Genomic DNA, 72,089 nt, shown 5'->3' with positions numbered 1-72,089 from the left:
TCTTTCCAAGTCAGAATACTTCCACTTTCCTCTGCAACCATAATACATCAGTTTATCATTTTCTGGAGGTATCTTGAGGAAAATGGATATCTACTTGTATGAGAAATCTAGAAAAATCAACAAATCAAGTGATTAATAGAAATCTTTTACAGTTTGTGATAGATACCTGATAAATGCTCTCGCAAGTTTCCATTAACCATGTACTCATATACTAATGCCATATTATGACTATCATTACAATACCCAATTAGTGAAACCAAATTCCTTTGATGAACAATCATCAATAGCTGCACCTGCATTTGAATTTAAAAAAAAAAAGTCACCATTATCTATCTATCTATCCTGTAATAGTGACAAAAGGGCAAAAATAATTGATTAAATTGAGTTGTAACTACGGCTGCAGTAGTGTTGTATCTAACCTCTGCTTGAAATTCCTTGTAGCCTTGCTTTGATGATTGGGATAACAGCTTAATTGCAACCTGAGTGCCATCTTTTAGAGTTCCAAAGTAAACTTTTCCAAAGCCCCCTCCTCCAATGGTGGTCTTAAAGTTATCAGTAATACTAACAATCTCTGAGTAACTAAAGGTCTGATTCTTTGATTTTTGTGTTTCTGCTATTGCTGTGTAAGTACAATAAACAGATTATGAAATATATAGATAGAGAGATAAAGAAAATGATATATGCAAATAGAGGAAAAAAAAGATTACCTTTCTGTCTTCTATATCTCCAAGAGATAGCTATCATGCATAGGAGTAGAAGCACCAAGATTGATATAATTGACGCAACAACTGGAAGAAGAAAATGCTTCTTTTTCTCACATGAATCCGACTGGCATAAATTTGGGTTGTTCTTGAAGCTAGCATTAAGTATGACATCATCAATTCATCATATAACAGATATTAAATAATATATGTATTTTCAATATCTTTTTTTTTTATTGGTTCATGTAATGGCTCGAAAAAGATGAAAATAAAATGATGGACAGGAGAAAATGATCAAACCTTAACCGCAATGTTCCATTATTAGACTTTTCTATAAGTGATTGTGGAATGGATCCAGTGAACTTGTTCCCAATTAAATTTCTGAAAAGAATGTATACTAATTCACTCGAGTATAATTCATTAAAAAAAAAGATCTTGTATTTTATGCTAAGTTTCTTCTCACAGAGTATTTAAATTTGGTAGTTGTGCTAAAAATTCTGGCACCGGCCCTGTCAATTCATTGTATGATAAATCCCTGAAAGAAGAGATGCCATTATAAAGTCAGTTATATTTATTTGGTGAAGGCAGGATCTTAGTTCTCTACTTTTGAGATTTAACCATACTTGGACGTGGTTCAACAATTTTTATTTTCCTTTTTTTTGGGGGGGAAAACTTACAGTAAGGTTAAATTCAACAGTTCTGAAAAAGAATTGGGCAGAATTCCAGTCAATTTGTTGTATGATAAATCCCTGAAAAGACAATAAAAAAGATTAATATATTATATATTATACGACGATAGAGTAAGATATGTGAAAACTGCTCCCCTATAACATGGATGCCCTGTTTCTGCATTCCATGGAAGACTGTCTTAATCTTATTGTAGAGTACATACTCAAAAGAACCATTAGAAACTTAGTCAACAACACTTACAAGGACTGAATTGCCTTGAAGGCAGAGAGTGATGGAGTTATTTCCCCAATCAATGTCCTTGAACTGAGGTCCCTGTTCACAGTTCATAGAATATAGAAGCTAGAGTGAGACGTTGGCATCAAATGATAATCTAAGTAATGGTGTGCAGTTGAAAGAAAATACATATTTTTATGAATTTAAATGTGCACTACTCACAATGAGATGATCCTTGGAGGATTGTTGTCATAACTACAGTTCAAAACATTCCATGAAAGATCTTTTGGCACACATGGGTCTCCTTGCAAATCATCTCCATTTATTTTGTATGATTGCAAGACGGTCATGATTGCATCAACTATGATTGTATAAGAAAAATATAGTTGACTATGAGCATTCTAATATTCAATATTTGCTACTGATATAACAATTAATATAAATGTGAAAAACATACCATCCGCTTGGTCTGTTGGAGAAAGAGGGAGCTCAAGTACTCTGAGAATCTCGAAGGCATTGAGAATGGGCGGAAGGTCAGAGTTGCTTGTTGGATTCATAGTAAAGTAAATATCGCCTTGAGTTGGTGATTTGAGAGGTATAGTTTGTGGCTTCAAGTATTCCGGGCTAAAGGGTCCATGATTGTGATCATTCAGAGTAATTGTGAATTCTCTTCGTTGACCTTGTGGAATCTTTACTATTTCAGCAAAGTGAAAGTAGACATATAAATTACATGGGGAGCAGCTGAAGTTGTATCTCAATGAGTAACTGTCTTTTTTGGGCTGGGCCGCAGTTCTTAACACTTCAATAGGCAGTTTATAAGAATTATCAATTTCCTGGACTTGTATATCCGAGGCATTGACCCAAATCGAATTAGCAAATCTATGAGTTGACCACATGCGATTAAAGACATCATCCTTGTACCTGAATATCAAAGATAACCCGATACCTATTTTATTTAAGACCAACACAATTAAACAATACAAATACAATACTGTTGCACGTATTAGCTTCTAATGCCTTTTATTTTTTAATTACAATTAACTACAATTGATGTCTAACTTGAAATTTTTCAGTTTTAGCGATGACTTTAATACTCTTCAAATGAAATTCATTGACAACTTGTTATACATATTTATTATTATGGTAGAAAATTATATTATGTTCTGGCACGGTACTTTCCTCTCACAAAAATATATACTAATTGCAACAATAATATATACTAACTTCCTCTATATATGTACTAGCTGCAACAATAATATATGTAAAGAATCAAATGCATAACTATTTACCTGACATTCTCGCCAGTGGGATAGCTAAGTTGATAGCCTACAAGAGCCATCAATGATCCATACTCACTTCTATAAATGGAATCATTCACAGGGTGTAATTCCAATGCTGAAATGAAAGGTACTCCTTGGTTTTTGTTTACAAGACACACTTGAATAATATCAGTTGAAGAAAAATGAAATATCTCGCCTATGTTCCAAACATTATCAAGTAGATCATCCACCGACGTCCACTTGTTAACCCCTATGTACAAATCAAACTTTGGAGGTTGATTCATGCGATCGTAATTTCCATAACAAAAGAGAGTCCTAATCAAGTAATTATGGTTTTTTCCTTGTTCAGGTCGCAAAGTGTAGCAGTTCTTTCTTCCCTTTGGAAAACTTCTTAAATTCTTACACAGCCGATCTGTAAAGTCTGATGTGGAAAATTCTGGTTCTACATCGTTATTTTCCCCGCTGCTTATGAAATCTCTATCTGACTTGTAAAACAATCCTATATTTTCATCTACATAATCTTCATCCGTCCCGCAATCAATGTTTATGGAGCCTTAGAATTGGACATGAATACACAAGTTAGATATGCCAAATAACATATATAAACCTCTTTCTCTCCCTATACCAAAACTATTATATTGAGACTAAAATTTTGATTTAAAAAGTTATTTATTTATCTCTATACATTTTTAGAGACAAATAATTATTTGTCTCATTTATTGCTGTTCCCAAATGTAATTAGAAACAAATATGAAGACAAATTGGCACTTATTTAACCTTTTAAAATAAATATTTTTGTTTATATTAATAACTTATAGAGACAAAAAAAAATTGTCTCCCTTTCCATTTTAACAAACTATATTATTTGCTCCAAAATCTATTTTTAAAGAAAAATTAAATTGATTTTAATTGTTTATACTAAAATTTTTAAATTTATTTTTAAAATTAAATAAATTTATTTCTAATAATATTTTCTAAAAATAAATTATCTTGTCATTATATATTAATTTCTTAATATCATTAATTATTAATATAAATACATTTATTTGTCTTTAATAATATAATATTTATTTACTACTATAATTTAAATGAAATTTATTTAAATTATTAAAAATAATAAATGTTATTTAAAATAAATAAATATAATTTAAAAAATAAACTATAACTAGCAGATTCCATATTTGGACTTCACTTTTGACTTGAAATGCAAAGGGAAAAAAATTGTCTTTTATAGGATAACCATCACCTTTCAAGTTCTTGAAAAAACGATATGGGACATACTTTTCTTCTTTTTTTTTATAAATTATTATTTTCTTAATTTATAGTTTAGAAATTAATGTTCAATTCATCATATAAATATTTTACTATAATAAAGAATTAATAACATATTATATTACATAACCAAATTTTATTATATTTATTATGGTACTTATATATTTTTAACTACAAATTTAATTAAAAATAATAATTAAAAAATAAATATATGAATATATGTATAATTAATAAATTCAAATCATTTTGGGTTTTTTTTCTTAAAAAATTAATAACACTTATTAGTCCTAATTAATAACAATATGTTGATTAAAAGCTTTAATTACATAGATTAAAAGAAAAATATAATTTCTTTATTTTAATATATACAAACATAATACAATATGAATGTATATATATGTATTTTACATGTTTAATTTTTAAAAAATCACTTTTTTATTTAAGCATATATAATTTATACATACTTAACACATATTTTATATATATTATATTTTTTGCAAACGTGCGTTGCACACTATTATACTCGTTATAAAATTCACGATTTATTTTTTTATATAATTCTCTATTAATTTTTTGTATATATTATATAATATTATAAATACTATACTTAATTATTTAAATTAAAATATTAATTTTAATATCATTTTAATTGATTATATAAATAAATATATCTATCAATTTAAAATTTATTTTTTATTCGATTATATTTATATAAAAGTTGTATGCCATATAATTAACATGTAATATTAACTTAATTATAAATTTAAATGTAATATAATAAAAAATATAATAATAAGTTTTAAAAATATAAAAAAATAAAAATAAATTAACAATAAATACAAGTTAACTTATTAAATTTAAATAATTTAAACTCTATTATTTTATTATTATTATTTTTTTAAAGTTTGATTTGCAAACCTTATTTTTATTTCTCATAATTTAAAATAATCTTAATTTACATAATGAAGTTGCACGTCTAATATGTGAAAGAAATTTATTTGTAAAATTAGAAAATAGAGTAATTTATTAAACGAATCTTTGTTAGTTAAGTATACTATTATTATAAAATTTTCATTTTTATTATATTGATATCTTGAAATTTTATATTGTCATATTGTTTGATACAAAAAAACTTAAAACCTATTTAATATATTAATTATTTAATATATTTAATAAGTATTTTTATTTTTTGCAATTATAGATTATATTATATATGTTATAAATACATTATTGATTAAAATATAAATATAAATTTAATCAAGAATGTTCTAATTAAAATTATATATATGTTAATTTTCAAATGTTAAATTAAAAATTATAACAAATTTTTTGTATAATAATTTTTAAAAAATAAATTTATAAAAGAAAAATATAACTTTAGATTATTAATATTTTTAAGATTATTTTTATTAGTTCAAAAAGTAATAATACTTATAAGATTATAAATATAGAATTACTATATTAAGAATTATAATATGTTTTTAGTATAAGTGGAATTATTATTATAATAATATTAAAATTTTAATTCATACTAATTATTGTAATATTAAAAAATAAAATTATAAGATATTTAGTAACGAATATATCGTTGCTAAAAGTTATTAGTGACAATACAGTATATAGTTGAATTAGCATCATAAAGAGTTTAGATACAAAAGATTAACGATGATAATGTCTAGAAATTAGAAGGTATTTATTGCTAAAATTATTAGCAATGTATCTCTTTGTCGTTAAATAGTATTAGCGATGAATTTATATTATTATATATATATATTATTGTCTTTAATATGTATTATTGGCGATAAATTATTTATCTGTCACTATAAATACGTTTTTTATACATTTTAATAAATAATAGATAGATTAATAATATTTTTTTTATTAATTTCTTGTTTTAGTTAATTATTTCTCATAAGATTTTATATTTAATTGAAGTTAAGTATAAGTAAAATTAAGAATTTTAAATTTATATAATTTTAAAATTAAGAATTTTAAATAATAAAATATAATTATAATTAATTTTAGGAATGAAAGGTAATTTAGGCAAAATCAATGTTTCAACCTTCATATATATATATATATATATATATATATATATATATATATATATATATGAAATTTTTTAATGACAAAATAAAGAAAATATGTTAAAACTTCATATATAAATAAAGTTAATCTTAATGAATTAGAAACAAATAATATAATATTTAGAGACTAAGAAGTTTTACCTTAAAAAATTAATTATTAGAAACAAATAGTATAACATTTAAAGACTAATAAACTTTACTTCAAAAAATTAATGATTAGAAATAAATAATTATGTATTGAGAGACTAATAAGTTTTTATATTAAAAAATTAATTATTAAAAACAAATAATATAATAGTTAGATATTATTAAATTTTGTCTCAAAAAATGAGTCATTATGGACAAATAATATAATATTTAAAAACTAATAAATTTTACCTTAAATAAAAATTATTAATAATAAATATCTTATTTGTCTCAAAGTATTTATCTCTAAATTTTTTGTTTTCATTTGGCTTCTATTAGTATTTAAACCTCAAGACTTCACAAGCATAGAGACTATTCTAATACTGCTATGTTAAAATTCATTGCCAGATAAATAAACTCTTTAGAGTCTGTTTGGTTAACTGGAATGATGGAGTGGGAATGGGAATAAAATATTTATCCCCAAAGTTGGAGTATTTTAGCAAACAGGAATGCTAGGAATGGGAATGAAAAAGCTGAAATAAAAATTAAACTATTCCTGAGTTTTTATTACCTTGGGGGGAATAGTAAAAATGAGAATCAATAATTAAGGCGTAATGGATATTTCAAAATCTTATTCCCATTATTTGCATTTCAACCAAACTTATATAGGAATAACATTCCCATTCCCACTCCCACAATGCCATTCCCATTAAGCTATTCTTAATCCCAGTACTTGGTGATAATTATAATAGAAAATAATAATTAATTATTGGATGACACAAAAATTAACAAAGTGGGTTGGATCTGTAACTCTCCAGCCACAACTTATCTTAATAAAATTGTGTCAACTTCCTTACCAGGCCTAGGATATATAAACTCTTTAACATTTTTGTATCCCACTGATGTGGATATGACAGGATTCGTGCTTTACCTGGGTTTCCGGTGGCGAGCTTTCTTCTTCCGGCGGGTTCATTATTTGCTGCAACAGCTACTTTAGAGCTCCCAGATGTAGCGTATATTGGAGTAAAGATTAGCCATAGTATTGAAAACACAAAGGATATCTGCCAACCATGCATGTTGACGATTCGTTAGCATACAAGTAAAGAAAACTTGGTTGAAATTGGTTGCCTCCAAGTGCTAGCACGTATAGGAATCGTTCTATATATACTACATTCATGTACGGATAATTATGGTTCATACAGCGGTTGAATCTTGGAGATTGAATTATAGCCATTCATTAATGCTGTGTTTAGATTTTTTAGAATTTTATAAGAATTTAATTTAATTAAATTATCACATTATTATTATTATTATTATTATTATTATTATTATTATTATCTAAAAAGTATTAAAACTAATATCTATAGCATTTTTGCAAGGTGTTAGTCAATTATAAATTTTTAATTTACTATTTTATAAAATAATTAATAATAATTTTATAATCTACAGCCTATCTATAATCGATAATATACAGAAAAGTGGAAAGTATATATATATATATATATATATATATATATATATATATATATATATATATATATATATATATATATATATATATATTAATTTAATTGATTATTGAAAATTAATATATTTTAAGAAAAACAAGAATATAAAATTATCAGTTTTAAAGTTTTTATTGCATTATGATACATTTTATTTATCTTATAATTTCTACTACAACTTTATTAAAAATAATTTAAAAATCTCTAATTTTCTATGTTATTTGTAATATTAAAAATTTTAATGCGACTTAAAATTTAATTATAATATTAATAATAATTCTATTACCACTAAATTTCTAAATTTTTGCTAATGTGAATAATATTTAAAAATAAAAATAAAAAATTTAGCTGAATCAAAGTAATTTAGAGAAAATCAAATTAGAGTATAAAAATATTAAATAATTTATAGGCAAATAAATTTTTTATTGAAATTAAAATATATAAATTAATTAATTTAATTTTTAATTAATTAATTAAATAAAAATTTAAGTACTAGATAATTATTAACCTTTAGAAAAAATTCACCAAAGTTCACATCAACATTGTTGTGCCCACGATTAATGATAATAATAACAATAATATTATTATTATTATTATTATTATTATTATTGTCATTGTCCTTATCCTTATCCTTATCTGTCTTTAGTATATGGTTAGGAGACTTAAAATTTGTTAAAAGGAAAAAAAAATATTTATATATATTTTTTAAAATTTTTAATTTTAATTATTTACTTTATTTCACTTGAAATTTTTAAATTTTTTTAACACTCTAAATTTAGTGTTAAAACTAATTTATAATATTTATAATAGTATTCCATATAGCTCACAACCCCTAATGAGGTCCGCAGTTGATTTGAAACTTCCATTTCAAGTACAAACTTATAAGATATTCATTACTTTCAGGTCAATTTTAATTAATTTCTATTAAAATATAGAAAATTTTTATTTAAATTTGACCCACAATAAATTTAAAAACACAAATACATCATTATACTCCTTACTTTATTTATTTTTTATTTTTTTACTAATTAATATTTTTTATAAAAAAGTCTGCTAAATTTTACATATAAATAAATTTTAATTTAATAATTAACAAATGATGATAATATGTATACGTCTGCTAATTAATTAAATTTTTAACATTATGGACCATTATCACTTTTTATTAATTTATTAAATATTACATATCTTTTTTAAATTAAAATTTTAATCTCATTTTTATTTTAAAAAAATGTAATCCCATTTCATAGGAATAGGGATAATAATTTATTTTAATATTATATAATAGGGGACCAGCAAAAACAATGGTTTCGATTTTTGTTCCTTTAGATTACTAATTTTGTAACGTAGCTAGCCGTAACGAAGACGGTTGAAAACCATGCAACATCGCGGCCATAAGAAACTTTCAAAGTCCCCTCCTCCTAATAAAAGACCAATTACTCTGTTGTGACTTGTGAGTATGATTTAAACCCACCACAATAACTATAGTAAAGGCTCCAAAGCCGTGGCCCATTCCTTGCGACGCAGTAAGTCATGCAGGTCACCATCATTCTTTGTGTTCATTGAGTCACAATCAAAACAACTGTTTACAAAATTTCTTTAGGCTTATTCGAAATAAATGCAAAAAATTAAAATTAAAATGAATTTTTATATAATTATATGTTTTATTTTTATTTATTTAAAAATAATTTTTTAAAATTAATAAAAATTCCAAAATAATATGATAATTGGCTAAAAAAATGCACTACTACAATATTGCCTTTTAGAGATAAATGCTTTGAGACAAATAAAATATTTATTACTAATAATTATTATTTGAGATCAAATTTTATTAGTTTTTAAATGTTATATTATTTATTTCTAATGATTCATTTTTTATGACAAAAATTTACTAATCTCTAAATATTATATTATTTGTTTTTAATAATTAAATTTTGAGACAAAAACTTATTACTCTCTAAATATATAATTATTTATCTCTAATAATTAATTTTTTTGAGGTGAAACTTATTAGTCTCTAAATATTATATTATTTATTTCTAATTCATTAAGATTAATTTTATTTATATAAGAAGTTTTAACTTTTTCCTTTAATATGTCATTAAAAAATTTCTTTTTTCATATTAAAAAAAATTTAATAACTAACTAATATTTCATTGATATAATATTGGTATATAAATTAAAATTCATTTGATCATAAAACAAAGTCACCTTAAAATTAGTTTAGGAAAGATAATAATGATTAACATAAATTTAATAATCAAATAGTTAAATAATTCAACATAATTAAAATGACAATATAATAGAAAATAAAATAAAAAAATATTTCGAATTCATATATAAACACTTAAGTAATTAAAAATTAAAATAAATAATAAAAATTCAAAATATTACATAATAAAATAAAATATTTAAATAAAAATTTAAAAGGGATTAAAAGAAAAAAATGGTGTAGCATGTACAAAGATTACAAGATATATCATATGAAAATTAAAAAGAAAGTATTTGTTTTTCGTAATAAAATAAGAAAAATTTAAAAAAAGAAAGTGTAAAATAGAAATTAAAAAATTTTAAAGAAAAAGAGAGATTAGAGGTAAAGTGTACAGTAAATTTTTGTTTTTTTATAGTATAAATATATAATGGATAAAAAGGTATTTTTACTATTCTTAGGTTTAGTAGAAGTGCACTCTTTTTTAATATATTAATATAGTATAATATGAAATAAAATTATTATTTTTTTAAAATATTGAAGTATATATAGAAAAGAAGCTCTTAATTGAAAATAAATTTGACATAATTTTTAACAACAACAATTTAATTTTTGATGAATATAAAAGAAGGTATTTTTTTATTTATTTATCATGAAAAATATATTAGATAGAATTTTCATTTGGTCATGTGCGTCAGTGCGAGTACTGCAGAAACAGAAGTTATGCTTCGTCGCAAGAAAATCATGATGCTTCTTTAATTCTTTAGTTTTTAAGGGCAAAAGTTACTTTTACCATTGTTAAGAATATTAAAAGTGTAATTTAATTAAGGCTTTATTTATTTTATAAAAAATCATTTATACATAAAAAATATTTTATAGATAAAATACTTTTTTGAAAAATATTTCATAAATAATATTTTTATTATTTAATTATAATATTAAATTAATATTAGATATCTATATTATATATGTATATATATAAAAGAATTTTTATATTTTAATAATAAAATAAAAGTCTGAAAGAAAAAATAATTTCTTCTTAAAAAATAATTTAATTTTTCCTTTTACTGATAAAATATTTTTCATTAATTTATTTTTTTAAGTGTCTTGAAAATATTTAAAAAAAATATTTTTTATAAAATAAACAAAGTGATAATATGTAATAATATCGAATGGATACATGTGCTCCATACAGCCGCTGGATCTTGGAGATTGAATTATAGCCATTTGTTTAAGAAACTGAAAACAACTGCCATGATTGTAACTTGAGTAAGACAAACAATGAGGGTGAATTGCATGACCTGCTGTGTCGTAAGGAATGGGCCGGGGGACGTAAGTTAAGGTTTTTTCTTGTATAAATATTATTTATCATGAATCTTAAATATAAGATATATAATTTATATATTTTATATTTTAAATTTATTATGAATTATATCTACATAAAAATTTCTTGTTGAGTCAATTTCTATAAATCCATGACTTTTACGGCAGAGTAATTCGTGTTATTATGAGGAGAGGACTTTAAGAGTTCATATCATTGCAACGTTGCATGGTTTTCGTTAGTTACGGCTGTTTTACAAATTTAGTAATTTAAGGGGACAAAAAATAGAAGATCATTATTTCCTCAGGTACATCTAATATTGGCCACCAAACCATTTACATATTTACAACATCTCATACTTAACAATTATTCTTAAGAAAATCTCTTAAATTAATTATATCTTATGCAAGTATTTAAAATTTCTTAAAATAATTGCCTCAATGGAGGGCCCATGTTATAATTACTTTAATTATAGCATATCCAACTCAATCATTTATTTGGAAGATTTTATGATCATCCTAATTACTATTAAGGTCTCACTTTGCACATTATCCATTTAGCATGCATATATCATATAATTGCATACATTCCCATACATCTCATGCATTCCCATACATCTCATGCATTCATGGATAAACAGTAAATATGGTATGATCATGAACTTTCTAAGGGATTCAATTCTGAGCCACCAAGAATTGAATCAGGGCATTCCTAGGTGCATTTCATTCATCCATTTTATAAGAGTTGCTGAAGGAGTACATAATCAACATTTGATCTTGAATTCCTCCCACTGGTCCCACCAATGCTCTTGACCTCCTTGAACTTCTTGCAATCCAATTATATAGTAATCATTGGCATACCAAGGCGAATTTATAAGAACTTAAATAAATGAAATTACAACCCAAAATTTATTACAAACTTAATAATACATGCCCAAAATAAATTAAAATAAATTAATTAATTTACAATCCTAAAGAAACATAAAAGAAATAAATCCAATCACATTGGTCTTTTATAGTCCATGATCATCCATCATGCATATCACTATTTAACAATTAAATAAAACATATATACTTAAATTAAATTAAATATCTCATATTCAACTTAAAAATCCAGATTTGAATATGATTCAAATAAATTTAAAAATTCAGATTTGAATCTCATTCAAACAAATTTAAAAATTCATATTTGAATCACATTCAAACAACCTTAAAAATTCAGATTTGAATCACATTCAAATAATTTTTAAAAAATCAAATTTGAATCACATTAAAAAATTTTCAAAAATTCAGATATGAATATTATTCAAACAACTTTAAAAAATTAGATTTAAATATGATTCAAACAACTTTAAAAATTTAGATTTGAATCACATTCAAACAACTTTTAAAATTCTGATTTGAATCAAAATTTAATTGTGTGATTAAAACTACTAATTAAACACTTTAATTAGTCATTGAATAGGCCTTAGATCATACAACAATTGCATAATTAAAAAGCCAAACCTTGAGCCACCCATGGAAGCCAAAATTGGCGCACCAAAGATGGTGTTCTTCAAGTATGCCACCACACATCCATTGCAACCAGCAATGGATAAATCATCTTATGATCAAAACACACAATTAAATCATATAATCAACAATCTAAATGGCAAATATAGTGGCTCTGATGCCAATTGAAGGAGCGGAAGCGTGAAAAATATAAGATTATACCATTGAATTCAAAAATTTTCACCTAGGGTCACATGCATCATGCAAGATTTATTTTTATCTATTTGATTTCAATGATAAACAACATATTAAAACTCTTTTAATATGTTTTTGGATCTGTATTTACCATTTAAGATTTTAAAAATTAATCAGATTAATTTTAGAACATTAGATTAAATCAAGAACAAATACACTAACCTCTTGATGCACTGCAGTGTATTTGTGCCTTTCAGATGCGTCTCCAGGACACCAGATGTTGTTCCTCTAGCTTGTCCACACCAAGAACATCTATAGCAGCCCTTGAACAGCTTCTAAAGTTTTTTCTATGATTTAGAAAATCAAGTTCTGCCTTTTAAGAGATTAAAGATATAAACAGAACACTAGAAATAATTTCTAATATTTTTAATTCAAGAGATTATTTGCTAATCTCTTGGAATAGATGAGAGAAGAAGATGAAGAGAGAATGGGAGCTTCAAGGTGGTGGCACAAAGGAGAATAGCCACTGGTTGTAATATTTTCTTTTCATAACAACACTTATATAGCTAGGTCAACACATTAAACCCTTGCCACATGTCACCCTCTGATTGGTTTAGGTTTTATTGACCCAATCACATTGTGCCAAGTGTCAAACCTATATTTAATCTTAATTTTAATCATCTTACATGATTAAAAAACATTTGGCAAGCTTATGTGTAATGCCATGTGCCACCATCTCATGGTGCCACATGTCATCCTGTGAAATGACCAAAATGCCCATGTGTCTTAATTTTGAGTTCTCAACCCAAAATAATTATTTCTCTTCTTCTAATCAATTTATATCAAATATAAATTAATTAATTAATTTCTATTAATTAATTTCTCATTAATTAAATTCATATTTAAACACTTTAAATATAAATTTAACTTATACTATACATCCTATAACCTAGATTTGGTTTCAAGTCATGCTAGGGACTTTGCAATCTAATTGTAAACCAAATCTATTTAATTAATCAATTAAACTCTTTAATTAATTAATTAAATCATATTTAATTAGGTGATAACTTGTGTATGTGTGTGACTTACTAGGCTCATCACTAATTGGCAATGAGATATGATATCAACTCTTAATATCATTAGAATTCTTTCTTACCATAAATGATTTCTCTAAATCATTTTATGCACCTCATAGACCATGGTTAACACCTAGCATAGCATGCCATGGCCACCCAATTAGTAATAAAGTTTACCTTAAATGAACCTATAATCATATGTTACCATGCACTAGAATCTCTCTGTTACAAAATTCTAACTCAAGCTGGAGTCATGGTTTATGTCAAACCCCATTTGCTATGAATATTATGTTCTCTTTTAATTCCAGTTCTTGATAAAAAGATTTTCTCATCAGAAACTCTTTTCTGAATAAATCTATCTGTCCTAGCCAGGAACTTGAAACATCAAGAACAATTAAATGAATATAGGATTTTATCTCTATTTACTTAGAGGAACAGATTCCATCTTGATCAACACCTACCTCCATATATAACTAGTATGAGCCAACACATGCCCATATACCCATACACAGTACAAGTATGAAAGCAGTATTAAACTCAAACTACCTATATACAAGATAACTGTGTTATCTCAGGTTTAAAGATTATATGCACTAATATGATTTATGACAACGCATTGACAAGAGTAAACTCTATGTGCTTGTCATAAATGTCACTGGTTCGACCTACTTATCATGTATAAGTGCCTATCATGTTTGTTATATGGCATGAGACTCACCATTCCATCTTACTTATATCTCATATAAATAACTTGGGAACAAATATGAATACAATCTTTCTGGATAAGTCATATCCTTATTATGAAGTATCCTCGATTGTGAACCTATTTATGATACTTTGTACTAGAAATACTGTCACTCATATTCTTAACAACTTAAGAATAGAATTTCTAATAAAATATCAATAGACCTTTTCTATTACACATAAATATATTATGTAAATGGAAAAGTGGACATGCCTTTTATTAATAAAAGATGTATAAGATACATGCTAAATGATATGCTTTAGGGCATACTACTAACATTTTCAGCAGAAGAAGATGCAATCCAAGCTACCTCTTTTCATTTATTGCCCGGCATATTCTTTTGGGCAATAACCAACATGTTAAGCAACCCAGTCAAAGTAAACTGTTGCTTTGTCATATGAAAATTTGTCATAAAATTTTCAAATGACTCAGGCAGGGACTGAAGGATCAAATTCGTCTACATTTGGAAATCCATATGAAAGTCAAGATGTTCCAGCTGCTCAATAAGCCGAATCATCTTGTGGATATGATCTCCTACATTTTGTCCCTCAGACATCCTCATGCGGAATAACTGTCCAAATATCTCATACCTAGCATTCCTGCTGTGCTCACCATACAACTCTTGCAGGTGAAGGAGGATCTCACTTACATTTTGCATATTTTCATGCTGCTTCTGTAACTCATTACTCATAGAAGCAAGCATGTAACATTTGGCTCTCATATCATGCTCTTTCCACTTGTCCAAAGTGTCATGTTCCTCTTGAGTGGCCTTTGGAGGTAAGGGACCAGGAACCTTTGAGTCTAGAATATATCCAAAACGTTCTAAGTTCAAGACAAGTTTTAAATTTCTTAGTCAATCAGAAAGATTAGGTCCTGTCAACCTATTGTGATCATGTATGCTCGCAAGGATATTGGATGGTAGTGGTTGTTGTGTGCTCATTATTATCAGAAAATTAACTGCAGAAAATAACTAGATTAATTAGTAAATGTATCAAGTAATTAACCAAAATGATTATGGTCTTTTAATCAAATTGGTCCTCTCACTAACTTGGCGAATCCTACACTTTCGAAGTAGGAAATGGAAATCCTAGTTGGATCGATTTCTAGTGGGTGATTGAATTCTTATAGTCTTATTGGTCATCTTCAAGCACATCCATTATTGGAATTACAATAAACTATAAGTGACCAACTCCTTGCCCATCATATCTCATGTGAGGTTCAATCATTTATCTAGCTCCTAATGCTCAAAATCTCAGGCACATCCATTATTGATTTATCTTGCATTAGTTAAGTTGATCCCATTGAGCCGGTAAACATGCAAATAATTTTAATGTTCTCTGGCACATCCATTATTGGCCATCAACTATTTATATATTTACAACATCTCATGCTTAATAATTATTCTTAAGAAAATCTCTTAAATAAATGCATCACATGCAAGTATTTAAAATTTCTTAAAATAATTTCCTCAACGGAGGGCCTATGATATAATTACTTTAACTATACCATTTCCAACTTAATCATCTATTTGGAAAATTTAGTGGCTGGCTTAATTACCATTATGGTCTCACTTTGCACATTATCCAATTAGCATGCATATATCATATACTTGCATATATCCCATACATCTCATGGATACATGGATTAATAAATAATATGGTATGATCATGGACTTTCTAAGGGATTTAATTCTGAGCCACCAAAAATTGAATCAGGGTATTCATAGGTGTATTTCATTCATTCATTTTACAAGAGTTGCTGAAGGAGTACATAATCAACACTTGATCTTAATTTCCTCCCACTGGTCCCACCAATGCTCTTGACCTCCTTGATCTTCTTGCAATCCAATTACATTGTAATCATTGGCATACCAAGGTAAATTTACAAAAATATGGACTTTAAAGTCCTCAAATAAATGAAATTACATCCCAAATTATTACAACATTTATAATACATGCCACTAAAATAAAATTAATTATTTTACAACTCAAAGAAAAATAAAAGAAATAAATTCAATCACTTTGGCCTTTTATTGTCCATGATCATCCATCATACATATTATAATTTAACAATTAAATAAAATATACATACTAAAAAATTAAACTGAATATCACATATTCAACTAAAAAATTTAGATTTGAATCTCATTCAAATCAATTTAAATTTAGAAACCCTTTCCAAATTTAATACCTTGAAAATATTTTTCAATAATTAATTGTGTGATTAAAATTCTTAATTAAACAATTTAATTAGGTATGCGCCTAATTATGGGCCTTAAGATATACAATAATTGCATAAAAAAGCCCAAAACCCAAGCCCAAAACCAAAATGCACCCTTGGGGTGTCTTTCACATTCAAGTCGCCACACATATGGCACCATCACATCTATGCCGCCACACATGAGCACCCAAACAACTTTAGATCAAACTAAATTTGATCTAATCACACAATTAAATCTCATATTCAATCCTAATGGTAAATATAGTGGCTCTGATACCAATTGAAGGAGCAAAAGTATGAAAATTGGTGCATTAGAGCATTGAATTTCAAAATTTTTCTTTTAGGGTTCCATGCATCATGCCACATTTCTTATGTGCCTAATTAATTTCAATGCTCAATTGTATATTAAAACACTTTAAATATGTATTAGGATCTTCATTTGCCATTTAAGATTGTGAATTAACAAATTAATTCAATTAAACCCTAGTTTGAAAGAGGAATTTGGGCACTAACCTCTTTGATGCATTATAGATGCAATTGACACCTTTAGGAAGCTCCTAGGACCCCAAGTGTTGTCTCTCTAGCTTGTTCACACAAAGATCACCAATGCGCAACCCCCAATTTTGCTTCTCAAGCTTTGCTAACCAATTACAATTTGGGGTTTTACTTTTAGAGAGGTTATATTTGTGTATAGAACACTAGAAACAATTCCTAGCAATTTTAATTCAAAGGGAATGGAGTGATTCTCTTTGAATTGATGAGAAAGCAAGAAGAGGAGAGGAAGAACCCTTTGTGCCATCACACATGAGAGGAAGAGAGGTTGTTTTGTTTCTTCTTTCTTTTCCTTTTATAATTAGGTCAAATAATCACTTAAACCCTTTGCCAAATATCACCACCACATTGCATCTTATTTTTAATTGACTTAATCACATTAAGCCAAGTGTCAAAGCTAGACTTAATCTTGATTTTGATCACCTTGCATGATAAGAAGACAAATGGCAAACTTATATGATACCATGTCACCATCTCATGGTGCCACATGTCACCATGTGAAATGACCAAATTACCCTTCCAAAATCATTATTTCTCCTCTTCTAATCAATTTATATCAAATATAAATTAATTAATTAATCTCCATTAATTAATTTCTCACAATTAAATTCATATTTAAACACTTTAAATATAAATTTAACTTATACTATACATCTAATAATCTAGATTTGATTTCAAGCCATACTAGGGACTTTTCAATTTTATTGCAAACCAAACCTATTTAATTAATCAATTAAACTCTTTAATTAATCAATTAAATCACATTTAACTTGGTGATTAACTTGTGTATGTGTGTAACTCACTAGGCTCATCACTAATTAACAATGAGATATGATATCAACTCTTAATATCATCAAAACTCTTTTTTATCATAAATGATTTCTCTAAATCATTTTAGGCATCTCATAGACCATGGTTGACACCTAGCATAGCACACCATTGCCACTCAATCAGGAATAAGGAATACCTTAAATGAACTTATAATCATATATTACCATGCACTGGAATATCTCCATTACAAAATCGCAATTTGAGCTGGAGTCATGGTTAGTGTCAAACCACATTTGCTATGAACATTATGTTCTCTTTTAATTCCAGTTATTGATTAATTATATTTTCTTGTCAGAAACTCTTTTCTGACTAAATCTGTCTGTCCTGGCCAGGAACTTGAAGCATCAAATGAATATAGGATTTTATCCCTATTTACTTAGGGTAACGGATTCCATCTTGATCAACACCTATCTCTATATATAACTAGTAGAAGCCAACACATGCCCATATACCCATACACAGTACAAGTATGAAAGCAGTATCAAACTCAAACCACCTATATACAAGATAATTGTGTTATCTTAGGTTTAAAGATTATATGCACTGATATGATATATGACAATGCAATGACAAGAGTAAATTACATGTGCTTGTCATATGCGTCACTGGTTCGGCCTACTTATCATATATAAGTGCCTATCATGTTTGTTATGTGGCCTGAGACTCACTACTCTATCTTATTTATATCTCATATAAATACCTTGAAAACAAATATGATTACAATATTTCTGGATAAGTCATGTCCTTTGTGAAGTATCCTCGATTGTGAACTAATTTATGATATTTTGTGTTAGAAATACTATCACTCATATTCTTAACAACTTCATAATAGAATTTCTAACAAAATATTAATGAACATTTTCTATTACACATAAATATATTATGTAAACGGAAAAGTTAAATTACCTTTTATTAATTAGATATGTACAAAATACATATAAAATGATATGCTCTAAGATATATTACTAAAAATAAAGGGCAGCAAAAATAATGGTTTCCGATTTTTGTTCATTTAGATTACTAATTTTGTAACGTGCCGTAACGAAAACTTCAATTATCGAAAATCATGCAACGTCGAGGCCATAAGAAACTTCCAAAGTCCTCTCCTCGTAATAAGACCAATTACTCTGTTGTGACTTGTGAGTATGACTTAAACCCACCACAATAACTATAGTAAAGACTCTGAAGCCATGGCCCATTCCTTGCGACTCTGTAAGTCATGCAGGTCACAATCATTGTTTGTATTCCTGAATTCAGTTACAATCAAAATAACTGTTTACAATTTCTTTAGGCTTATTTGAAATAAATCTTTTGGAAAAAAATTAAAATTAAAATGAATTCTCGTATAATTATATGTTTTATTTTTATTTATTTAAAAATAATTATTTAAATAAAAAAATTATTCCAAATTAATATGATAATTGACTAAAAAGATGCACTATCACAATATTGTCTTTTAGAGACAAATGCCTTGACACAAATAAGATATTTATTATTAGTAACTATTATTTGAAGTACAATTTTATTAGTTTTTAAATATTATATTATTTATCTTTAATGACTCATTTTTTTGATAAAATTTATTAGTTTCTAAATGTTATATTATTTATTTCTAATGATTAATTTTTTGAGGCAAAACTTATTAGTCTTTAAATGTTATATTATTTCTTTTTAATAATTAATTTTTGAAGTAAAATTTATTAGTCTTTAAATCTTATATTATTTGTTTTTAATTCATTAATATTAACTTTATTTATATAAGAAGTTTTAACAATTTTTTCTTTAATTTGTCATTAAAAAATTTCCTTTTTCATATTAAAGAAAAAATTAATAACTAATATATATATATATATATATATATATAAAGAATCTCACAACTACCTACTATTATTGACCTACCACTAACCAGAACACCCTCCGTAATTAATTATCCAACAACCACAGAACACTTTACTCAGATCCCACACTTGCTTAGACATTCAACTTCTGACATACCAAGAACATCTTGGATGTTTAAGTAAAAAATTGATTTTTAAAAATTAAACATGTAAAATACATGCATATATATTGCATTATGTTTGTATATATTAAAATAAAGAAATTATATTTTTCTTTTAATCTATATAGTTAAAGCTTTTAATCAACATATTGTTATTAATTATTGGGCTAATAATTGTTATTAATTTCTTAAAAAAAAAACTCAAAATTTGATAAAAACACTTTTATTATTAAACTACAAATATTTTGATGATTTGATTTTATTAATTATACATATATTAATATATTTATTTTTTAATTATTATTTTTAATTAAATTTATACTTAAAAAATAGATAAGTACTATAATAACTATAAAAAAATTTGATTATATAATATTAAATGGTATTAGTTCTTTATTATAATAAAAATATTTATATGATGAATTGAAAATTTAAGTTCTAAATTATAAATTAAAAAATAATAATTTGTAAAAAAAAAAAAAAAGAAAAAACGACGTCCTACATCAATTTTTTCGAAAACTTGAAAGGTAATAGTTTGCCTATAAAAGGCAATTATCTTCATTTTGCATTTCAAGTAAAAAGTAGAGCCCAAATACAAAGCCCGCTAGTTATTTTTTTATTTTTTTAAAATTATATATTTTTATTTTAAATAATATTTATTATTTTTATTAATTTAAATAAATTTTATTTAAATTACAGTATTAAATAAATATTATATTATTAAAGACAAATAAATACATTTATATTAATAATAAATGATATAAAGAAATTAATATATAATGACAAAATAATTTATTTTTTAAAAAATATTATTAGAGTCAAATTTATTTGATTGTAATTTAAAAATTTTAGAATAGATAATTAAAATCAATTTAATTTGTCTTTCAAAATAAATTTAGAGGCAAAAAATATAGTTTATTAAAATGAAAAGGAAATAATTTTTTTTTGTCTCTACAAGTTATTAATATAGATAAATATATTTATCTTTAAAAGTTAAATTAGTGTCAAATATATATTTATCTCTATATCTGTCTCTAATTACATTTAAAAATAACAATAAATGGAATAAATAATTATTTATCTCTAAAAATATGTAGAGACAAATAAATAATTTTTTGAGTTAAAACTTTTAATCTCAATATAATAATTTTAATGTAGTGTATTATTATTATACTTTACTCATAATGAGATTAAAGTATAACATTTCATTGATATAATGTTGGAATATAAATTAATTTCATTTCATTATAAAATAAAGTCACCTTAAAATTAGTTTAAGAAAGATAACAATGATTAACATAAATTTAATTATTAAATAGTTAAATAATTCAACACAATTAAAATGACAAAATAAAATAAAATAAAGTAAAATAAAATTTTGAATTCATATATAAACACTCAAGTGATTAAAATAAAAATAAATAATAAAAATTTAAAATATTAATTAGTAAAATAAAATTTTTAAATAAAAATTTAAATGAGATTAAAAGAAAAAAAATGGAGTGGCATGTGAAAAGATTACAAGATATATTATATGAAAATTAAAAAGAAAGTCTTTGTTTTTAAGTAATAAAATGAGAAAATTTTTAAAAAATAAAGTGTAAAATAGAAATTAAAAAATTTTAAAATAAAAAAGAGAGAATAGAGGTAAAGCGTACAGTAAAATTTTCTTTTTTTTTAAGTATAAATATATAATGGATAGTGCACTATTTTTTTAATATATTAATATAGTATAATATGAAATAAAATTATTATTTTTTTATAATATCTTGAAAAAGATATTAGATAGCATTTTTAATTGGTCATGTGCGTCAGTGCGTGTACTGCGGAAACCGAAGTTGTGCTCCGTCGCAAGAAAGTCCAGAAGCTTCTTTAATTCTTTAGTTTTTAAGGGCAAAAGTTTACTTTTATTATTTATTATTGTTAAGAGTAGTAAAAGTGCAACTTAATTTAGACTTTATTTGTTTGAAAAAAAATAATTTATATATAAAAAAATATTTTTTATAAAAATATTTTTATTATTTAATTATAATATTAAATTAATAATATATATATATTTTAATAAAATAATCAAAATCTGTAAAAAAATTTTTTTTTAAATAACTTAATTTATTCTTTGAATAATAAAATATTTTTTCAAATATCTCAAAAATGAAAAAATATTTTTCATAAAATAAACAAAGCCTTAATATGTAATGGTACCGCATGAATATATGTATTACATGCAGCCGTTGGATCTTGGAGATTGAATTATAGCAATTTATTTAAGAAACGGTAAACAACAGCCGTGATTGTAACTTGAGGAAGACAAATAAAGAGGGTGACCCTTGAATGACTTGCTGTGTCGTAAGGAATGGGCCGGTGGATATAAGTTAAGGATTTTTCTTGAATAAATATGGTATATTATGAATATTAGATATAATATATATATTTTATATAATTTATATTTTAAATTTATTATGAATTGATTTAGATAAAATTTTCCTGTTGAGTCAATTCTATAAATCCGTAGCTTTGGAGTCCTTGCTAGAGTTACCGGGTAGGTTTAAGTTCTTCCTCACAAGTTAAGGGGACAAAAAATAGAAGACCATTATTTTTACTGGTCTCCTATTATACAATTTTAGGCAGAGGCAAGTTGTATTGGGTTCATTGCAGGTCTAATCTGTTTAAATCTAGTTTTTTTTTTTTTTTGATACAATTTTATTATAAATTAAAAATTTAAGTAAAGTACTCTTATTTAAATTAGTTGAATACTTAATTAACTATTTAAACTAATAATATAAATGATAAAGTATAAATCAAAATAGTATTAAAATCTTATTTGTTTTGTTTTAAAGTGAAGGATGATGGTTTAAATTCGTAATTATATTCTTAACTTACATTGTTTGAAAAGTCAAGGTAATGTTATTTCAGTGCATAAATAATTTAAATATTTTGCTTGACTTTTCAGGACAATGCAAGTTAGGAATATAATTAGAGACTAAATTGTTAACAAAATAAAGACTCAAGAACTAAATTATTTTTAAATTAAAAATAAAATTAATGACATTTTAATTATTTTTGCTAGAATTACCAGTAAATTAACTAAAATTCTAATAATAACGACTATAATGTAGATTTATTGAAATGTTAAGAACTAAAATTACTTAGTTTTAAAATTACGGGGATTAAGTTGTACGTTTAACAAAAATCTCAGAGATTAAATTATAATTTACCTAAATTTATATATTATTTTATTGATATATTGCATAATATATATATATATATATATATATATATATATATATATATATATATATATATATATATATATATAATTCTATTATATTTTATTATTATTTACTTTCAATTTATTTACTTATGGGATGCTACTTATATTAATATCCCAATTAGTATGTCCCATTTATTGCAAGCTATTCGTAATAGTATTAACTATAGTATTATTTCATAAAAAAAAAGTATTATTATGCATGCCATGCATGTCATTCAAATTTGTTCAATCTTTTCAATGATAGTTGGATTAAATTTCAAGTTCATGATTTATAGAATTTAAATCAACTTGAAAAATTAGAAAAAAGAATTAAAGGAAATCAATGTGGAAAAAAAAATCTAAAAGTTAAAGAATATCTATTCAATTTATCTATAATATAATTTATACGAAATTAAGAATATATAGAGGACCTTATGAATTACTAAAAAAATTATTAAATTTAATTTTTATTTATAAAATTATCAAAATAATTTATATGTAAATTTATTATAAAAATTTAAATATAAATATTAGGATCAAATAGCTGAAATTTTAAATTTGCTATGAATTTATATGTTAGAGTAATGACATGGATTTTCCATAAGTACATGAGCCGTGTCAAGTAATAAAGTGATAAATAGAGTGCCGTTTATATAAAAAATTGTGTTTAAGTACCAAACTATGGTTGTTTCAATTATTTAGACTAATGACAATTTATAGGAGAACTAAATTAATTAAATACAATAATTTAAATGAAAAATAAAGAAAATAGGCAATGGGCAAACTAAATAAAACTTAAACTAAGCAAACTTGACTATAATAATTAGAATATGTTAAAACAAAGAATAATTAATGATGAGTTTGGGGTTTATGCTTTAAACTAATTGGGATTTAGTTTGGTTCATCCAATTTTAAAGGAAATACATAATTTAAAGGTGGTTGACTCTAAAATCTTTTAATTTCTTTCTCAAGCTAAATAAAATGTATTTTAGGAAAAACCAAATTATACTCTCGCACGGTGTTTGATTTACCCAAAACTCATTAAGTTTTTTAATCAACCAATTAATTCTCTTAATCCCTAGTTTATCTCTAAATCTAGTTGATTAACTTCAAAACTTTGATTATTTATCAATGATTTTCATCTTCTCGTCTTTAAATCAAAGATTAAAAATAATACCCAATCGCTATCAACATTAGACATGTTGAGAAAGCAACTTGATTATCTTTATGTTATCATTGGGAATTAGGAGAGAATGAATGACTCCTTATATTAGAGTTTGAGAATGATGAGAATTAATTAGTATTTGCTGTGGTTGTCTCAGTCTTGGCATAACTACAGCCAAACCATCTCATTTGATATCACTACAAGAAAATATCGTAATAGAAACCGAATTTAGAAATGGATTTATGTCGGTTTGTAATTTGAAATGGCTTTTAAAACAGAAATTGAGTAGAACGGATTAAATATATCAAAAACCGATTAGCAATGGCTTTGAAATCAAAATTTGAAATGGAAACTCATCGGTTTCTAAATGACGCGCCGAAATTTGGTGGCAAATTTAGCATCGGTTTAAAAACCGATTACAAACCAACTTCTGAAACTTAATTATTTTCCGTTTCTAATTTAAAGACTCAAAACTAGTTCCATTATATTTGAGTCATATTAAAAACTAATTCTCATCATTTTCTAATTTCTTTAAGTTTAATTTAGAAATCGATTACATTTGGTTTCAAAATAAAAGTATTATCTATTATATTTAGAAACTGATTTATATAGGTTTCAAAATTAATATAATTTATATTTTATTTATTAAATTTTAAAGTAAAAATAGAAACTGATTCTTACGGTTTCTAATTTCTTTATTTATACTTAAAAACTAATAGCTTCTGGTATCAAAATTTATCTATTGTATATTTTATTTAATAAATTTCAAAGTCAACTTAGAAACTGATTTTTGTCGGTTTCTATTTTCCTTAGTTATATTTAAAAACCGATTTCTGTTAGTTTCAAAATAAATCTATTATCAATTTTATTGATTAAATTTTGAAGTCAAATTAGGAACGATTTATATCTGTTTCTAATTCTTTTAGTTATTTTTAGAAAGCGATTACTTTCGATTTCAAAAATTAAGGTGTTATCTAATTATATTTAGAAACCGATTACTTTCCATTTCAAACTTAATCTAATTATCTATTTTATGAATTATAAGGTCAAATTAGAAACTGATTTTGATCAGTTTCTAATTCTTTTAGTTTTATTTCAAAACCGATTGATTTTGATTTCAAAATTAATTTATTATCTATTTTATCTATTAAATTTTAAAGGAAAATCAGAAACTAAGTTTCATTGGTTTCTAATTCATTTAGTTATAATTAGAAACCGATTAATTTCAGTTTCAAAATTATTCTACTTCAAATTAGAAACCGATTTTTGTTGGTTTCTAATCTCTAGCATAAATTGTCTTTATTTTTTGCAGCAAAACTTTCTCCTGTAGTGTTGTGCCGCCTCTCTCTTTTGTAAGCTACCCATATCTGCCATGTGCTCTCCCCTTTCCTAACCAGAGCACACCACCAACTCCTCCCCTTTCCTTGGCGTTCAGCAGCTGTTTTGGGCATCTATGTTTTATCACTACTGTTATTGCTTTTATCTTTGTTTTCTTGTTTGGCTTGATCGTGGAGTTCTTTGGTGGAGATAGTTTTAACCCCACTGGTACTGCTTCTTTCTATGCTGCTGGCTTTGGTGGGGATAATCTCTTTTCCATGGCTCTCAGATTCCCCGCTCAGGTAATGTATATGTGTCTCTGTGTGTGAGAATCCATTCTTTTAATCTGTCTGCATGCATGTTTAGTAGATATAGGAATAAAAGAATTTGAATTACCACCCAGTTACTGTTTATTGCATGGATTTATTGATCGTTTCATTCGTTTGTTGCCAATTCAGTGGTATTTTGTTCGTTCTGTATATTTATGGTTATTTCTGAAGGAGAGAAGAAAAATCGACTGGATTACTTTCTTTTAGTCTTTTTTTTTTTTTTAATTTTTTGGTTTTCAGCTTTAGCTTTTTTGTGGACTTTTTGAATTCTTCCTAGAAATATTTTGTAATTATTGCCTTTGAACCCTTATTTTCTAGAGAAAATGAATCTAGAAATAGAATAATACCCATATGTCAAAAAAGGAGTAATATAGTTGTGATAGAAAGAAAATAGCTTTATAATGAGCCATCTTCAAAAAAAGAGAAAAGTGGATTCCAAAAGAATAATTCATACGTACAATAACCTATATCTAGAAATCTCTGGAAAAAAGAGAAGAATTTTAAAGGGACAACAAAGATTTATAATGTTACATTAATGCATTTGCCTTCCTTCTTCAGAAATAGTATTTCATTAACATGCTTAAGCTGCTAGTGAATAATATTAAGCGTGGAATGTGATTGGCTTCTTGTAGGCAGCAGGTGCCGTGAGTGGTGCACTGGCGATCTTGGAGGTGATGCCACCACAATATAAGCACATGCTTTGAGGCCTACTTTGAAAGCTGACTTGCATACAGGAGCCATTTTTGAGGGGGAGTTGACATTCTTAATTAGCTTTGCTGTTCTTATAATTTTCCTTAGGGGCCCTCGTAACTCAATAGTGCAAAATTGGTTGCTTGCTGTTGTAACTGTAACATCAGTTGTCACATATTCAAAATACACTGGGCTTTCCATGAATCCTGCTAATGTCAGTGGCCCAGCTTCTTTACATTTTCAGAGTAATTTATTGCTTTTATTTTTTCTGTCTTAATAATGTGGAATGCTTTTGAATCTTTCTAAATTATTAGTGCAATCTAAATGATGCAATGACCATTGATTTTTTGCATGAAAACTAAATTAATTAAATTTTTTAATTAATATTTTGATTTGAAAGAATTTATAACTTATAAATTAACTAAGTTAATTCATAATTCTTTTTGTATGATGACTAAATCAATTTATAATTTAAATTCTTTCAAAAATTAATAAAATTTAAAACAAATTGACTTCAAATCTAATTGTTTGAACTACTATTGTCAATTGTTTTGTGAATAGAGGAAGAAATTATATAGCTATCAAATGTTCAGATTTGATGCTTGACCATCTAGTTATCGTCATGTTTTGATTCTTTGATTTCTCATATTAAAATGCAGATTATCTCCATAGCATGATTGGTGTTGGATTTTGGTTTAGAATAGCATCATATAGTAAATGTGAATTGATTCATAGGTTATTGAATCAAAATGATTTTATTGTTGTGATCTAAGCTATAATGGAACATAGGATTCATTTCTTAAATTGATATATCTAAGCTATAATTGTCTTGGACAAAAGCCATCTGCTTTTCTGCAATTAGTTTCTTCATATTTTTGGATACATTTATTGATTTGATTGTCCTTGAATTGGGGTGATTGTTCATTCTGAGATGCCAAAGCTACAATTGGACGAGTTGATGGTGTTTCTTTTATTTACATTGGTTTATTAGTTGAATATATATGTATGATCGGAGTTGTTAGTTGAATATGTGTGTATAGTCTGAGTTGTAGAAACTAACTAGTTTATGGTCATGATTGGAAATGTCTTCGACACTAGCACTATAATATTCAGATATATGCTTATTAGTGAACTTAGTTTCCACTTAACACATTAATGCTCGAAGTCCTTTATATTGAACTAATATTTGCTACTACTGATACTTATAAATTTTTAGATTTAAGTCCTTTATATTGAACTAATGGAAAGGGAATTGTCCCGCTTTCTATTTACTTAAGAGTAATTTTGCATTTACTTTTTCTCATTGAGGTGCTTTTCCTTGATGCAGATTATGGCTTTCTCCTTGATTTGACTATGGGGCATAATTAATGTTTGAAGGGATATTGTTATGGGATCAGAATATTCATGAATAAATATGGAGTGGAATGGTCCGAATCTTCTTGCTATCATGGGTTGCTTATCATATTTACCAAGAAAATATAGCCGGACATGACTTAGTTCACTTTTGTGATATTTTAGTCTATATTTATTGTGATATAATTATCGCCCAATATTGAAGTTTGTAGGTTGGAGTCTATATTGGATTTCTTAGTGTTTCAATTGCAATGCAGGGGTATACTTTTCTTTGCATGTATTAAATTTATGAACTTTATAATTTAATAAATATATCCTCTTCTCCAATGTTTTATTTATTTTATCTATGATAGAATTTTTAATTTTCTTGTATTATATTGAGATTTGATAACATATTAGATGCTTCAATATAAGAAATAATACATTAAATAAATAAAAATAAAAATTTTTACTGTAATTTAAAATGGATTAGAAACTGAATTTTCATTTCTAATTTGAAACAAAAAAGCATTTAGTTTTAAAATAAAATGATATTATTTTATTTTATTATGCTTAGAAATGAATTTGAAATGGAAATTATGTTTCTATTTAGAAACTGAATATATTTCAGTTTTAAAAGGTGTTTTATTTTTATTCCTATTAGAAATTGATTGGAAACGGAAATCTATTTCAGATTACTAGAAACTGATATATTTTGGTTTCTAACTCAAAACAGATTTAAAAATCGAAGTTATTCGGTGTCTAATTTTAGAACGGAAATATTTGTTTCAAATTGGTTTTAGAATTAGAAATAGACATCATATTCCATTTTTAATTTATTTAGAAACCTACAGATTGCAAACTGACTATTTCGATTTCAAATCAATTTCTAATTGAAATTAAAAAATGATTTTCAATGTTTCGAAACCGAATTTTTGGTTTCTAATCTCCTTTTTTCTTGTAGTGTATTTTTCCCCTGTAACTTAACCAACAACTTCCAATTAATCATTCTTCCTATCCATAAAATATTAGTTGTTACATTTAAATCACATATAATTACAAATATAAATAATCAATTGATAATGTGAATTACAATTCTATTTAATGATACTCCATGACACAAAATAAAATTTAAAACAAACTGTTTACACTAAAAATGTATTTTTTTGTGTTTAAACCATAATTAATTAAATTATTTTTTTTTAAATTAATTTAATTAATTTTGTTTCATTAATTTAATTATAAGGTTTGAATTACTTATTAATTATTAATAATTTTTTGTGGTTATATATTGGAAGTTGATTAATGGAAGTTACCTGCTAGTGGGGAGTTATAGAAATTAGTGGTTAGTGGAAGTTACCTATTGCAAGGCAAGTTACATGCAGTTACTAATAGTAGATAAAAACTGTCATAGATGTGACATAGGAAGGTATTGGTTCCAGAACCTTCTCAAGGTTAGATGCTGCTATGAATTATTCTATGCAATGTTCAAACCCCTAACCAATCAACCAATCAATAACAACAGACTCCAACAATCTATTTATCTTTAATTTTATCTGTTTTTTTTTTTATTTTTTAAACTTTATATTTATTTTCTAAGCCTTGTACTTCAATTTTCAATAATCAATATAATTTCTTATTACTTTAATTGTTCATTTGAAGTGAAATTTTAACGAAGTTGTATTCAGTCTAATCAGGTTATCACAACTATTTGAGAGAAGTCAGACTAGCGTACAGCTGATGTACATAGTATCTAGCACGTTCGCATTTCCTAAGTTGTTAGCTGGCAAAGTTGTTTCCCAAGCAAATAATTTTTGGCACTCCCAGTGGGACGATTCTCATGCTTCACTGTTATTTACGTTCTTGATGAGGCATTACAAAATGCTTTATAGTGATATGGAAAAATTGGCATCAACCATCATGAATGCCTTGATAAAATACATAAATTCATGGGCAGAGAAATCTCATCAATTAGATGTACAATTATTTCTAAGAAATACAACATCCCAATGTCTAACTACTTCCTAATGGCCAGATTCTTAGGCCAGAGTAATCTGATTTGGCATCTAGGAGCGTAAGGGAACTTAAGGGGTAGTTTCTAGCATAAACTCCCCTAGGCAATTTTGACGAAGGCTAAATTCAAAATGAAGAAAGGTACCAGCCACTCCACAAGAGAGACGAATGATGGCTAGCTAACCTAAAGCATTATTATAAATCTGCTACCCCAGCGTCAAAACCGATGCTCCTACTCAGATTCTCAGTAACATTAACACTGTAACTTACGTGAGTATTTATGATGCAAAGACAATTGCTGGTATTCAAGCTGAACTAGTGCCTCAGAATGTGCAGATGCTCCAGGTGACCTTTGGCTTGGGGGTCAACAGTCAGAGAGGAATTAACTTATCTATGGTGCAGGTTCCTCAGATAGTCACACCAGTCCCTCAAATGGTAATACCTATAACTCTAATTCTAATGGCACCAATAGCTTCCCAAGGGACTCATGTTCCTCAGGTGACTCCATGCTCAGGGGGTAATCACAGTATCAAAGGAATTAGTGCTCCTACGGTCTGTGTTCCTCATGTAATAATTCCTACTACTCAAGTCCTTTAAGTAGCAGTTATAATGATTCAATTCTCTAAGTCCAAATCCATCACACCTAATCCATCACACCTTGGAGGAAGCCGATGGAATAACACCCAACATAAAATATCTAAGGCTAATCCGCAGACTCTCCTAGGTCAACCCATGGCCTTAAATAGCTGATCCCATGACTTTTTCTAGGCTTATCTACAATTAGTGTAAAGACAACATTGACATGATGGCTAATACATTATAGCATTTATTCACATATAATCAGGTAGACAAAAGGTAACAACTAGGCCTTATGGCCACTATCATTCATAAATAAAAACCAAAACATGGCTTATTGTTTAACAAATATCCAAGTATTACATGTGTTCTAAATTTATTACATTAAAATTTATGACCATAGCATGTAGAAAATCCTTGGATGAAGCTTAAAGTCAATTGGTAGCTCTAGAACAAGGCTGGATAGAAAATTCCCCAATATTTCCAAAGGAGAAATGTGGTATTGGCACCTGATAATGAAGTTCTCAAATCCTCCATATAAAGATTACAGTACCTAGTCAAGGAAAAATTTTGATATAATCTCACCTGCACCAAAAAGGTTCGATATAGGTTCAATGAAGAGAACTACCTCTGGCTAATATAGAAAAATGATTGATATTAGACATCAAAAAGCTTGATTATGCAAAGACCTTTAGTACGAAAGAGGAACTATATTCCTAGTACAAAGGTGCTCATAGGAGATATGACTAAGGGAGGGGCCACACCAGTACTTGTAGTAGGTGCCACAGCAAGTATCGTACCATGTTGCCGCAATAGGTGCCATACCAGGTGCTGTACTAGGTGCCAAAGTTGGTGCTGCAGCAAGTGCTATAGTAGGTGCAGTACCAGATGAGATAGCAGGTGCCATGTCAAGTGTTGTGATAGGTGTGGTAAATAATGTCTTTATAATATAAAATCTAAAGATAAACGTAATATCAACAGAGTATCCATTACATCTCAAGTGCACAAATAAAGCTCAAACCACACAAGGGTACTAAATTCATTCTCAAAATAGTAAAATTCAAGGTACCTGCAATTTTGTTTGCTAGTTTTATAACCCCGCAAGTGCACGGATCACGAATAAGTAATAAAGTAATGAGTAGAGTATCGTTCCCATAAGGAATTTATAAGCATAAGTACTATGCTAGACAATAATTTTGACTATTTGAACTACTAAAAATTATGAGGGAATGTAAGTTAAACCAGCACTGAATAACTACTAGAAACAAAGGAAAATAATTCTGAGAACTTAAAAAGAATTCTTTTTGGATAGACAATTCTAGAATTAAGATTTCACACCTTAACCCTATTATGGTTTTAACCTTGTTTCATCAATGGAATGAGTGTTATTACTTTGATGAAAATTAATCCTAAAGTATTCTAGATCCTCTCTTAAGGTATCTAAGATGTAGTTTAATTAATTTGAACCCTACTTTCATGGCGATCAATCCTAATTAAAATCCCTTAAGCTCTGTGATTAATTATGGAGTTCCACAAAAGTCATCAGCCTATCTCTAGGTCAGATTTTCTAGGTTTAAAATCCTGATTTTTTGATATTAATTTTCACCTCTCAGTTCTTCAATTAATATCTTAGATCATAGTTAAATGAGTACCTACACATAGCATACATTAATAACACAAGAGATTGAATCAAAACTCAAAACTCAATTTTATTAAATAAAACTCAATATATATCCATAAAAGAAATTAAGAATGCTACTCTCCTAATTCCAGAATTAAAGGTACTACTCACACATGGTGAGTTTAACAAATATAATGTAATAAAAATAAAAGAACACAAAACCAGTATGAAGAATTAGAATAAAAGAATCAAGAGAAAGATCTGCAGCTTTAAACTGGTGGAACTTTGGCTGACAGTTCTCTTCCTTGGTACTGATGTAATCCTTTTTCAAGGGAACTAGGGTTTTCTGGAAGTCTTATCTTAAAGGTCTTCCTTTTCTCTTTTCTCCTCTCTTCCCTTTCAAAAGAAATTTCTCCCCTCTCATGCTCTCTACTTCCTCTATTTATATTGGATGTCCTAGGGTTAAGTTTTAAAGTCCTAAGGGCAGTATAAGTCTGAATGACATGCCAGAATTGGAGCTGGAGTCAAATTAGGAAGTTGATATTGCATAATACACTGCCCATATGTCACTGCATGGCCTGAGGTGTGTAAGTTTCTGGAGTAACTTCGGCTTCTTTTCATATGAGAAATTGAAAGTTACATGGGTATGTGACTTTACACGGGTCAAAGTACACGGCTCGTGTACTGTCTCCTTCCCTTTAGTTCTTCAAGCTTCGTTAACCAAAATGTTACAAGGGCCCTTGGATGGTACACAGGGCAATTTACATTTCCCATGTACTGAAGCTTTCTTATGATTTCTTCAATTCTCCCCCGACAGAAGGTTACATGCGATCATGGCTGTGTTTACACAACCCATGTAAAGTGTATCAGCAACTTGCCTTGCTTTCAAATCCTTCCAAGCTTTTCTTTTTCACTCCTATACCTTGGATTTCTTTTAGAACGCCTAAAAAGATGTAGAAAATATGAAATTTAGTGAAGATTGGCTACATTATCAAAAACTAATGAAACTAATAAATATTTATGTAATTATCTACCTAAATGCCATGCAATTATAGTACAATTGTGCCTAAAAACATCTATATAATACAAGGGTATCAAATTTCTTCTAAATTTTCTCAAATTCTCAACAAATTGACAATGCCCAGATAAGACCCATGATGCATGCATTTTATGTCATCATTTAGGTATAATTTTTGTACATAATTTACCCTTGTTCATAGCTATTACTATAGATATTAGCATATATTTAGTCAATTTTTCCTTTTTATACTTCTTAGTTTAATTTATGGAATTTATTTGTTTTGTAGGTTAAATTTGGAGAAATTTAGTGTATTTTGATTAGAGCAGCCATTTGGAAGAAATTAAAGTTGAATTGCAAAATTTTGAAGTTGAGATTAAAGAGGCCGAAAGTGACACAACCTACAAGACAGCTTGTGTCACAGGTTGTGTCGATTTTCAGATATGCAGTTTCTCTCAGGCAGCAGGTTTCACAACCTGCGACACAACTCGCGACACAATCGATTCAGCTTGTGTCATATTTACTGAAAATGGCTAACGTGGCATTTTCGTTCCTCTGACTTAATACCTCACTTTCTCTGGAATCTTCTACCTTTTTACCCATTCTAGGGCAGATCTTTGAACTATATAAAACCTCCTTTATCTATTTCTTTCCATAAGGAGAAAGGGAGAGAGATTTTTGGCAAGAAAAAAAGGAGAGGAAGAGGACGGAAACCATTTTGTAGTAGCAGTAGAGGACATTTTCTGCACTCTCTAGCAGCAGATTCATCATCATTCTACTGGGTTTTTCTATTCCTTAGCTTAGATTTTTATTATTTCTTCATTTCTACACTTGGGTTTGTCTTGAAACTATGATTTGTGAGTAGTATTCTAGAGATGGGTTTGTAAATATTGCTTTGTGTTATAGTTTTGAACTGATTTAGTCATTTAAATGAGATTTGTTGTATTTTGATTTATTGCTTGTGAGCTTTTTGCTTTGCTTGATGAATGGGCCCTCATTAAGTTAAGTTTTAATCCTTGACAGATGGACTGAAAAGTGAATGTTTGGGATAGATAATCTTGCAATAAACTTAGTTTTCTTGGTGTTAGAGATAAGCTAAGAGGATTAAGGGGACTTTCCAAAAATCAATTAGAGCTTTAATTGGGTTTTTGTTAGGTTTGAAATACTGTGAAAACAGGGTTTAATTTAATGAATACCAACTTTGAAATGCTTGAAAAAGGTTTCAAAGAACTAAGAATTGATTTCCCTCAAAATTGCAATTCTCATGTGTTTAGCTAAATTAGGGATAAACCACATGCAAACAATATTGAAAATCCTATCTCTAGAATCACTTTAATTTTTATTGAATTTAGATTTAATTCCTCCCAATTTCATAATTAGCAATTTCAATTTAAATTTTAGTAATTTAGTTAATTGTTTGATTTAGTTTAAACTCCTCAAATACCAATTTTAATTTTAAATTTCATTTTTAATATCTTTAAATTTTACCATTTTAATTAGCTTATCCTTTTATTTTCAATTTAAGCACAATTCCCTGTGGGAACGATATTATTTTTAAAACTATACTACTATGATCCGTGCACTTGCGGAAGCACATCAAGTTTTTGGCGCCGTTGCCGGGGAATTGTTTATTTTTAAGTTGGATTTTAATTGTTTTAAGCTGATTATAATTTTTATTTTTTTTTATTTTCACTGCTGTTGCTTGTGTTTTTCAGGTACTTTTCTTGTTTATGAGACGATCAAAAAACACAAGTGATACTGAATTGTTGTTCAACCCTGAAATTGAAAAATTCTGTCGAGCCAACAAAAAGGAATACAAGAGAAGAAAGGAAGCAGAAAAAGAAGAACAACAAAGATTTGAGCAAGAGGAGACAATTGAAAATATGGAGAATCAAAATAGAGCTATTGGTGGAAACAATGGAGGAAATGAGCAAAACAGGCAAAATGAAGTTGTTAATCAAAATGATCCTCAAAGAAGATCCATGTTAGATTATGTTTTTCCTAGATGTGCAGATGTGAGAGATAACAGACCTATCATTGGACCTAATCAATTTGAGTTAAAGACCGGTCTCATTCAAATGGTTCAAAATTCACAATTTGGAGGTAGTCCACTTGAAAATCCTCATTCTCATTTGAAGAAATTTTTGATGATATGTGGTACACAAAGGCAGCCTGGAGTTTCAGATGAAGTGATTCGGCTCACCTTATTTCCATTCTCTCTTCGAGATTCAGCATTAGAGTGGTATGACTCACTTCCACAAGCTACTATAGCTACTTGGGAGCAGCTATCTCAAGCTTTTCTATCTCAATTTTTCCCACCTGGGAAGACCACTCATTTGAGGAATTTGATGGTAGCTTTTAAGCCAAGGGATGATGAAACTTTGTATGAATCTTGGATGAGATTTAAGGAGCTTGAAAGGCAATGTCCTCATCATGAAATACCCAAATGGATGATTGTTCAGAATTTCTACACCAGAGTTACTCCAGCCATAAGAAACACAATTGATTCACAAGCAGGAGGAGATTTCATGAGAATGACAAGTGAAGAATGCTATGATCTATTAGAGAAGATTGCTCATAATACCCATTTGTGGGGAAATCCTAAAGCACTTGAGCCAAAGAAGGCTGGGATTTATGAACTTGACTCAGTTAGCTACATGAATGCAAGATTTGATCAGTTGACTCAGCTTCTTAGTGATTTTTGCACAAAGGCAACAACCTCAACTCCTACAACTATGCAACAAGTTGCCTACACAGATGGAAGCCAAAGTTGTGGAGTTGATTACTCTTCTTATGGTGATGATTATTTGCAAGAACAAGCTGCTTATGTAGGAGGTTATCAACAGAAACCTATGGGAAATTCTTACTCTAATGTGAACAACTCATCATGGAAACCACAAGTAACTTTTGCTCATCAAGGTCAAAGGTCAAATTATACTCATAACCAGCAGTATATGTAGCAGAATAGGCCTCAATTTCAGCCTCAATTTTAGCCCACAAGGCAGCCACAACCTGGATATCAAGCAAGAGCACAACAATCCCTTCCACCTCATGAACCGAAGCCAACCTTGGAAAGCATGATGAAGAAATTTTTTGCTGAACAAAGCAAGATGAATAGCAAATTGGAGGAAGAAATGCAACACATGAGACAAACCATGGATCAATTACAAGTCCACAATCGTATGTTGGAGACTCAATTGGCTCAACAAGCAAGCTCATCAGGAAGCAAATCCTATGGGAAACTACCTAGCCAACCACAAAACCCTCATGAACAATGTAAGGTTGTGACCTTGAGAAGTGGTAAGAAAGTTGGTCAAGAGAGTGAAAACAAGAGAGAAGAAAAAGAGAGCACAAAAGAAGAAAATTCAGTTGAGAGCAAGAAAAATGAAAAAGAAGAAGAAAGCAAAAGTGAGCAAGATGAGGGAGAGAAACCATACATCCCACCTGAGCCTTACAAGCTCACCCTTCCCTACCCTCAAAGATTCATCAAGCATAAGCTAGACAAACAATTTGGCAAATTCCTTGAAGTGCTAAAGAAGTTGTATATCAATGTGCCATTCACTGAAGCACTATCCCAAATGCCAAGTTATGCCAAGTTTTTGAAGGAGATTCTTACCAACAAGAGAAGGCTAGAAGATTATGACACCATCAACTTGGGAGAGCAATGCAGTGCTATAATTCAGCAGAAGTTACCTCCCAAACTCAAAGATCCGGGTGTATTTTCCATCCCTTGTCATATAGGTGATAATTATGTGGCAAATGCCTTATGTGACCTTGGAGCTAGTGTCAGCCTAATGCCACTTTCAATATATGAGAAGTTGAATATGGGAGAGTTGAAGCCCACAAACATGTATCTTTCATTGGCTGACCATTCAATTAAGTATCCAGAAGGCATTCTAGAAAATGTGCCTATCAAGGTTGGTAAATTCTACACTCCAGTGGACTTTGTCATTTTAGATATGGAAGAAGACACAAAAGTTCCTATCTTATTGGGAAGACCCTTTTTGGCAACAGCTGGTGCATTAATTGATGTAAAGGGTGAGAAATTAACACTTAGAGTGGGAGATGATCAAATGATATTCAACATCAATCCAGCCATGAAAAGGAAACATGAAGAAGTTGAGTCTTGTTTGCGAGTAGACATTATTGATGAGATTTTTCAAGAGCATTTCAGAAAAAGCTATCCATAAGACCCTCTTGAAAATTGCTTAGTCCATGGTGGGAGCATTAATGATGACAATCACAACATAGCTGCTTTTGCACAACACTTGGAGAGCTCTCCACCACATCTTGAAGCCACAATTTTTCAGCTTGAAGAAGTGCAAACTTTGGAGATTAAACCACCATCATTAAAGGTAGAGGATGCCCCAAAGATAGATCTTAAACCTCTTCCTTCCAACCTCAGGTATGCTTTTCTTGGACCCAATGGAACATATCCTATTATAATTAATGCATCTTTAACTGGTATTGAGATTGACAAATTGTTGAGAGTTTTGAGAGAATATAAGAGAGTTTTGGGTTATGCAATTGATGATATAAAGGGAATTAGTCCAACAGTCTGTATGCATAGGATTTTCCTAGAGCCAAATAGTAAACCTTCCATTGAACACCAAAGAAGATTGAATCCTACAATGAAGGATGTTGTGAAAAAGGAAATCCTAAAATTACTAGCTGCTGGAATTATTTACCCCATTTCTGATAGTGAGTAGGTTAGTCCTGTGCATGTTGTACCAAAAAAAGGTGGGGTAAGAGTTGTTGAAAATGAGAATAATGAATTGATATCCACTAGAACTGTTACAGGCTGGAGAATGTGCATAGACTATAGGAAGTTGAACAATGCTACAAGAAAAGACCATTTTCCCCTTCCTTTTATGGATCAAATGTTAGAGAGATTAGCCAAGCATTCTTTCTTTTGTTACTTAGATGGATATTCTGGTTTCTTTCAAATTCCAATCCATCCCGATGACCAAGAAAAACTACCTTTACCTGTCCCTATGGCACCTTTGCATATCGAAGGATGCCATTCGGATTGTGTAATGCGCCTGGCACCTTTCAAAGGTGCATGATGGCCATTTTTTCTAATTTTATTGAAGAAATTATGGAGGTCTTCATGGATGACTTTTCAGTATATGGAACTAATTTTGATTCATGCTTGACTAATTTGTCTAAAATCTTGCAGAGGTGTGCTGATAATGATCTGGTGTTGAATTGGGAGAAATGCCACTTTATGGTCAAAGAGGGGATCATTTTAGGGCATTTGATCTCAAACAGGGGAATAGAAGTAGATAGAGCCAAAATAGAAATTATTGAAAAAAATGCCCCCTCCAACCACTATCAAAGGAGTGCGGAGTTTTCTTGGACATGCCGAGTTTTACCGGTGATTTATTCAGGATTTTTCTAAACTTGCTAAACCCTTAACAAATCTTTTGAATCATGATGTTAAATTTGATTTTAATCAAGATTGTATGGTTGCTTTTTGCAGGTTAAAGACGGCATTAACAACAGCTCCTATCATGCAACCCCCGGATTGGACTTTGCCATTCGAAATCATGTGTGATGCAAGCGAGTTTGCTGTTGGAGCTGTCCTTGGCTAGCGAAAAGATAGAAAACCTTATGCCATTTATTATGCAAGCCGAACCCTTGATGGAGCTCAAGTTAATTATGCTACAACTAAAAAGGAGTTCCTTGCAATAGTATTTGCACTCAATAAATTTCGTTCTTATTTGGTCAACTCAAAGGTAATAGTTTTCACTGATCATGCAGCAATAAGGTATTTAATAAGCCAGAAAGAAGCTAAATCTAGGTTGATTAGATGGATTTTGTTACTTCAAGAATTTGATTTAGAAATAAGAGATAAAAAAGGTGTTGAGAATGTGGTGGCTGATCACCTTTCTAGGATAAAAACTGAAAATAAAGATGATGATATTGTGCCAATTGATGAGTTTTTTTATGAATGAGCAGTTGTATGTGTTGAAATCTGCACTTCCATGGTTTGCTGATATTGTGAATTTCTTGTCTTGTGGTGTCTTGCCACCTAATTTATCTTGGCAGCAAAAGAAAAGATTCTTGCATGATATTAAATTTTATTCTTGCGAAGAGCCTCTTTTGTTTAAGAGATGTAATGATGGAATAATTAGGAGATGTATACTAGAGGAAGAAATAAATAATGTTATTTACCATTGTCATTTCTTTGAATATGGTGGTCATTGTGGTGTCTCAAAAACTGTTAAAAAAGTCTTAACATCAGGTTTCTATTGGCCTAATATGTTTAAACATGTGAGAAACTTTATAAGCAAGTGTGATAGGTGTCAAAGGGTAGGCAATATTTCCAAGAGAGATGAGATGCCCCAACAGTCCATATTAGAAGTTGAATTGTTTGATGTGTGGGGAATTGATTTCATGGGGCCATTTCCATCTTCTTATGGGAATAAATATATCTTGGTAGGGGTGGACTATGTATCTAAATGGGTAGAAGCTATTGCTACACCTACCAATGATGCAAAAGTTGTGGTGAAATTTCTGAAAAAATTTGTTTTGACCAGATTTGGTGCCCCACGTGCCATAATCAGTGATGGTGGTAGCCATTTTTGCAATCACCAATTTGAAAAATTAATGAGAAAGTATGGGGTAAAGCATAGGATTGCCACACCATATCACCCTCAAACAAATGGCCAAGTAGAAATCACAAATAGAGAACTTAAGCAAATCTTGGAGAAAACTGTCAACAAGTCTAGAAAAGATTGGTCCCTTAAATTAGATGACACTCTTTGGGCATATAGAACAGCCTTTAAAACCCCCATAGGAACTACACCTTATAGGTTAGTTTTTGGAAAATCATGCCATTTGCCCGTAGAGTTAGAACATAAAGCTTATTGGGCCATAAGAGCAATCAATTTTGATTTACAAGCTGCTGGACACAAAAGACTTTTGCAACTTGATGAGTTAAAAGAATTGAGACTTGATGCTTATGAAAATGCTAGGATCTATAAAGAAAGAACTAAAAAATGGCATCATAAGCATATCAAGAAAAAGGACTTTAAAGAAGGAGATTTGGTGCTCTTGTTCAATTCAAGGTTGAAATTTTTTCCAGGAAAATTAAAATCAAAGTGGTCAGGTCTATTTAAAGTTGTGAAAGTTTTCCCTCATGGTGCTGTGGAAATTTTTGGTGAAAAATCTGATAATTTCAAGGTAAATGGGCAAAGGTTGAGGCATTATTCAGTTGGTGAGCCAATTGAGAAGATAACAACCTGCTATCTCTCTCATTCTCCATAAAATTTTGATTGAGTAAGGTCAAGCTAAAGACCTAAACTTAGCATTTTTGGGCATAACCCACAATTTTTCATTGATTCTTTATTTCTTTCATATATTTGTTTTAAGTTTTTCTATACTCTTTATTCAGAGTTTGACATTGTTCTAATTTTCTTGTGCAGATGGGATACAATTCATTGCAAGCAAATGAGCATTAAAATTTTTTTTTTTTAGTTCTAGCTTTAACTTTCAGCTTTAAATTTTAGTTTTAAATTTGTTCACTTATACTTTTCATCTTTCTATTGTTGAATATTTACTGGTGGATCTTGCTGGATTCCTTGCTCTTTTTGTTAATTTTAAGAGAAAGTTTTTCCAAATTTTGTTATCTTGGTTTAAAAAAAAAGAAAATTATTTGAATGTGGATGTGTGAGTTGGTGCTTTGAAAATTTTTTTTTTTTTATGAGTATTTGATGAACATAACAGGTTGAACAATTAGAATTCATGTTATGAAGGTCTAATCACTTAAAATCTAATTTGTTTCAATTTTTCAGGTACTGTGTAATTTTGTCAAATTTGGGCAGCAGATTTCACAACCTGCGACACAATTGATTTTGGTTGTGTTGTAGCTTGTGTTCACTGGGCGCAATTTGGGCAGAATATTTCATAACCTGCGGCACAATCGATTCAGCTTGTGTAGTAGCTTGTGTTCACTGGGCACAATTTGGGCAGAATATTTCACAACTTCCGGCACAACCTCCATCCTTGTGTTCTAACGTGTGTCGTTTTTTTTTTTGGTTTTGCAGGTTAACAACCCACTTCACCAGAATGGGCCCGCGACCAACCCCATGCTAAAAAGCCCACTAACCCATGATTAAAAAAAAAAAACATTTCATGTCTTTATTTTAGTTGCTTCATTAATTAGTGTTTTTAGTGACTTGTTTAGTTAATATTTTGCTTATGTTGCTTTTCTTTTATTTGAAACATTTGCTTATTCAATATTTTTTTTAGTTGCTCATAAGTATATTTTTCTTTTGAATCTTTAATGCTTTGCTCACTTGCTTTTATATGCTACTTCAGAATTTCACTTGATGAGTGGATATCTCATGGTTATATTTTTGAGCTTAACCTCCCTATTTCAACTTTTTGAGTTTAATTGCTTTAATGGATTCCATTCCTCTGTTTCTTTTGCAATGAGTGCAGCAGCTGTCCAAATTTTATTTAATTAAATTGGCTGCACCTTCAATGAGGTAACAATTCTTATCTCAGCTTGTGTCATTTTTAGCACAAGTTGTGCTATCACTTATGAAACAGGATAATAATTCTTTATGCACATATGAGCCACCCATTTTTTGCACATATAGCCAAATTATCCCATTCCTTGCAATCTTTTAACATTGAGGACAATGTTCATTCTGAGTATGGGGGAGAGGGTAAATTTTTTGCAAAAATTATTTTTCCTTTTCATTTGCATATAGTGACATACTCATTCATTACTTCATACTTGTACATATTCACTTATATACACTGCATTTAGCTTCATACACTTAGTTATGCATACTTAGTTACATATAGGTTGATTATACATTTATACATTCATGCATTTCATTTATTCATTTAATTTTTTTTTTTTATTTTTAAACCAGTCTTTGAATTCCAAAAGCTACTTATTCAAGCAATCCAACTTGCCTTTAGATGGTTAGTGGAATGAAAGTTCCAGCTGGGTACAAAGTCTTAAGCATTATTCTTTCTCTTACTTAATAGCTGAAAATTAATATATTTATCTAGGAATGCAGATTCTGATTAGTTATTTTGAGTTTTTGAGTGTCTGGATAAGCCTTTAAGGAAGAAAATGGTCATTGTCGTCTTACCATTCCTAGAACAAGCATCTTAGATCTTTCAAAGCGAAATTTTTAACTTGCATTTGATAAGAATATGATTTAGGCATTCCTTCATATTTTAAACCTCACATTTAGTCTTAACCTACCTTAATTTCATTTCAATCATTGCAAACCTCCCTTGAACCTTAATTCCCTAATTTCTTTGGAACCCAAATCATTTACCTAGCCATAAAACCTAAACACTACCACCTATTTATGAGAATAATATTTTAGCAATTAAGTGCATAAAAAAAATAATAATAATAAAAAAAAACTTGGAGGATTGAAACATCCTGAAAAGTGCTAGAGTAATTGTGAAAAGTTGATAAAAAAAAAGGGTCACCAAAATATCCCAAAGGTAATTTTGGGTGTGACATGAAATAGGGACACATACAAAATAAGAAAAAAAAATATATATATATATATAATTAAAAAAAAGTATAAAAAGTAGTCCCTTTATATAATCATTATGATAGCACTTGAGATTCATTGTGAATTTCTTTCCCCTTGAATTAAAAGAAAAAAAATGATATAAAAAAAAAGGGGGAAGAAGAATATTGAATGCACTTTGAGTTTCATGATTAATATTATTTTCATATTTTATTTTCCTTATTCCCTTTCTTTGTTAACCATAATTTTACCCTATTGGACCCCATTACAAACCTTAAAAAGACCTAATGATTCTTTGAAAAATGCTTGTTACATTAGTAGAGTTAGATCTTTTATGCTTGCATATGGGTTTGGCAATATAATCTTCCATACATTACTCATCATCTATTTGAGACACATTGGCTATCTATTTCATTTAGGTTCGTTTTGGCACAATTGACTCTTATAGCTGGTTGGTATTTGTTGCTTGGGTTGATTGGTTAATTCTTAGCTATTCTGTAAGTGTTGAGAGTGATTGCTTCATTCTTTGTGCTTCGCTGGTGGGAATTTGGAATGTTGGTGGCTAGAGGTAAGTTGGTGGTTTGGATTAGTGATTTTTGTATTTTCAAAAACTGATTCTATTCCCTTCCAAATGAGTTTTAATGAAATTTTGCTTGGGGACAAGCAAGAGTTTGAGTATGGGGGAATTTGATGCATGTATTTTATATCATCATTTAGGTATAATTTTTGCACATAATTTACCCTTGTTCATAGTTATTACTATAGATATTAGCATATATTTAGTCAATTTTGCCTTTTAATACTTTTTAGTTTAATTTATGAAATTTATTTGTTTTGTAGGTTAAATTTGGAGAAATTTGGTGTATTTTGATCAGAGCAGCTATTTGGAAGAAATTAAAGTTGAATTGCAAAATTTTGAAGTTGAGATTAAAGAGGCCGAAAGTGACACAACCTACAACACAGCTTGTGTCACAGGTTGTGTCGATTGTCAGATATGCAGTTTCTCTCAGGCAGCAGGTTTCACAACCTGCGACACAACCCGCGACACAACCGATTCAGCTTGTGTCGTTTTTACTGAAAATGGCTGACGTGGCATTTTCGTTCCTCTGATTTAATACCTCACTTTCTCTGGAATCTTCTACCTTTTTACCCATTCTAGGGCAGATCTCTGAACCATATAAAACCTCCTTTATCTATTTCTTTCCATAAGGAGAAAGGGAGAGAGATTTTTGGCAAGAAAAAAAGGAGAGGAAGAGGAGGACGGAAACCATTTTGCAGCAGCAGCAGAGGACATTTTCTGCACTCTCCAGCAGCAGATTCATCATCATTCTACTGGGTTTTTCTATTCCTTAGCTTAGATTTTCATTATTTCTTCATTTCTACACTTGGGTTTGTCTTGAAACTATGATTTGTGAGTAGTATTCTAGAGATGTGTTTGTAAATATTGCTTTGTATTGTGGTTTTGAACTGATTTAGTCATTTAAATAAGATTTGTTGTATTTTGTATTATTGCTTGTGAGCTTGTTGCTTTGCTTGATGAATGGGCCCTTATTAAGTTAAGTTTTAATCATTGACAGATGGACTGAAAAGTGAATGTTTGGGATAGATAATCTTGCAATAAACTTAGTTTTCTTGGTGTTAGAGATAAGCTAAGAGGATTAAGGGGACTTTTCAAAAATCAATTAGAGCTTTAATAGGGTTTTTGTTAGGTTTGAAATATCGTGAAAATAGGGTTTGATTTAATGAATACCAACTTTGAAATGCTTGAAAAAGTTTTCAAAGAACTAAGAATTGATTTCCCTCAAAATTGCAATTCTCATGTGTTTGGCTAAATTAGGGATAAACCACATGCAGACAACATTGAAAATCCTATCTCTAGAATCACTTTAATTTTTATTGAATTTAGATTTAATTCCTCCCAATTTCATAATTAGCAATTTCAATTTAAATTTTGGTAATCTAGTTAATTTAGTTAATTGTTTGATTTAGTTTAAACTCCTCAAATACCAATTTTAATTTTAAATTTCATTTTTAATATCTTTAAATTTTACCATTTTAATTAGCTTATCCTTTTATTTCTAATTTAAGCACAATTCCCTGTGGGAACGATATTATTTTTAAAACTATACTACTGTGATCCGTGCACTTGCGGAAGCACATCAACCCAGTACCTATTTTGCCAAGAAATGGCTAAAATTGTATGAGATTAACGCAAAAGTAGTAGAGGAGTACCTGAAATGGCAGTAGGCAATACCCAAACGATGTAAAAACTCATTTGGAAGAAAAGGCGATGAGCGAAGGAGGCCTTCAGACCTTCAAATTGATTGATGGCGGTGGTTTTCGATCAAAGAAGTGACATGGTGCAGGTGGAGAAGTAGACCAGAAAAAAAAGGACAAAAATTACACAAAGAGAAGAAGAAGAAAGGAAAAAAAATGAGCAGAGATTTAAGAGAATGGGAAAATAAAGTAGAAATTTTGTGGAGAGAGTTTTATGGTGTAGAGTTTTATGGAAAAGATGGTTTGAGAAGACAAAAAGTAATTTTGATAAGTGTAAAATTAATGATATGATGGGATAAAGATCAAATATTCTTTGAATATTCTTATGTTCTATTTAAAGTTGGAATTTTTAGAGAAAATAGCTTCATTTTAAATTCGAATTCTTAGTAGGAGATAAATAAAGTGCTGTGACAAATGACTGGATGTTGACCTGGATGTACGAGACAAGGAAGTTGGTACCCAAGGGAGTTAAGCAAGAGCAAAAGAGTTCAAGGAAAAGTCTAAAAAATTAAAATTTTACATGCGCGGGGGCATTGTTTACACTAAAAATGTAATTTTCTGTGTTCAAGCCATAATTAATTAAATTATTTTTTACAAAATTAATTTAATTAATTTTGTTTCATTAATTTAATTATGAGTCTTGAATTAATTATTAATTATTTTTTGTGGTTATTTATTGGAAGTTGACTTTTACTTATATATATATATATATATATATATATATATATATATATATATATATATATATATATATATATATATATAATTCATAATTATATTTATATCTTATAGTTAAAAATAACATATTTACTAAATAACTAAAAAGTATATTGATGTGGCCCAATCGCAAGTGCACAGGTCGTACAAGTAATATAGAAAAGATATCGTTCCCACGAGGAGTTGTGTTAATGATTGAATTTTTGATATAAAAGTTCTAACTAATTTGGACTATTTTTGAAATTAAAGTAATAAATTGATGGGTATTGGAGTATGAAATCTATTTGTGCAAAATTAATAATCTATCAAACAATGAATTAATTAAACTAAAAATGCATCTAATTAAAATAGGCAAGTTCAAATATGGCAATATTCAAAATGGCAAGCAATTAAATTTGATTGGAAATTAACAATGATAAAAAGGCGATTCCGGAGTTCGGGATTTCATATTCGAGCTATTTTGGGATTTTTAAATTGGTTATCCAATCTTATGAAACTTACGGGTTTTAAGGAGATTAATTCTTAAATCCTTTGAATACCCTTTCGAGTGAGACAAAGAGTGCCTTAATCAAACTAATCCTACTTTCGTGGAGTTAGAATTAATTAAGACCCATTAAGTTCTTTAATTAATCTGTGAATCCTCTTAATCCTTAGTCTATTTCTAGATCTAAGTTAATTAAGTCCAATTCCTTGATTATCTATCACAAGGCCTTCTCCTTTCGGTGCCTCAACCATGGATTAAGAACATTACTTAATGGGATCCTACACTAAGCATGTCATTAAGCACACAAGAAATGAATAAAACTCATTAAGACCACAAAATATGGATTACCCAATCAAAATCCACAAAATATCTCAAATATTACAACCCTTACTCCAGAATCAAAGGTAAACTACTCACTACCCATAATGCTTACAAGATATATTGAGTTTAAATGGAAATAAAGCTTTAATCTAAGCTAAGAAACAAGAAACTAAGCACTAGAAATGTAAGGAAAGAAAGAAATCTGCAAATCTTGGTTGAAAATGGTGTGGAAGGTGAAAATGACTCTTCAGCTGCTGCCTCCCTCTTCCTTTCCTTTTCTGCTCCTTTTCTTCCCTTTTTTTTTTGTCTCCCTTCTAAAATGGGAAATGGGACTATTTATAACATTTTCTGACATGGAGCCCTAAAATAGTGTGTTTGAGGAGGGATTTTCTGAGGGAATCTTCTGCCAGCTCATTAATGAACTCTTTATGGGACTGCATAAGTGGACTGCATAAGTCATGCAGTCCCTTATGCAGTTTTCGGCTGTTTCTGGTTCACTTATGCGAAACTGCATGACTTGGTGCATAGGTTATGCACAATTCCGTGAAAGTGCATAAGGGAGGCGTGAATGTGCATAAGCTATGCAATCTCCTTATGCACATTTCGGCAGGTATTGGAACAATGATTTTTCTCCTTACGCAGATCCGCATAGCTTATGCGGCAAGTTATGCATAATTTGGTCAATGCATATTTCAGCTTGAAAACTTGTTTTTGACATCTTTGGCTGTAGAAGTCACTCCTCAATGGCAAAATTTCTCTTCAGTCCTTCAAAAACACCATTTTCCTACAAAACAAAGTAAAAATTACAAGTTAATCTAAAATTGACAATTATGAAAAACTAACTAAATAACTAATGAAATTAGCTAAAAATGACTAATAATAAAATAAAATGGCTATGAAATTAGACCTAAATGACTATGCAAAATGTATGCATCAAATACCCCCAAACTCAAGCTTTTGCTTGTCCTCAAGCAAACTTTAAAATGTGATGCAAAAAATTTTTAGGGGTGCCTTATCCAAAGAGATATGAAAATCACCTATTAAAGTAACTTAACACCCCTTTAGACATACCAGCAATCCATATACCCATCCTTCAAAATGCAAGGAATTTAATGCTTATCCAAACTTTCACCGCTTAGCCATCAAGTCAATTATCATTCAAAATCCCCAAACCAACCAATCAAAAGAGAAAGTCATGCTCAAAAGGAATTCTAGGACAATCAATAGGCAAAGTGCCTCTATATAAAATGATGGAATGGAATGAATGAATAGATAATTTTTTTAATAATCCCATAGGCAAATTCCCTACTCCTATCTCCACTAATGAAGCAAGTACCATCGAGAGATCAAAGGTCTTTTTAGGGATGTAATGGGGCCATGGGGTTCAAAATGAGGCTAAGAAGAAAAATGAGTAAAATGGATTCAAAGCATGAGAATATTTTCAATTTTGAAACATAAGGTACACTTTATTATATATATATATATATTTTTTTTTTTTTCTCCTTTTTTTTTTTATATATATAGGAGAGAGAGATACACAATGAGGTTTGTCAAGTGCTAGCATATTTTACAAAACACATAAAATGGAGGGACATTTTGATATTTTAAACTTGTATTTTGCATTTTCTTTTGATGCTTGTCCCTAAAATTTGCCACCCCCAAACTCATTTCTTTTAATACTTTGGGTGGATTTCTTTCATTTTGAATGACAATGGTGAAAAGCACATATACTAGCACATTTTTTACAAGATGACAAGCATTTCTTCTCCCTATTATTGTATTTATTTTTTTCTCTTTTTTTTTTATATATATATAAATGTACCTAATGTTGTAAATAATTATTCTCATGAAAAGGGTTGGAGTGTTTGGTTCATTGGCTAGGTAATAATAAGGATTTCAAGAAAAATTAGGGATAAAAAGGCTCAAAGGGTTTGCAAGGGTAAATTTTAATTGGGAAAAAGGGGCAAAGGTTTAAAATGAGGAGGTTTAAATCAAAGAATGCCTAATCATCTCTCTTTTCAAGTACAAGCTGGTATTTCGCCTTGAAAGGTTTAGAAAATTTGTTCTAGGATTGTTGAGACATCATTTGACTACCTTATATCCAATAATTCCCTCTAAACACTTCCATCTCCAAATGACTAATTGGGTGGCTTTTTGGCTAAGAAGATATAGGCAAGGGATAGACACTTCAAAACCTTGCACCTCTTAGGAAACTTTCAGTCCACAAACCCAACTAAAGGGTGAGTCAAATCACTCTCATAGGCAGCTTTTCAATACTCAAGGGATTTGGCAAAAGATTTTAATGCATGATGCATGATTCCTAAAAATGAACAATGCATTAACTAAATGGAGGAAATCTATTTGTCTATTTGTGTGCAATGTGTACAATTCTAAGTTGTGTAAAATGTGTGTGTAAATGTGTAATGTATATGTATGTATGGATGTATATGTAAAGTATTTACAGTATATGTAAATGGAATGGGATGAGATGCTCTATACTCAAAATGTGAAAAATGAAGCAAAAATCAAAATGTGCACCCCCAAACTCAAAATTGGACATTGTCCTCAATGTCTCAAATAATGCATTATCAAAACTCAAAGCAAATAGTAATTACCAGGAATTGTGAAATGCTAAAAGCAAAAAGAAAAGGTTACCTAGTATAGAGCAGATGAGAATTCAAGAGATAATGGGAATGCATAAGAAGCTGCACAGGTTATGCAGAGTAAAGTGCTGTCCAGAACAGGTGCATAAGCCATGTGGTTCTGCATGAGTGACAATAAGAGCTGCACAAGCTATGCAGGACATTTGCATAGGGGAATTACAGCCTGTGCAGTTCTGCATAAGTGGCAGGAAGGGCTGCACAGGCTATGCAAAATAATTGCATAAGGGAATTCACAGCCTGTGCAGTGTATACAAAAGCTGTTGTATGATGATTAGCAAGGAAAAATGTGCAACCACCAGTAGAAGCATGCAAAAATATACAATATATGGATAATTATGCACAAAAGGGCAAAAGGCAATAAAAATTAATGAAAACTAATGTAATGGCCATCCAATAGAACTATAATAAAAAACAGAATTCAAAACAAAGTAATTCAAAACAAACTAACAGAATTCAAAACAAACTATAAATGTTTGAACATATTTACAAAGGAAAAGTCCTACAAGTTTGAACAAAAGTAAAACAAAAACTAATCCAGTTCTATTGTTTTGCCCTTGTCCATTGATGTTGCTAAGGGGCTGGCTGCATCTGGCTGCTGTCGAAATGATGGTGCTGGAGGAGGTGACGGAGGTGGAGGTGGCATTCCCAGAAAAATCATGAGTTTCTTCACCATATCCTTCAATTCTTTCTGCTTGTCCCTGGTTTCCATGACAATGTCAAATAGGTGATCATGACGATCCTTGAGAGTATCAAGACCAGTGTCAAGCTTCCTATCCACAAAGTATATATCATCACTAAGCCTTTCAAGATAGGTGAATAAGGCTTTAGTGTTGAATGCAGGAGGGGCTGTGGATGAGGAGGGTTCAGCTGTAGGAGGTGTGGGCTGAGTGGAAGCTGCTGGGGTTTCTTGTGCGGATTGAGGGGGTGGGGTAGGTTCAGTAGAGTGCTGTGGGACTGATGGGACAGGTTGGGTTTCTGGTTGTGCAGTGGGTTCAGTTTCTGCTGCTGGTTGGGCAATGTCAGAATGTGGCAAACTGAACCCTGTTTTGGATAGGTGTGCAGCATCAAAATATAAGGTGTCCACAAGTGCTGGTATTGGGTGCTCTTCAGGATTAAAACCAAAATGCTTGGCTATGACAGTTATGAGCCCACCCAAAACAATGTCACCTATGGATTTGGTGGCAATATGCAGCACATGCTCACAAAAGAAATAACCAGGAGAAACTTTGACCTTGTGAAAAGCACACCATAACATGAATAATTCAGATTTCCCACAAAGACGTAACTAGTCCCTCTGCCCAAAATAGTGCTAGCAATCAGCCTATGAATAAACCTAAGTGCAGGGTCAAGTATTTGAGAGGTTTTTGATCTGCCAGCAGAGAAAGTTTGAGGTTGGTTTATGATAATTCTCCAAAATTGGGCAGCATTCCAAATACCCTTGTTTGCTACCTCAACCCCTGTATATGGCACTCTAAATAGCCCATCAATTGCAAAACTAAGAATGCTATGAAATTGATCCAGTGATAACTCTCTATTTTGCCCCAAACATCTAAATTTCATAGTTGGCTTAAAATCTACATCATGCAATTTCAGGGTGGCAGAGAATGAGGAAATAAACTCCAAAACTAAAGCTGGGTAAACAATTTCTTGCTTATGCACAAATTCCATCCAACCCATACTATCTAGATAGTCAACCACATTGTCAAATAAACCAAGTGACTGAAGAGAGTCCACAGAAATATACCTAGTGGGTTGCACCTTCCTTTCCTTGAGTCGTTTAAATGTTGCTTTGTGAGTTGCATCAGAAAGGGACCAAGGAAGTTTTGAGACTTGTGAGGTTGCTGACAATTGCTTTTTGCTGGAAGAGGGTGTGGAGGCTGAAGTTTTTGGCTTTTTGGGTGGAGGTTCTGACCTTGGGGTGGTAGGTGGTTCGTTGCGCTTTGAGAGAGGAGGTGCAGAGGACATGGGCCTAGTGGATTTCGACCTGATTTTTCGTTTATATGTGGTTGTGGAGGGTGGTGGGGGTGTCGCTTGTGGAGGGGAATCGGGATTGGGAGGTATCGTTGACAATGGTGAAACCTGGAGAGGGGAAACTGGACGGGAATGGGGAGGCGACTCCATTGCCGATGGTGAAGGTGAGGGGAAAAGAAAATATGCACGGGGTAGTTAGGGTTAAGGCGGCGGCAATGGGTGTGGAGAAGAAGGGAAGGAGGAAAATGTCGGGAGAAATGGAGGGGAATGGACGGTCGGGAATAGAAAATACGGGAGGCGGGAGAAATGGGTGCCGACGGGAGTTTTGGATTAGGTTGTGTAAGACTGCATAAGTGAAAAGTGAGTGTGCATAACCTATGCACCCTACTTATGCATGTCTCGGCTTGTTTTGGACTTCAAAGAAATAGCTCATGCACAAGTGCATAAGTCATGCACTGTCCTTATGCACTGTTCGGCAAGTTTTGACTTTCAGGGAGAGTGGTCATGCGGAAGTGCATAAGCTATGCACTCTCCTTATGCACCTCTCGGCAACTTTTGGAATTTTGGGTTGGTGGTCATGCAGGTGTGCATAAGCTATGCACTCTGCTTATGCACTCCTTGGTGGGTTTTGATTTTCAGAATGCGAGGTCATGCAGAAGTGCATAAGCTATGCACTCTGCTTATGCATGTCTCGGCAGGTTTTGAGATTCAGAGTTTTTGGTCATGCGGAAGTGCATAAGTTATGCACTCTGCTTATGCACTCCTCGGCAGATTTTAATTTTTGGAGTTTCTGGTTATGCAGAAGTGCATAAGTCATGCACCCTCCTTATGCAGACTTCGGCAGAGAGAGAAAATGCAGAATTTGAAGTTATGCAAATGTGCATAAGTCATGCACTCACCTTATGCAATTGCAATAAAGGTGAAAAATGGCAAGAATTGTGGTTATGCAGGATTGCATAAGCTATGCAGTTGCTTATGCACAATTCAACAAGATTAAGATTGCAATGGAAAATGATTTGCAAGTGTGAAAAATACCCTAGAATGAAGAAATATAATTCCATGAAGCATAAACCATGAGAAATTTTCACCAAAAACACATCAATACATACAAAATCCATCAAAATTTCATCACACAAGCATGTAAAAGTGAATCCTGCATAAAAGGCATTTGTGACCCATGCCATTTTGGCTCAAATTCTGCAAATCAACATTTAGCACATTAAAACTCAATAAAATCTGCATAAAGTTGCATCTAGCCACAAATGATGAAATGAACTTTCCAAGTTATGCCAAGAGAATGCAATATTGTCCACCTTGAATTCCACAACCCAAATAAGCTCAAAACTACAAAGATGACTAACTTACCACCATATTAACATTAAAAGCACATATACTTAAAAGTTACACACCCAACCTCACCAAGAACATGACCCATCTGCTGCAGACACCCTCTATGCTGCAGAATTTCTTCTTCCTCTCTGCATAAACTAGGTAACAGCCCCTGCACAGGTTATGCAGCAAAAACCAATCAGTTTTTGGGAGAGTTTGAAGGACAAAATTTTCAAGTTAAGAATCACTCCCCAACAGTTCACCAACCTTTCTTCATTGAAATACATCTACAAGGGACAAAATTCGACAATGTCAAAAATTGAATTTGGGGAGATTCAAGATAAAAACAAAAGTAATGAAAGTAAAAGTAAATCAGCAAAAGCAAAATAAAAGGATTTGGGATGCCTCCCAAGAGGGCTAATTTATAGTCCTTAGCTGGACTTTTCATGAATTGCATTGAAAAGAGGTGAGGGATTGGAGAGCTTGTAACAGCTTGCTCCCTTTATTGGGTCTCCAGTTATGTAATGTTTCAATCTATGCCCATTGACCTTAAAATTCCCAGATTTTTCACTCCAAATTTCAATTGCTCCATAAGGGAAAACCTTAGAAACTCTATATGAACCAGTCCACCTTGACTTAAGTTTTCCAGGGAACAATTTCAATCTTGAGTTGAACAATAAAACTAAATCACCCTCTTTGAATTCCTTTTTCCTAAGATGCTTATCATGCCAAACTTTGGTTCTTTCTTTGTATATACGGGCACTTTCATAAGCATCCATCCTCAGTTCTTCAAGCTCATTAAGTTGAAATAGTCTCTTTTCACCAGCTTGCTTAAGATCAAAATTCAGGGTCTGAATGGCCCAATATGCTCTATGTTCTAGCTCCACAGGTAAATGACAAGACTTACCATATACCAACCTAAAGGGAGTAGTTCCTATAGGGGTTTTGTAAGCCGTCCTATATGCCCATAAAGCATCATCTAGTTTGATAGACCAATCTTTCCGAGAATTGTTCACTGTTTTCTCCAAAATATGCTTGAGTTCTCTGTTAGAAATTTCAACTTGTCCTGAAGTTTGAGGGTGGTATGGGGTAGCTATCTTGTGCACTACACCATACTTCCTCATTAAGCTCTCAAATTGCTTATTGCAAAAATGTGAACCACCATCACTAATTATAGCCCTAGGAGCTCCAAATCTACTCAAGACAAATTTCTTCAAAAATTTCACTACCACTCTAGCATCATTAGTTGGAGTTGCAATAGCTTCCACCCACTTTGACACATAGTCAACTCCAACTAGAATGTATTTATTACCAAATGAAGGAGGGAATGGCCCCATAAAATCTATTCCCCAAACATCAAATAATTCCACTTCAAGAATATCATTCAAGGGCATTTGATCTCTTTTTGACAAATTTCCACTCCTTTGACATTTATCACATTCCAACACAAATTTCCTCACATCCTTAAAAAGATTTGGCCAAAAGAAACCAGCTTGCAAAATTTTACTAGCTGTTTTAGAGATTCCAAAATGTCCTCCATAATCAGAAGCATGGCAATGATGCTTAATACTCTGTGTCTCCTCATCAGGAATACATCTCCTTATTAAACCATCACAGCATCTCCTAAAGAGTAAAGGATCATCCCATCTATAAAATTTCACCTCATGCAAAAACTTTTTCTTTTGTTGCCATGTCATTCCTAGAGGTAAAACTCCACAAGATAGATAATTCACAAAGTCTGCATACCAAGGTAATTTAGCAACAAGAGAGAAAAGTTGCTCATCCAAGAAAAACTCATCAATAGGGATTTCATCCAATTCTTCATCATCCAATTTCAACCTACTAAGATTATCAGCAACTACATTTTCAGCTCCCTTCTTATCTCTAATCTCCAAATCAAACTCTTGTAGCATCAGAATCCACTTAATGAGCCTAGGTTTAGCCTCCTTTTTACGGAGCAAATACCTGATGGCTGCATGATCTGAAAATATAACCATCTTTGAGTCAATAATGTAAGGTCTGAACTTTTCTAATGCAAAGACAATTGCTAAAAATTCCTTTTCAGTGGTTGCATAATTTGTTTGAGCCTCATCCAGTGTTCTACTAGCATAATAAATAGCATAAGCCTTTTTGTCCTTCCTTTGACCAAGAACAGCTCCAATTGCATAGTTGCTAGCATCACACATAATTTCAAAAGGTAGGCTCCAATCAGGTGGTTGCATGATTGGTGCAGTGATAAGAGCTTGCTTCAACTCGCAAAGGCATCCAAACACTCTTGGTCAAATACAAATGGTGTGTCATTACTTAACAAATTAGACAAAGGTTTGGCTATTTTAGAAAAATCCTTGATAAAGCGTCTGTAGAACCCGGCATGTCCTAGGAAACTTCGAATTCCTTTAACATTGGTAGGAGGAGCCATCTTCTCTATCACTTCAACCTTGGCTTTATCAACCTCTATTCCTCTGTTAGATACCAAATGTCCAAGCACTATCCCTTCCTGAACCATGAAATGACACTTTTTCCAGTTTAACACAAGGTCAGTATCTGCACATCGCTGTAAAACTTTAGAAAGGTTAGCCAAGCATATATCAAATGAGGATCCATAAATAGAAAAATCGTCCATAAAAACCTCCATTATGTCTTCAATGAAATCTGAGAAGATTGCCATCATGCACCTTTGAAAAGTGGCTGGTGCATTACACAACCCAAATGGCATCCTCCTATAAGCAAAGGTTCCATATGGACAAGTAAAAGTGGTTTTCTCTTGATCATTTGGATGGATAGGGATTTGAAAAAAACCTGAATATCCATCTAAATAGCAAAAGTAAGAATGCCTAGCCAGTCTTTCCAACATTTGATCAATGAAGGGAAGTGGAAAATGATCTTTTCTAGTGGCAACATTTAATTTTCTGTAATCTATGCACATTCGCCAACTAGTCACTGTTCTGGTGGGAATTAATTCATTATTTTCATTTTTGACCACTGTCATTCCACCCTTTTTTGGGACAACATGTACTGGGCTCACCCAAGTACTGTCTGAGATAGGGTATATGATCCCTGCATCAAGCAACTTCAAAATTTCCTTTTTAACAACTTCTTTCATATTTGGGTTCAACCTCCTCTGATGTTCAATAGATGGCTTACAATTTTCTTCCAAACTGATTCTATGCATGCAAAAGTGTGGGCTTATTCCCTTAATGTCATCTATGGTGTACCCTAAAACTTTCCTAAATTGCCTCAACACTCTTAACAACTTATCAGCCTCTAAGGTACTCAAATTTGCATTTACAATTACTGGATAAGTGTTATTGGTGCCAAGAAATTCATACCTGAGCTGAGAAGGAAGTTGCTTAAGTTCTACCTTAGGTGCATCTTCTTCCTTGAATGATGGTTGCGTAGACTCTGTTTTTTCCTTTTGTGTGAGTTGAAAAACTTGAGCAAAAATGAATGGTGGACTACCCTCTAAGTGTTGAGCATATGCAGCCACATGAGGGTTGTCACAGTCTATGCCTTCTCCATGAACCAAGCAGTTTTTAAGTGGATCTTCTGGATATTTCTTTCTGAAGTGTTCTTCAACCAGCTCATCAATAATATCAACTCTCAATCAAGTATCAGCTTCAGAATGATGCTTCTTCATAGTGTTATTAATATTGAAAACCAATTGCTCTTCACCAACTCTAAGAGTCAATTTTTCTCCCTTGACATCAATCAATGCTCCTGCTGTAGCTAGAAAGGGTCTTCCCAAGATAATTGGAATATTAGAATCCTCTTCTATGTCCAAGATGACAAAGTCAACAGGTATATAGAACTTCCCAACCTTCAGAGGCACATTCTCCAAAATCCCTTCAGGATACTTAATTGATCTGTCAGCTAACTGAAGAGAAATTTGGGTTGGCTTAAGATCTCCCGTGTTGAGCTTCTCATAAATTGAGAGGGGCATAAGGCTAACACTAGCCCCTAAATCACATAAAGCTTTTGTAGAACATGATTCCCCAATGTGGCATGGAATTGAAAAACTCCCTGGATCCTTGAGCTTAGGAGGAAGTTTCCTTTGGAGGATAGCACTACATTCTTCTGTCAAAGCTACAGTTTCATCATCTTCAAGTTTCCTCTTGTTTGAGAGAATTTCTTTCAAGAATTTTGCATAAGAGGGCATTTGTGAAAGAGCATCAACAAAAGGCACATTTATATATAGCTTCTTCAAAACCTCTAAAAACTTTCCAAATTGCTTATCAAGCTTGGCTTTGTGAAATCTTTGTGGAAAGGGAAGTTGTGGCTTGTAGGGCTCAGGAGGTATATACTTCTCTTCCTTCTCTTTAATATCCTCTTTAGATTTTTCTGCACTCTTTTGTTTTTCACTTTCTTGTTTTTCACTCTCATCAGTTTCTTTCTCATTTTCTCTCTTCTCACTATTTTCACTCTTCTCATCATTTACAACTTTCCCACTTCTTAAAGTAATAGCTTGACACTGCTCTCTTGGGTTTTCTGGTTGACTTGGAAGTTTTCCAAAAGACTTGGTACTTGAGGAAGATGCTTGTTATGCAATCTGATTTTCCAGCATTCTGTTATGTGTTTGCATCTGTTCTAGCCTTGCTTTCATATCTCTCATCTCCTCATCATGCTTGTTTTGGTTAGTAAGAATCTGTTGCAATAAAGCTTCAGTGGTAAAACTTTGTTCTTGCTGTTTTGGTGGAGGATTCATATTTTTCTGCTGAAAATTAGGTAATGGTTGCCTATTTTGCTGATATGGAATTCCTTGTTGCTGTTGTGGTTGAAAATTCTGATTTGGAGCTTGATTTTGCTGATTTCCCCATGAAAAGTTGGGATGATTCCTCCAATTTGGATTATAAGTTTGAGAATAAGAATTCCCCATTTGCTTGTTTCCATAATTACCAACATATGCTGCTTGTTCTCCATAATCTATTCCACAGCTGGTAGTTCCCTCTGCATAAGCCACTTGTTGTGAACTTCCAGATGATGATGATGAACTAACCAACATACTCAAATCTTCCATCTTCTTAGCCAAGACATTTGTAAGTGCATCAAATTTTGCATTAATCATGTTGAATGGATCAAGATCATACATTCCAGCAGCTTGCCTCCTTTGAGTTGGAGCTGGTCCTCTTGGACTACTCCAAAGATGAGTATTCTTTACAATTTTCTCCAATAGCTCATAAGCTTCATCTTCATGCTTCATAATAAATTCTCCTCCTGTTTGAGCATCAATGATTCCTCTGATAGCAGGAGTGACATTTGTGTAAAAATTCTGGTTTATCATCCATTTCGGAATGGCATGATGTGGGCATTGTCTCTCTAATTCCTTCCATCTCATCCATGACTCATAGAGAGTTTCATCTTCTCTTGGTCTGAAAGCTGTCATTTGATTCCTCAATTCTTGAGTTTTTCCAGGTGGAAAATATTGTGCAAGAAATGCATCAGTGAGTTGCTCCCAATTTGTAATGGAGTTGTGAGGTAAAGAATCAAGCCAATCCAATGCTCTATCTTTCAAAGAGAATGGGAATAGCTTCAGTCTTGCTGCATCATCAGATACTCCAGGTTGTTTTTGCATGTCACAGATCATAGCAAACTTCTTAAGATGAGTATGTGGATTTTCAGAAGGATGTCCCCCAAATTGAGAATTCTGAATCATTTGAAAAACTCCAAAATCCATCTTGTAACTATTTGCATCAATTCTTGGTCTTGCTATGCTTTCTCTCAAGTCATCAAAACGAGGAAAAGCATGATCCATCATACTTCCCCTAGGCACATTAGCATTTATGATTTCTTCACCTTGGGCTGCATTTTCATTGTTTCGATCATTTCCAGCATTACCAATACCAATTCTAATTCTTTCATCAGCCATGTCTGCTTCTAATTCAATTTCTCTCAATGCTTCTTTTCTTCTTCTGGTTTCTTTCTTGTTGGCTTTACAAAATTTCTCAATTTCGGGATTGAACAGTAAGGATGTGTCACTTGTGCTTCTAGCTCTTCTCATAAAAGGTTAAAAGTACCTGAAAAAGAACAAACAAACACAAAATGAAAAGATAACAAAAATAAAACTAAAAACAACTAAAATAATCAAGAATTCAATCTTAAACAATCAACTCCCCGGCAACGGCGCCAAAAACTTGATGTGGCCCAACCGCAAGTGCACGGGTCGTACAAGTAATATAGAAAAGATATCGTTCCCACGAGGAGTTGTGTTAATGATTGAATTTTTGATATAAAAGTTCTAACTAATTTGGACTATTTTTGAAATTAAAGTAATAAATTGATGGGTATTGGAGTATGAAATCTATTTGTGCAAAATTAATAATCTATCAAACAATGAATTAATTAAACTAAAAATGCATCTAATTAAAATAGGCAAGTTCAAATATGGCAATATTCAAAATGGCAAGCAATTAAATTTGATTGGAAATTAACAATGATAAAAAGGCGATTCCGGAGTTCGGGATTTCATATTCGAGCTATTTTGAGATTTTTAAATTGGTTATCCAATCTTATGAAACTTACGGGTTTTAAGGAGATTAATTCTTAAATCCTTTGAATACCCTTTCGAGTGAGACAAAGAGTGCCTTAATCAAACTAATCCTACTTTCGTGGAGTTAGAATTAATTAAGACCCATTAAGTTCTTTAATTAATCTGTGAATCCTCTTAATCCTTAGTCTATTTCTAGATCTAAGTTAATTAAGTCCAATTCCTTGATTATCTATCACAAGGCCTTCTCCTTTCGGTGCCTCAACCATGGATTAAGAACATCACTTAATGGGATCCTACACTAAGTATGTCATTAAGCACACAAGAAATGAATAAAACTCATTAAGACCACAAAATATGGATTACCCAATCAAAATCCACAAAATATCTCAAATATTACAACCCTTACTCCAGAATCAAAGGTAAACTACTCACTACCCATAATGCTTACAAGATATATTGAGTTTAAATGGAAATAAAGCTTTAATCTAAGCTAAGAAACAAGAAACTAAGCACTAGAAATGTAAGGAAAGAAAGAAATCTGCAAATCTTGGTTGAAAATGGTGTGGAAGGTGAAAATGACTCTTCAGCTGCTGCCTCCCTCTTCCTTTCCTTTTCTGCTCCTTTTTCTTCCCTTTTTTTTGTCTCCCTTCTAAAATGGGAAATGGGACTATTTATAACATTTTCTGACATGGAGCCCTAAAATAGTGTGTTTGAGGAGGGATTTTCTGAGGGAATCTTCTGCCAGCTCATTAATGAACTCTTTATGGATGCATAAGTGGATGCATAAGTCATGCAGTCCCTTATCTGATTTTTATTCTGGTTCACTTATGCGAAACTGCATGACTTGGTGCATAGGTTATGCACAATTCCGTGAAAGTGCATAAGGGAGGCGTGAATGTGCATAAGCTATGCAATCTCCTTATGCACATTTCGGCAGGTATTGGAACAGTGATTTTTCTCCTTATGCAGATCCGCATAGCTTATGCGGCAAGTTATGCACAATTTGGTCAATGCATATTTCAGCTTGAAAACTTGTTTTTGACATCTTTGGCTGTAGAAGTCACTCCTCAATGGCAAAATTTCTCTTCAGTCCTTCAAAAACACCATTTTCCTACAAAACAAAGTAAAAATTACAAGTTAATCTAAAATTGACAATTATGAAAAACTAACTAAATAACTAATGAAATTAGCTAAAAATGACTAATAATAAAATAAAATGGCTATGAAATTAGATCTAAATGACTATGCAAAATGTATGCATCATATATTATATGATATACTGTTATATTATATTATGTAATATATTTAATTCTAAATTATGTATGTATCTTACAGTTAAAAATTATATAATTTAGAAATAGTAGAAAGATATATTATACGATATATTATTTATTAATAACTTATTTTAAAACTTAAGTTAATTTAAGTATGACCTTTTATTGAATTGTATAAAATTATTTCACTAATCGAGAATCGAACGGTAATTATTACCGAATTAGAAATGAAAGAACAAATAACTGAATTAAAACAGTACCAAAATTTTGTCGGTTCTGAATCTTAGGCATACCCCAAATCAAAACCGCATACCCCTACTGCTCAGGTTAAGCCATGAACATTCAACAAACATGCCTTTGTTTCGTTCTTTATTATTAGATGACTTGATGAACAAATACATCTCAGGCCGCCTTGTTAATATTCGTATCGTCTACTAGTAAAATGAAGGAAAAAAAAAAATAACGATTTAGATCTTAGGTACCTGAAAGTTGAAACTAATATAATTGTCTAAAATGCTTTTGCTTTGCTACTTGAACATCTCTACTATGAGTCAGATTCCATTGCTGCTGCCATGGATTCTCCCGGCGTTGGTGGACTGTTTTCTAGCAGTTGATGTATGGTTGCAGGAAAAAGCTACAAAGAAGAGGAGAGGGGATGGATTTTCCTACTGTTTCTTAACTTCCAGAAGAAAATCCAATAAAAATAAAGTGTAACGTCGACAGCAGGGTTCGAACATGCGCAAGCGGAACCGAACAGATTTTAAGTCTGTCCCCTTAACCACTAGGACATATAATTGGCAAATTTTTATAAAGTACTTTTACGGGAGGCTGATCCTAAGGTTTTCTGTTGGAAGTATAGGGAGCTGAGCTTGATAATGGGCAAGGATTAGGAGAAGACATCTTGATTCATTGGTTCTTGAAACACAAACTCAGTTGGAGGATCATCTTTGCATGGGGTGTAATGAAGCATCTTTTAATAGGACAAACACATTTATTTGACAAATGGGTGCTTCCCTCCTTGGAGCCTGGTTGCATAGCAAATATACCCTATTGTTATTATCCAAAAAAATTTCAGAATTCATTTAATTTTATATTTTTTAATTAATATTTTACATAAAAAATATTTTTATTAATAATTTATATTTAAAAATTTTATTATTTTATAAAATATTTAAATTCTATTATTTAAAATATTATTTATAAAAATTTATAAATATTATTATAAAAATATATATTTTATAGTTAATTAATTATTTATATGAATGATCAGGTAACAGATACACAACATGCAAAACTTAAACTTGGTTCGAACATAGCATGAGTATTATACCTCAAACTCAATAACGTCCCAATCTCGTTCTATTAAAATTCGATTGAATCAGATACCTACAAATATCCGAACCGTTGCCATCTCCAATATTTTGTAATGATAATTATACATCTCCAATAAACTTCAGAAATAAATTATAGGTGCAGCTTAATACATTAATATAACAGTTTTTGTCTACAAGAAGAAGTTTGAAATTTCAAGCCAGTACATATGAGATGTATACTTCAGCTTTTACCTTGGACTAGGAGCCATATCAGTATCAATATTCAAATGGCTCATTAGAAGTGAATTGCTTGATCTTATGAGCCTGGTTTTCATTGTTCGGGATTCTTCAACAGCCATTGCTATAGCCAAGCATTCCTGTAATTCAGCTACTACATGACTCATGTCTGGCCTCTGTACTGCAGGGTGTGATACACAGGAAAAGGCAATGTCCATAGCTTTCCAAGCTGAATTGGCATCGAATTCTCCTTGCAGTCTAGGATCAACAATGGTTTGAATATCACCCCTGTCAATCATAGGTCTAATCCACTGATGTATGCAAATGTAGCCCGCATCGGTGTTTCTTATTATTGCAGGCTGACCGGTTATGAGCTCAAGTAGAATAATCCCAAAGCTATAAACATCACTTTTTTGGTTAAAGTTTCCTGATGCAAGAACCCTGTTGTAAAAAGCAAATAATAATTAGTCCAAAAGAACTTTCACAAAAATCAAATTAGTCCAGAATAGCTCTAATGCAATTATTAAAAATTCAAACCCAACCTTAAAACCCAGAATATTAAGGTTTGAGGTTCTAAAATGTTATTAACCCTTAAACTCTTCTGTATTTTTAGACGTGGGATTTTAATATTTAACAAACCGGACAAATGCTATTAATGAAAATGTGGTGCAAAATACATGTGATCAATTAATTGAAAGCACGCATGTTGAAACATAGAAAGCCAAGGGTCACATGGCGAAAACAGGCAAATACGTGGAGAAGACGTGATGGCAATGTGAACGTGCATAATAATGGAGAGCGCAGAGTTAGCTTTAATTCTATATTAGAAACCCAAACATAACCTTAAAATCCCTGTATTAAGGTTAGAGATCATACGATGCTATTAAGCTTATCATTTAGATGTTAGATTTTAATCTTTAACGCCACTAAATTCCAAGGAGGTTTAGTTAAGCTTTAACACTCACTCAGGATCGACGTAACCAAATGTGCCAGCAGGGCAAGTTGATACATGTGAACTACTTTCATTGGTGAAAGCTCTAGACAATCCAAAATCAGCGATCTTTGCTTGCAATTTTTCGTTCAATAAGATGTTGGAAGTCTTCAAGTCCCTGTGGATAATCGTTGGTCTGCAACCATTATGTAGATACTCCAGTCCTGCAAAACCAGTTGGCCACGGATAGGAATGATGAATGGGGAAGCCAAAAGTAAAGAAAAATAGAAATGGATTCGCTTGAGAACCATAAGCTGCATCTACTGCAATTTGAAATCTCTCTTTCAAAGTCAGAACACTTCCACTTGTCTCTGCAGCCAAAATACATCAGCCTATCATTTTCAGGAGGTATCTTGAGGAAATTCGAAAAAGGGGATATTTATTTATATAAGAAATCTAGCTAGAAAAGTTAACAAATCAAGTGATTCATAGAAATCCTTGCAGGTTGTTGTGATAGATACCTGACAAATGCTCTCGCAAGTTCCCATTAACCATGTACTCGTATACTAATGCCATGTTATGACTGTCATTGCAATACCCAATCAGTGAAACCAAATTCCTATGATGAACAATCACCAATAGCTGCACCTGCATTTGAATTTTAAAAAAATCACTATTAATTAATCAGTTTATATCTATCTATCAATCCTGTAATAGTGACAAAAAGGCACAAATAATTGATTAAATTGAGTTGTAACTACGGCTGCAGTAGTGTTATATCTAACCTCTGCCAAAAATTCCTTGTAGCCTTGCTTTGATGATTGGGATAACAGCTTAATTGCAACCTGAGTGCCATCTTTTAGAGTCCCAAAGTAAACTTTTCCAAAGCCCCCTCCTCCAATGGTGGTTTTAAAGTTATCAGTAATACTAACAATCTCTGAGTAACTAAAGGTCTGATTCTTTGATTTTTGTGTTTCTGCTATCGCTGTGTAAGTACCATAAACAGAGTTTGAAATATATGGATAAAGAGATAAAGAAAATGATATGTAGTTATTGTTTGCATAACTTTTAGTTGGCTAATAAGCAAATAGAGGAAAAATAAATTACCTTGCTGTCTTCCATATCTCCAAGATATAGCTATCATGCATAGGAGTAAAAGCATCAATATTGACATAATTGACGCAACAACTGGAAGAAGAAAATGCTTCTTTTTCTCACATGAATCCGACTGGCATAATTTTGGGTTTTTGTCGAAGCTAGCATTAAGTATTACATCATCAATTCATCATAAAACAAATATTAAATAACCTATGGGTTTCAATATCATCATTTTTTTTTCATTGGTTCATGTAATAGGATAATAAAGTGATGGACAAGAAAAGATGATCAAACCTTAACTGCAATGTTCCATTATTAGACTTTTCTATAAGGGACTGTGGAATGGATCCAGTGAGCTTGTTCCCAGTTAAATTTCTGAAAAGAATGTATATTAAATGACTCGTGTATAATTCATCAACCCCCTCTCTCTCAAAAAAAAAAAAAAAATCATCATGTATTTTATGCTTTCTTCTTACAAAGTATTTAAATTTGGCAATTGTGCTAAAAATTCTGGCACCGGCCCTGTCAATTCATTGTATGATAAATCCCTGAAGCAAAAGATGTCATTACAATATTAGTTATATTTAAACAATTTGTTTTCTTTCTTTCTTTCTTTTCGGATAACTCACAGCCAAGTTAAATTCAGCAGTTCCGCTAAAAAATTGGGCAGAATTCCAGTCAATTTATTGTATGATAAATCCCTGAAAAAGACAACAAAAAGAAATTAAGATATATTATATACAATGAAAGAGTAAGGTATGTGAAAGCTCCTCTCTCGTAACATGGGTGCCTTATTTCTGCATGCCATAACGGTTTATTTGAGGATGTCTTGTTGTAGTATTGTTGTATTGAAAGCTCCTCTCAATTCTACCAAAGGAAGAATGTCCTGTTGTAGAGTACCTATTCAAAAGAACTACTAAAAACTTAGTCAACAACACTTACAAGGACTGAATTGCCTTGAGAGTGGAGAGTGGCGAAGCTATTTCCCCAGTCAATTTCCTTGAACTGAGGTCCCTGTTCATAGTTCACAGAGTAATCTAGAGTGAGATGTTGGCATCAAATCATAATCAAAATAATGGTGTGCAGTCGAAAGAAAAGACATTCTTATGAAGTTTTTGGTGACAGCTAAGAATTTTAAATTTGCACTACTTACAGAGAGATGATTCTTGGAGGATTGTTGTCATAACTACAATTCAAACCATTCCATGAAAGAACTCTTGGCACACATGGGTCTCCTTGCATTTCATATCCATTTATGTTGTATGATTGCATGACAGCCAGTATTGCATCAGCTATGATTGTATAAGAACAATGTAGATTATGATGAGCATCCTAATTTTAAATTTTTGCTATTGATATAACAGTTTATATAAATGTGAGAAACATACCATCTGCTTGGTCTGTTGGAGAAAGAGGAAACTCAAGAACCTTGTGAATCTCGAAGGCATTGAGAATGGGTGGAAGGTTAGAGTTGTTTGTTGAATTGATAGTAAAGTAAATATCTCCTTGAGTTGATAAATTAAGAACTATAGTCTGTGGCTTTAAGAATTCCGGGCTAAAGGGACCATGGTTGAGATCATTCAGAGTAATTGTGAATTCTCTTCGTTGACCGTGCGGAATCTTTACAATTTCAGCAAAGTGAAAGTAGACATAAAAATAACATGGTGGGGTACAGCTAAAGCTATCGTTGTATGTCAATGAGTCAAGGTGAGTATGGGGTTGGGCCGCGATTCTCAACACTTCAACGGGTAGTTTATAGGAATCATCCTGGAATTGTATGTTTGATGTGGCATTGACCCAAATCGAATGATCGAACCCATAAGTTGTCCAGATGCGATCAAAGACATCATCCTTGTACCTGAAATATCAAATGTAGCACAGTACCTATTTTATTTAGACTAACACAATTAAACAATAGATATGCCACTGGTGCACCTATTAGCTTCTAATGCGCCTATTTAGTATTGAGGCACAAAATGTTTTAAAAGAATACTATTTTAGATGTTGATGAAAAATTGGTTTCAACTCTTTTAGAATAGTAATTCTTATATTAGAAATTAATTCTAATTCAAATGAATTTTAGCAGAATTCAAGTGTTTTAAATAAATTTTAAAGTGATATAATTAAATTATATGGATTCTATTAGTTGGGATAAGTGAAAATATAATGTGATATTAGAAGATATCATTGACACACCCACAATAGTTTTTTATGGCAATCATGAACACCGTATTTAAAAACTACCTTAAAAAATAATCTTTAATTGCCTAAGATGATACTTTTCTCCTCTGAGAAGGATTAAATCAGAACGCCATTCACTACTTGATTAATTGCGGAATGATTACATTGCAATAATGTCCTATTTTTTTTTTCGTCTCCATGAAAATTACATGAATACTTTGTTTTTAATAAAATTAATTTTATTTCATAAATTATTATTATTAAAAATTAATAATAATTCATTTAACAATAAAATAATTAATTGTAAAGGAAGTAGACAAAAAATAAAATGAGATAGAAGGCACCTTTCTTGATATATATACTAACTGCAACAATAATATCTGCAGAATTAAATGCATATCTATTTACCTAAAATTCAAGTCGGTTGGATGGCTAAGTTGATATCTTGCATAAAGGTCTAATGATCCAAACTCACTTCTGTAAATGTAATCAGTCAAAGGGTGTAGGTCCAATGCTGAAATGAAAGGTACTCCAAAGTTTGTGTTCACAAGACACACATGGATAATATTAGTTGAAGAAAAATGAAAGATGGAGTATGCTGTCCAACTAGTACTAGATAGCCCTTCCACCGTCAACCAATAGTTAACCCCTATATATATATCGAACTCTGGAGGTTCATTCTTTCTATCGTAATTTCCATAGCAAAAGAGAGCTTTGATGAAGTAATTATGATTTTTCCCTTGTTCAGGTCGAAGAGTGTAGCAGTTTTTCTTTCCCGTTGGGAAACTTCTTAAATTCTTACACAACCGATCGAAAAAGTCCTCTGTTTCAATGAACCCTGGTTCTACATCATAATTTTCTCCGGTGCTTATGAAATCTCTGTCTGACTTGTAATGCAGTCCTACATTTTCATCTAGGTAATCTTCATCCACCCCACAATCGATGGTTATGGAGCCTTTAAATTGGACATCAATACAAGACAAGAGTTAGTTATGCTAAATAACATATATAAGATTGAACCAAAATTTGTCTCAGTTTATAGGGAACAAAAAAGTTCGAGTACCAACAGGTCCTAAAAACTTGTGGTTTGCAAAATTTTTTGAAGCTACGCAAAATACATAGAATTTAGAAATTATGGTATTTGGTTCGAAAACATAAGATATACAATGAAACTCATATATAAAATTTGCTTATAAAAAATCATGTATAAATTTAATAAAATCTATATATTTTTGTCTTAAGTCATAATAAATAGGTATGAAAAATCAATGATTGTCTAAGTCTTGTGCTTCACTGCACATGGTTAATGGTCATTAGGAAAAATTTTTGTTTAAACATGATCTATTGTGGATTCAAAACATAAGGTACATAGTAAAATTCATATATAAAATAAATGAAAACCACATACTTATTTTGATATAGATCAGTAAGGCGAGAAAAATCCTTCATTAAGATATTTACTGAAAATTTTAATGAAGCAGCAGATTATTATTTAACTCGTAAAAAAAAGAAGAAATAATGAATTGGGTGAGACAAGAATTAATAACTAAGACGGGGGTTGGATATGCGCTTTACCTGGGTTTCCGGTGGCAAGCTTTCTTGTTCCAGCGGGCTCATTCTTTGCTGTTGCAGCTACGTTGGAGCTCCGAGAAATAGGGTATATTGGAGTAAAGATTAGCCATAGTATCGAAAACAATCTCTGCCAGCCAGCCATGTTGATGATCCGTTAGCCTACAAGTTTAGATCTGACTACTTGCAATTCTTATTGCAAACTGACACAAGGCTAGCCAAAGTTTCCTAATGCATGGAAAGGAAACTTTGCTTAAAATTGAAATTGATTGCCTCTAAGTGCTAGCACTTATAGGAATTGTTCTACAGTATAAAATATAATATTTATGGTGGGATTTTCCTATTAGATATATATGTTCTATATATTTATATATGAAGGCATGAACATCCATGATGAGCTCTATTTAAGTAAGTCCTAAATATAAGACTTAGAATTTTATTATTATAAAAGTCTATCTATTGGAATTAGCAATTTTCTCTACTTCTATTGCAAGTATTACAATAGGTTAATATAAGTTGATACTAAATGGGAGAATAGAGCCATATATAAATCAAAGAAAAAGAACAAAAAAAAAAATCTACATTTTTTGGCATAATTTTGGCAACACAAAAGAGAGAAAAATGGAGGGTTTTTTTTTTCTTTATGGTTTTATATTAGTGTTTTTTTTCCTTGGTGTGATTTTGATCCTATCAAGATGCTTTTATTATGTGTTTTATTCTTTAAAATTTCATTACAAATTATCTGCAATCCAGATAGATTTAGACTGTGAATTTTATATTTAATTCGTAGTTAACATGTAATTAAATATAAAATAGTGATATAAGGTTGGTTATAGGTTAATATGCTTGATCTAATATAGTTAGAGCCCTATTGATTTTCTAACACTTGGATTCATGATGGATTAAGGCAAGAATTTTCCGTATAATACATTCATGTACAGATGCATGTTCCATACATGCAGCTGTTGGATCTTGGAGATTGAATTATGGCCATTCATTAAATAAACTGTAAACAGCTGCTTTGATGGTAACTTAAGGAAGACTAACAATGAGGCTGACCTGCTTGACCTGTTGTGTCGTTAAGGAATGGGTGAATATCAATTATACGTCCATGGCTTTCGAGTCTTTATTTGAGTTACTGGGGTAGGTTTAAGTCTTCCTCACAAGTCACAACAGAGTAATTTGTGAGGAGAGGACTTTGAAAGTGATTATGGCCGCCACCTGCATATTTTCGATAATTGAAGTAGTCTAGGTTACGGTATATCACAAAATTAGTAATCTAAGGGGACAAAAATAGGAGACTATTATTTATGCAAGTCCATGGCCTATTATATAATATTAAATATAAATAATAAATGATAAAATATATAATTGTCCATATTCCTATAAAACTAAGAAAGTCACGACTTTGCAGCAGCTAGTGGATCCTTGGTGCTGCGGCGAGGGAGATGTTTCTCCTTCTCTGTTTAGCGAGGTTGTCTAATATGATTAGGGTCATATTGATTTTCTAACACATGGATTCATATGGATTAAGGCAAGAATTTTCCGTATAATACATTACATGCAACCGTTGGATCTTGGAGATTGAATTATAGCCATTCATTAAATAAACTGTAAACAGCTGCTTTGATGGTAACTTAAGGAAGACTAACAATGAGGCTGACCTGCTTGACTTGTTGTGTCGTTAAGGAATGGGTGAATATCAATTCTACGTCCATGGCTTTCGAGTCTTTATTTGAGTTACTGGGTAGGTTTAAGTCTTCCTCACAAGTCACAACAGAGTAATTTGTGAGGAGAGGACTTTGAAAGTTATTATGGCCGCCACTTGCATATTTTCGATAATTGAAGTAGTCTAGATTACGGTATATCACAAAATTAGTAATCTAAGGGGACAAAAATAGGAGACTATTATTTATGCAAGTCCATGGCCTATTATATAACATTAAATATAAATAATAAATGATAAAATATATAATTGTCCATATTCCTATAAAACTAAGAAAGTCACGACTTTGCAGCAGCTAGTGGATCCTTGGTGCTGCGGCGAGGGAGATGTTTCTCCTTCTCTGTTTAGCGAGGTTGTCTAATATGATTAGGGTCATTTTGATTTTCTAACACTTGGATTCATATGGATTAAGGCAAGAATTTTCCGTATAATACGTTACATGCAACCGTTGGATCTTGGAGATTGAATTATAGCCATTCATTAAATAAACTGTAAACAGCTGCTTTGATGGTAACTTAAGGAAGACTAACAATGAGGGTGACCTGCTTGACTTGTTGTGTCGTAAGGAATGGGTGAATATAAGTCAATTCTACGTCCATGGCTTTCGAGTCTTTACTAGAGTTATTGGGGTAGGTTTAAGTCTTCCTCACAAGTCACCTATGTAGCACGGAAACGGAAAAGCGGACACGGGGAAACGGCATTTTAAAAAATATAGGAAACGGAAACATGGGGGAAACGTGTGAATATAAAAAATATATGCGTATATTTATAAATATATATATATATATATATATATATATCATGAAAGATGTTCAATAATAAATAAAGTTCAAATCAACATTTAAATTCAACTATAAAAATACATATTTAGAAGTTTCATACTTATAAGAAATAAATATTAACTACAACACATTCAAATGTTAAAAAAGAAAAGATAATGAAATTTATGACATTTCCTCAATTTCACTGTCTTTCTCATTCTCCTTCTCCATGCTTGTAGTTGCATTTTCATTAAACAAAACAGACTCTAACTCTGGTTCATCCAATGAAAGGTCGGCAAATTCAAGAACTCCCACATCTTCCATACTCCTAAATTGATCACCACCAACATTCCACAATTTTTTCTTCTCATCATAATATTGGGAGGAGTTTCTCGACAGAAGACGAAGATTATTATGGATAAAAACCAACTCCTCTACACGTTTTGGAGTTAATTTATTCCTTCTACATGAATGAATGAAGGAATAAATACTCCAATTTCTTTCACAACAAGAGGAGGAAGTAGGTTGTCCAAGCACTTTAAAAGCCAACCTTTGAAGTAAAGGTGCATTAGAACCAAAATATGCTCACCATTTCCTAGAATCTGTAACATACATACTTCCAATAGAATCAGGATCAGAAAAAGGTCCACTTTTCAAAGAAAAATTTGAAAATTCATCATTTGCTCTAATTCGCTCATCTTCATTAGAAAAAATCCTCCTAAAGCATTTAATTCTCTCAGATGATACTTCTCCATCCATATGAGGAGGCACTCTACCTTCTCCCTCTTGAAGCTATTTTTCACTATAAAATCTTCAAAAATAAGAAAATAAATTCAGAAAATAATAAAAAAAAATTATAACAAGAAAATGAGTATGTGAGTTAGAAATTTACTTTGGATTTAATGAATGGGCTAAACAATGAAGGGGAGTGTTGCTTTTTGCCCAATGATCAACAAGAATTCGATGAACCACATAATAAAAAGGAGAAAACCCATCTGCTTGCTTTCCTTCAAGATAAAAAATAACTTGCTTCACCTTTTTAATCATAGAATCCCACAAATCATAAACCAAATGAAGGCATGGTTTGTCTGTGTCATAAACTCTGATCATGTCATAAATGGGCCCAGTAAAAGCAATGATGTAATCAACCTTTTCCCACCAATCCTCATCTACCACTTTATCACAAACAAATCTAGCTTTGCCTTGGTCATCTTCTCGGTATTGTGCCCATTGATCACTCATAACCATTGCTTCTAAAGCACGCCTAATAAGTTTAAATCTTTTAAGCATCACAACAATAGAAGCAAAACGAGTGTCAGCAACTGAAAACAATTTCAAAGGGCTAAACTGATGGTGTGTCCGCAAGTGCACGGGTCACAGTAGTATAGTTTTAAAAAAAATAATATCATTCCCAC

At 30.8% G+C, this 72,089-nt stretch overlaps 2 protein-coding genes, 2 non-coding genes and 1 pseudogene across 5 annotated transcripts in view; 2 read left to right on the top strand and 3 right to left on the bottom strand.

The window, feature by feature from the left end:
- Positions 1-7,463, bottom strand: part of LOC110645719 (putative leucine-rich repeat receptor-like protein kinase At2g19210) — a 9,003-nt gene extending 1,540 nt beyond the window's left edge. Inside the window, exons 1-12 of the mRNA XM_058142680.1 lie at positions 7,301-7,463; positions 2,894-3,437; positions 2,062-2,525; positions 1,827-1,965; positions 1,632-1,703; positions 1,379-1,450; positions 1,165-1,236; positions 1,002-1,082; positions 708-856; positions 420-619; positions 167-293; positions 1-31 (exon numbers count right to left, since the gene is read on the bottom strand). The exon at positions 1-31 is cut by the window's left edge and continues 32 nt beyond it. Coding sequence (XP_057998663.1) covers positions 1-31; positions 167-293; positions 420-619; positions 708-856; positions 1,002-1,082; positions 1,165-1,236; positions 1,379-1,450; positions 1,632-1,703; positions 1,827-1,965; positions 2,062-2,525; positions 2,894-3,437; positions 7,301-7,445 — 2,096 coding nt within the window. The 5' untranslated portion in view covers positions 7,446-7,463. The remainder of the gene's footprint in view (positions 32-166; positions 294-419; positions 620-707; positions 857-1,001; positions 1,083-1,164; positions 1,237-1,378; positions 1,451-1,631; positions 1,704-1,826; positions 1,966-2,061; positions 2,526-2,893; positions 3,438-7,300) is intronic.
- A 17,785-nt stretch (positions 7,464-25,248) lies between these two features.
- On the top strand, positions 25,249-61,472 carry LOC131177616 (aquaporin SIP1-1-like; annotated as a pseudogene).
- On the bottom strand, positions 36,157-36,263 carry LOC131177622 (small nucleolar RNA R71). Its single transcript, XR_009147005.1, has one exon. It is a non-coding gene; the product is annotated as a small nucleolar RNA R71 (small nucleolar RNA).
- On the top strand, positions 58,389-58,495 carry LOC131177624 (small nucleolar RNA R71). Its single transcript, XR_009147007.1, has one exon. It is a non-coding gene; the product is annotated as a small nucleolar RNA R71 (small nucleolar RNA).
- Positions 61,473-62,189: 717 nt separating the features above from the next.
- Positions 62,190-68,748, bottom strand: LOC131177617 (putative leucine-rich repeat receptor-like serine/threonine-protein kinase At2g19230). Of its 2 annotated transcripts, XM_058142679.1 has the most exons (14): positions 68,194-68,747; positions 67,027-67,573; positions 65,826-66,295; positions 65,591-65,729; positions 65,380-65,451; positions 65,067-65,138; positions 64,914-64,985; positions 64,732-64,812; positions 64,447-64,595; positions 64,125-64,324; positions 63,861-63,987; positions 63,648-63,710; positions 63,374-63,563; positions 62,190-62,849 (listed from the first exon to the last, which is right to left on the bottom strand). In XM_058142679.1, the coding sequence occupies exons 1-14, from the start codon at positions 68,330-68,332 to the stop codon at positions 62,420-62,422; spliced, it is 2,751 nt and encodes a 916-aa protein (XP_057998662.1). In that variant the 5' UTR covers positions 68,333-68,747; the 3' UTR covers positions 62,190-62,419. The 2 variants fall into 2 exon arrangements, with proteins under 2 accessions (XP_057998662.1, XP_057998661.1); XM_058142678.1 differs by having other exon boundaries at positions 63,374-63,710; positions 68,194-68,748.
- Positions 68,749-72,089: the final 3,341 nt, after the last annotated feature.

Source organism: Hevea brasiliensis, unplaced genomic scaffold, assembly GCF_030052815.1.
Source record: "Hevea brasiliensis isolate MT/VB/25A 57/8 unplaced genomic scaffold, ASM3005281v1 Scaf66, whole genome shotgun sequence".
NCBI classification, from domain to species: Eukaryota; Viridiplantae; Streptophyta; class Magnoliopsida; order Malpighiales; family Euphorbiaceae; genus Hevea; species Hevea brasiliensis.
Note: the sequence above shows the minus strand (reverse complement) of the source record. Positions and strands in the feature narration are given on the sequence as shown.

Excerpts from the sequence above, each read along its gene's own strand:
- LOC131177617 (XM_058142678.1), bottom strand. The coding sequence starts at position 68,332 with ATGGCTGGCTGGCAGAGATTGTTTTCGATACTATGGCTAATCTTTACT. Across the intron at positions 67,574-68,193 it reads GCTTGCCACCGGAAACCCAG|GCTCCATAACCATCGATTGT; the intron begins GTAAAGCGCATA and ends TCCAATTTAAAG. Across the intron at positions 63,988-64,124 it reads ACAAGGAATTTTTGGCAGAG|GTGCAGCTATTGGTGATTGT; the intron begins GTTAGATATAAC and ends ATTCAAATGCAG.